Here is a 72,089-nt window from a genome sequence, read left to right on the forward strand (position 1 = left end):
TAGCAATGATGATCACACACTAGTCTGATGAGAAAACAAGACAAAACACTCACAAGCTGCTGTCCTTCTATGTTGCTCGACTGTTTCTTCTGACAAGTGCTTTCCAAACAGCTAATTAAGTACTTTCACTGGCTTTGGCCACGCCTCACTATTTAGCAGATCGAAACCAGGCAGTCCCGCGATAGGCAAACGCAAAACCAAGCGCCACTTTCAGCACGTATTAACCACGGTAAGACACACACAATTTAAACCAAAACAAAAACTTTCCTAGCAATGATGATCACACACTAGTCTGATGAGAAAACAAGACAAAACACTCACAAGCTGCTGTCCTTCTATGTTGCTCGACTGTTTCTTCTGACAAGTGCTTTCCAAACAGCTAATTAAGTACTTTCACTGGCTTTGGCCACGCCTCACTATTTAGCAGATCGAAACCAGGCAGTCCCGCGATAGGCAAACGCAAAACCAAGCGCCACTTTCAGCACGTATTAACCACGGTAAGACACACACAATTTAAACCAAAACAAAAACTTTCCTAGCAATGATGATCACACACTAGTCTGATGAGAAAACAAGACAAAACACTCACAAGCTGCTGTCCTTCTATGTTGCTCGACTGTTTCTTCTGACAAGTGCTTTCCAAACAGCTAATTAAGTACTTTCACTGGCTTTGGCCACGCCTCACTATTTAGCAGATCGAAACCAGGCAGTCCCGCGATAGGCAAACGCAAAACCAAGCGCCACTTTCAGCACGTATTAACCACGGTAAGACACACAATTTAAACCAAAACAAAAACTTTCCTAGCAATGATGATCACACACTAGTCTGATGAGAAAACAAGACAAAACACTCACAAGCTGCTGTCCTTCTATGTTGCTCGACTGTTTCTTCCGACAAGTGCTTTCCAAACAGCTAATTAAGTACTTTCACTGGCTTTGGCCACGCCTCACTATTTAGCAGATCGAAACCAGGCAGTCCCGCGATAGGCAAACGCAAAACCAAGCGCCACTTTCAGCACGTATTAACCACGGTAAGACACACAATTTAAACCAAAACAAAAACTTTCCTAGCAATGATGATCACACACTAGTCTGATGAGAAAACAAGACAAAACACTCACAAGCTGCTGTCCTTCTATGTTGCTCGACATAGAAGGACAAACACTGGAGTTAATACAACCTCTGTCCATTCGGGCCTCACAATGGCAAGCCATTCCCGGGTATCAGACTGGGTCATGGGAATAATAAAACACGGCTATTCCCTTCAGTTCGCAAGACGACCACCACGCTTTCGCAGGGTGGTCACCACTTCAGTGCACAACGAGAACGTTCACGTTCTTTGTGCCGAAGTGGAAAATCTGCTGGTGAAGGGAGCTATAGAAATCATTCCCCCAGCACACCACGACTCAGGGTTTTACAGCCGTTACTTCCTAGTTCCCAAGAAGGATGGCGGGCTGCGCCCCATCCTCGATTTAAGACATCTGAACCGTGCCCTCATGAGATGGTGCTTCAGAATGATCACGTTGAAACAAATCCTCTCACAAATACGCTCAGGGGATTGGTTCTTTTCGCTGGATCTGAAAGACGCTTACTTTCACATCCAGATAGCCCCCCGTCACAGGCCGTTCTGGAGATTTGCCTTCGAGGGCGTGGCTTACCAATACAAGGTCCTCCCATTTGGGCTGTCTCTGGTGCCTCGCATGTTTACAAAGTGCATGGATGCGGCTAGTTCTAGCTCAGTCAGAGGGGGAGGCATTGGGTTACAGAACTGTTCTCCTCAGCCATCTGGAATGCCTGGGGCTCAGGGTGAATTTTGCCAAGAGCTCGCTGTCCCCCAGCCAACAGATATCATTTCTGGGAACAGTGTTAGACTCAGTGACGATGAGGGCAACAATGGTGAAGGAGCGCGCTGCGGCTCTACAGTGACTTGCGGCCTCTTTCAAAATAGGTGCTTCTCGACCCCTAAAGACATTACAGAAGTTGCTGGGTCTTATGGCAGCAGCATCGCCGATGCTGGAGCTCGGGCTGCTGTGTATGCGTCCCCTCCAATATTGGTTGAAACCGTGTGTTCCACCTCATGCGTGGTGTCATGGACGCCTGAATATCAAGGTGAGTCAGGACTGTATTTCGGCCCGGACCCCTTGGAGGAACATGCAATGGATGGAACGGGGGGGCTCCACTTGGTATGGTTTGCAGAAGGAAAGTGATCTCCACAGACGCGTCCAACAAGGCTGTGTGAAGGGAAACCCACTTTTTGCCAATGGTCGAAAGAGGAGAGCAGGCTTCACATCAACTGCCTCAAGATGATTGCAGTTCAACGAGCCTGCCAGAGCTTCCTGTCAGACTTAAAGAGCCACCATGTGCTGGTCAGATCAGACAGCATGACAGTGGTCTCTTACATAAATCACCAAGGCGGGCTGTCATCGACGCGTCTCTTCAGACTAACGTCGCGACTGCTGGAATGGACCCAGAGCAACTTGGGGTCCCTGAGAGCAGTGCATCTTCCAGGCAAACTGAACAAGGGCGCGGATATGCTGTCAAGAAGCGGAGTCTCCTCAGAAGAATGGAGACTCCACCCGCAGACAGTTCAGAAGATATGGGAGGTCTTTGGCAGAGCAGAAATAGACCTCTTTGCCTCAAAAGACAACTCTCATTGCCCAACATATTTTTCCAAGATCGAGGATGCGTTGTCCCAGAACTGGCCCAACCGTCTTCTTTACGCTTGTCCTCCGGTTCCTCTGATTCCCCAAGTAATCAGGCGGGTCAGGGACCAGGGATGCAGGGTTCTGCTTGTAGCCCCACTCTGGGAAAATCAGAACTGGATACTTTATGCCCAATTGGAGTTTCAAATCTACAATTAAACTCGTTTAGGTCTTCAGCAAGTTGTAAATTTGTTTATTTTGACACTAATGGCGTCTTGTAGTTTGTGATGTCTTTGGTCCATCTCTTAACATTTCTTAAGACAAGCTTAGCAGATTTAAGTTTTTGACTGTATGTTGGAAGAAGATGAACCAGGCATTGGTCAGAGAGTCCTAACGCTTCCCATCCAGATCAGTGACAGCAGCTTCAAAAACACTCCAATTAGTACAGTCGAAACAGGCTTGTAAATCTCACTCTGTTTAATTGGTCCATCTCTTCACAGTTCTTAATACAGGCTTAGCAGATTTAAGTGTTTGCCTGTACGTTGGAAGAAGATGAACCAGACATTGAGTCCTAAAACTGCTCTGGAGATGTAGAGATATGCATCCTTTATTGTGGTGTATCAGTGTCCAAAATATGTTTGTCTCTGGTTGGGTGTGAAATGTGTTGTTTAAATTTGGTCAGTTCACATGTGAGGTTTGATTTATTAAAGTCCCTGAGAATGATTATAACAGAGTCCGGGAGTTGTTGCTCTGTGTTTGTAATCTGATCCGTCGGCTGACTTCAGTGGATCAGTGGATCACCAGCTTTCTGACAGATAGACAACAGACAACATTGGCAAGTATAAAGGCTTACAATTGATGAAGAGTGCTTCTAGATCAGGATAGCACATCTTCTTCAATGCTTTACACCATCATCCATTGATGTAGAAGCATGTCCCACCTCCACGCTATTTCCCCATTGATTCTGCATCACAATCCGCTCTAAACACCTGGAATCCCGGCAAATGTATCACTCTGCCCGAAATGGCTTCATTTAGCCAGGTTTCAGTGAAACACAAAGCAGCAGATTTTGAAAAATCCTTATTAATTCGGTAGAGCAGGAAAGTTTGGCCATTTTGTTAGCTAGAGTGTGGAGATTCGCCAGATGGATGCTAGGCAGCGCCGTTCTGAAGCCACGCTGTCGGAGCTTGACAAGCGTGCTGGCTCGCCTCCCATGCTGGTACTTCTTAAAGCATTTGAATTGTGCTGCTGCTCCACAAACTACAATGTCCCGCAAAACATCAGAATAGTTGAAAACCGGTAGAAGATTGCATGGTGTGTTCTGCTGAAAAAAAAAAAAAAACACAGGAAAAACTAACAAAAACAGTTAGGCAACCGGAAAGCTAAGCACCGTGGCAGCCATCTGCGGCACCATCTTGATGATTTGAAAGAGTTAATTTTCTCTCTCTTGCTCCTTTTTTCAAACCAAACAACTGTGGTCTATCAGAATAATTCAATAAACATGGTGAGTCATGGCTTCTCATGTTATTGTCACTTGCACTGCTTGCCACATGTTTAATGTAGTCTTCTCTGTCAGCGGTGAGGAATTCACATGTGGTAAATGCAGGGAAATAGTTAGGCTGACAAAGAAGATTTCAGAACTAGAAACATGCATCCAAAATGTAACTGAGGATAAGAAGAATTTCAGGGCCTTAGATATGGCTTTGAATGCGACTAGTTTAGCGAGTCCCGTACATTGTTCGATTTCTGGTTACAGAGCCCCCGTAGCAGAGGGATTGTCTCTTGGTCAACTTTCCCCCAGTGAGGAGTAAATTGAGTCTAGGGAGAGGTTAAGTTGAGCCACATGTAGTTTAACTGTGCCACTGATTATGTTGAAATAAAACTGAACATAGTCACCTCGTGATAAATCAAAGGAAGAGCAATTTAATTAAAATTACTTCTTAAAATCTATGTGTGAGCCTTGTGATGGACTGGCCATTCATCCAGGGAGTTTCTAAAACCTGTGGCTCATGATGCTGTGTTAGGACCCAGCTCCCCACAATGGATGGATGACTTCGTAAAAGTTGAATTTAAAGATACACTTCACAACAATGAAGTTATTTATTTATTAAATTGAATATTAAAAAAAAGACTGCAGTTTATATATACATACATACATACATATATATTATCTCAGAGAACCGAGGTTACGTTTGTGACTGAGTACATTCCCTATCGATACTTCACTCATACTGTGTCTTTGCTAGATGCTATGGGAAACATACAATCACTCCATGCTGTGGTAGAGGAACAACAATGGTAATCCTTGTCCTAGGCACCTCAGAGCCCAAGAGAACAAGAACAATAAATCCCTCCAGGTTAATGGGTTAGGCCTCACCCAACCGAGTGATCGTTTCAGTAGACTTGTGTAGCCTCATAACATATGGGGGCCATGGGCACACAAGTAAGCTCTCTGATAGGTCTGGGCATTTTACATCCAAACTACACTCAGAGTGAACTGCGCACCAGTTTAGCAGAAGGACTCTTGCCTGCAAGGCAGGCGACATTCAGGTTCTGGAACCTAGCAAAAGTGGATGGCAAAGCCCAAATTACTACAATGGTCACACTGTCAGACCACACTCACGAAGAAGCAATGCCTCTAGTTGAGTGAGCTTGTACTCTAATGGGGAATTATATTTTAAGGAACTGTAGGCTAGCAGAATAGCATCAAATATCCACTTAGAAAGTCTTTGCTTCATGCCTGCAAGTCCCCCACTTGCTTCACCAATGCTAACGCTAATAGCAGAGCAGTTTTTTGAATGACAGGGACCAAAGGTCGATTGGAATGCAGTGGCTCGAAGGGAAGAACCTTCAGGGCCCTCAGAATAGTGGGCAGTGAGAGGTCCTAGAGACAGATCTCATCTGAAGGCCTTGTCAGACATCAGTTCAATTCTTCAGCATAGGATACAAGAACCAGACAAGTCCTTTGCTCATTCTGACTTGAGCTGCAGTATGGAATTAAACCACACCATGCTGGTTTCATCTGGCCAGAGGAAAACTGGTTCCCTGACTGAGGATGGTTTCTTTCATGGTTTATATCACCTTATGATTGCTTAGTTGGGGAGATTTAATTTCTGGTAATATTGCTAACTTGATTAAACAGACAGTATTTGAAAAGAACTAAACTGAGCTGGACGATGACATCACTGAATCAATGATGAACTGACTTAAACTAAAAAAATTGACTGTTTACTAATGTCTTGCATTATTGACACTATTTTCCAGTTTAACATTGTTTGACACCATCTGCATTGTATAAAGCACTATTTAAATAAAGGTGACCTGTTTTGACATGTAGATTGTGAATAAAATTCAAGTAGAAGTGGTCTAAGGAGACACATTCAAAATGCATGCAAGCAGGTAGAAACAGTAAATGAATCTCAACTGATAACTTGTGATTGAATAACTGAAGATGCGCTTTAATACACTGGAAACTGGACTCTTCGCTCACTCAGTTTCTGTAATATGTTATAACATTTGTGGCAGTTAAGGAGCTGCAATTAATAAATGGGAGACTCTTGGACCTTCCTGGAAGGTACCATTCACAGAAGCAAAATTTTGATCAAATATGTTTATTTACAATTGATGTACCAATCTTTTGACATTCTGAACATGAAGCAGATTTTGCAAATGATCTGCAGTCTAATCAACCCTAGGCTGGAATATCATGATCAGTCTGAACATAATGAATTTCTGTCACATTGAACTCTTGATGCACTGTTCATTTATTTGGCATATAATTCAAAATTAACCTTTTTAACAAATATCTTTGAATATCCAAAACAGACATTAATCAAATGTCAGGAATATCCAAACGATTCAGAACTTTTGATGATCCATTTTACTATGTTGTTGGATTTGACTCCAAGAAGTGCTCTGTAACACCAGCCTGTTAAGTGAAGAGTAAGATACCAAGTTTACACAGATACACAAGAACAGGGACAGTTTTCTGGTCCATAGTTCATAAATTAACCTGTTAGGTGGATATGGTGAAGTTCACAGCTTGAAACCCCGCAAGATCGATTGGTGATGGAATTGCCTTTTTGTAGATAGTTCGCTAGAGTGGAAAAAATAATATTTGATCAATCTAAAAAAGCAGGAAGGCAATGAGACATATTTGAAATAGAAAAGACATATGATGTGCTCCTAAGAAAACAACCTCTGGAATTTTCATCCTCATGTCAAAGGTCTCTGGCGAGGACGTAACAAAAGTGAAAGCTGCCTGCCGTTCTGGGTTTTTCTCATATTTCTGGTAGAAACCCATCATATAAGAAATGCCAGGCACGTACTCTTGAATTCTGAGGGAATGTTATGTGTGAAATATATTTAAAATTTTAAATAAAAAGTAGCAATTCCATGCTGTATATTTCAGAAAAATCAAGAGCATAATGAATTTACCTTTGACCAATCATTGTGAACACTGAGGGCAGAGCTCCCCAGTTGATCTTGGTATATATGGAAGGTTTAGACTCTGGCTGGCATGCTGTGGACACCCTCATAGAGACATCATATGTCTGACACTCTGCACCCCATCTGAGATGGGCCTAAAAACACAAGAAGAAAACCAGTGATATAATAAGATAACTGATGAGAATGAGTTGCACAAGAAGGTTCAAAAGACCTTTACCTTTGCTGATGAGTGACTCTTATCGGTGTTTGCATTGACACACATTTTCCAGTTTGCCTCTTCACCAACATCAGAGACAATCATTTCAATATTGTCTCTTTGGCCTGTTGGCAGATAAAAGGCTACACCTTCATATCCAAGGGGTTTTGCTGGCGGACTTAGAGCAAGTGCTTTTACTGTGACAACACTTTCTGGAGTGGCATCTAAATCCTACAGCATAGAGAAAATGACGGAGCTTAAATAAAATGATTGAGTAACTCCTGGATAATTACTGTTGTAGATCATGTCAAGTTACTTTTGCATGGCAAATTCATAGATGCTTTTTCTCTCTCTCTCTCTCTACAAATAAGGAGACAGCTGTATTCTATAGAATCATTTGGATTTGAATTCATGTACCAGCAGTTTTAAAACAAAACTCAGGGTAAACTGAATAAAAACGTTATAGTGCATTACAGTTACGTGTAGTAGTAATTAAGCTACAGTCTGCCTGTCCTGTTATACATAAAACAAAACATAAGATGAAATGTTGATTGATTAAACCCTCCTTCTTTAATAACCTCATTTGAATTAATGACTTCAGATGTTATTCAGATGTAATGCACCTGAGATGCTGGGTATGATTTGGATAAATTGTTTTCCCCACAGGTGGTGATCTCATCTCTTGTGTCCTACACAGGAGCATGTATAACAAAATATCACATTAATTATGAGTTCACCACTGGAAACAATTCAACTCCTATAACTGATAAATTCAGTCACGGTACCTTGAATACTCTGTGGCTGAGATTAATCATTCGACTGACTCCTGGAGGGTTTTTTCTGCCAGCAGTGACCTGAATCTGAATTTTTTCAATGGGTTTGGCACCCTCAGCTTTGAAACAATTAACAAGTTATTGGCAGGAATATTTAAATATATTTTTTGAATTAAGTCAAGTTTCTGATACCTGGTTCTAGTTGATATGAAAAGCGGGTGTGTCCCAGGAAGTAGTACAGAGGATATTCATGAAGGTAGTGTGCTCGTTTGGCTTCTGCCTCGATGCAGATCGAAGTTCCATAAATCTTGGCATCAGCGCATTGCCTAAATTTCACCTCAGAGTTCTTGGTCTGTGGCAGAACACGCAGCTATTTAGTTTGCAGGATTTTCCAAACATCTCCATTTTGTTCTAGTATTGTGAAGGCTTTATACCTTATCACCCCTTGAAGTGGGTAAAATCCTGGCCAGTGGCAGACTCCGTTCGGAGTCCTCTGTCTCAGGCATCATGGGAGTTATTTTGAAAACGGATGGATCCTCAATGTTTCTCAGAACAGAGAACACATTAGAACTGTTGGATGTAGAGTGAGAAATCATCAGTATATTTGGTGACAGCTTATTACATATCACAATGGTGCTGTGGAAATAGTGGAAAACATACTTGACTGAAAATAACTCAGTGACCGTTTTGATTGGAGTTAAGTTCATTTCATACTTTTGCTCTTTCCTGTTTATTTTCAAGTCAAATGCCCATGGCAGGGCAGTTACTATCTTAGTGTTCATCTCAGTGCCACACTGGAAAAGATCTGTGTTGATTCCATGAAAGACAAAATGATCCTTTGTCACTCTGTAAACAGGAGGAAAGTCAACCTTCAGCACAGAGAAGCCAGGAAGAACCCCAAAATGTAAACTCTTGTCATTATTTAGTAAACCTCCTGTGAATTTGACAACTTAAATGTTCACACAAAGCTATCTATTATATGACTTTAGTAGGGGTGACCCCAAATAGTGAACGATTCGATGCTTCGATTTGAGGAGCCTGATTCGACTACCAATCTAACAGTTGAATATGCGGGTTGTTATGTCTGATTTCACATAGAATTTGCGGTTTTCTCTCAATAAGTTAATATGCAGAATATAAATAACTACGACTGTCACACCCATACCATTCGTGAAGAACGCGTCCACAAAAGGATTTCACGTTCAGAGCCGCGTAGATAAGTTCAAGTGCATTCGGGCTATTTTTGCAGATAGTAAATAGAATAGTGACTTGTTAGGTTTTCGCTGACGTTTAGTGCTAACTTTTAATCAAAACGTAAAAAAAACATTATTTACAGCGTTTATATCTGCGAGGCATTTGTTACACATTTTCCTTGTGTGTTAACATCAGTAATTATGACTGTCGAATGTCTGACTTGACTCAATGTATTTTGCCCCGTCCCCTTACATATGATTCGACTATCAGTCAGATATCAGCAATATTTGAAAATTCCGATTCGACTATGAAAATTCCAATTCGACTATGAAAATTCCGATTCGACTATGAATAAATTCACCAGGAATAAAATCATGGCTGACTGCAAGTAACAAAATTATGCAGTGGCAGGGGTACCATTGGTTTTGCATGTTGCTACATCCACACCACTATTTATCAATGTCTAGTAATGAATGATAACTGATAACTTTTGATCATTACCCAACAAAGCCATCTGTGTGTAGGGAAATATCTGAGCTTAGCAGCTCACCCAGATGTTCCTTTGGAGGAGGATTAATTTCAGCTTTAGCTGTAAACATAGAATATATCATAATTTTACATTTAGCTCCTATTTTTTAAAGTATTTAAATACATCTTGTTTGAAATTGACAATAAATCATATAAGAAAGCTTCACCTTTCATTGTAAAAGCATTTATTATTGAATAATATTTGCTGATTTCAACTGGGAGACCAAGACAAGTTGGCTGTATGAATCGAGCTTCATACACAAGATGTGGTTTGGTCCAGTGCCAGGAAGTCCCTTTTTGAACATCCTGAATCTTTTCCCAAACCTTACTCTCCTTCCCAGCAGAAGGACTAAATGACTGAGCAGAAAATAAATGAATGTTTTTCAGTTGATTCTATTTAAATAAAGAATCAACAAGATCAAAAAAGCCTCTATCACCTTATGATTAAAAAATGAGATGGTGGAATACCTTTATGATGCTCTGAATAGAGTCTCCTCTTACATCCATTAAAAATGCTTCCTGTCCAAACACGCGAGCATATGCTGTCAATAGAGGTCTGTCTTTTGGTAGGTTCTGCCAGTCAGAAAGCTTTAAAGATCAAAGCATAGCCGGTAATCAATTGACTGACAAAAGTCATACATTTGGTAGATCATTTGATTAGATACATTTTCAATTCTGAGGCTGAAGATGCTCACAATTTTCATTACAGTGGCAAAATCTGAGATTCCTAAATCTTTCTTGAGTTGAGGGATTTTTTCTGCTAACAGCTCTTTGAGTCCATCTGCGCGGAAACCAAACTGGAAATATATGAAGGATTATATATACAAATATGGAATACAGTACATATATTTACACTGCATGTCATTGCTTTGGTTTGATTACCTCAAGAAATTGCAATATTCTCCCAATGAAATGAATTTTTCCCTTAAACATAAGTTTTGTGGGTATAAGACTTTCATTTTGCAGCATATAAATGTCGGCAGATGTCCCAAATAATAAGTCATCTGATGAGACAAGAAACAGTATCAGACCATTCCCAGCACCACTAAAAGGTTGCACAACAAAGCTAGCTATTAGAAAGGTAACGTAAACTCACCATGGAACCAGTCCAAGTGCACATTCTTGCTGTAGCGATAACTCAGACGGCCAAGTTTGTGGGTAAGAATCTTTATGGCAATATTACAGGCAGTGGATCTTTTTTTAGAAGAAAATAAAAAGGAATGAGGACAATTCAGATGTTCTGAAAGGAGTGGAGTAAAACACAGTACACATTCGAGCATGCTTACAGATGTTGATTATCAGGGGTGCGGGACTTGGAAATGCCTTTGAGTAGAGAATAGGAGAAGCTGGCAACCTGCAGGTCAATTTCCTCCAAGAGGACTTCACTTATTACTGAGATTAGAGATATGGATGGCTTGGTCTCTAGAAGCACCATACAGGCCAGCATGCGGATTTCAGCAGGAAGAGTCCTTTGTAGAAAGAGGTTCAAGACAATGTCTTGCACCTGCACGCATACAAGAAGTAGAAAGATGGTCTGCATCTTCTGAAAGTGGACACTGCTGATGGAGACATTTGTACTCATTTTATCAAGTAGCATCTGCTTTTGGATCATTATCTTTTCTTGGTCCTGTAACAACGTTCTTGACAAACCTAACCAGTATGGCAAATTAACACTCACTAGCAAATGTTAAAGTGGTTTTGTAGTGGAAGGTAATTTTATCATATTATAACCAGCTGAAACATGTAAGAAGATATATTTTCAGTGGACTTTTCAGCCACGTTTTGTCAAGTTAGTTCTGCATCACACACAATTCGTGGACAGTTTACCTTGTATACGAAAGCTTACCTTGTGCATGAAATCACTTGCATGCCAACAAACCAATGATAAAAGCAACAATCATAATGATTGTCATAGCTGAGGCACCAAAGTCGCTGTGGAACTGATTGCCCGGAGACTTACCCTTAAACAAGCTTCTTCCCGGGTTTGTGACATCACTAACCCCAATATTTACATAAACCCCGCCCCCGGGGAACACTTTTAATGGTAATGGGGTGTGTTGTTTCTGTTGCACTATGTGGTTAACAAATCAAAACACTCTGGGCCAGCTAACCAATTTGAGCCCATTGCATATTTCTGAGGGAGGGGCTTCCAGTACCAGGAACTCAACAGACCGTTTTGACAAGAACAGAAACAGCAGGGTAGAATAAAGGTATAATATATGAAAATAATAATAATAATAAAAAACCTGAACATGTTACACTGCACCAGGACTTGAAAACGAACAAAAAAATTCATTAGGTTCACTCTGAACAGAATTTATATTTTAAAGTTTCTGTTCCTGCGTTCCTCTGATATTATTAGCCCTATTACTTTCCAAAATAATGAAGGCTAAAATGCCTTTAAGCTAAAGCAAAATGGTAACAAACATTCTAAAAACAGTTATTGGTTTCTCTCCAAAACAAATCATCTAAAGTTTAGGCTAAAAAAACGTCAATCCAAAAACAAAATTAATTTACAACGAAGCTGATGCCTACCTTTCTCATTCGGCACGAATCCTAATGTTTCCATATTCCCGACGTATCTGGATGCTAAAATATGATTTATTATATAGTGTTTGTACTTTCATCGAGATAAAACATCATCCTTCACATCGGATTTATCAGCACAGTGAGGCGCGGTCACACTGAACACAACAAATTTTGTACAACGGAGCAGTGTATCTTTTTTATTTGTTTCTTTAACTCTTTATGTTCTAATTAACTCTAATTATGTTGTGTGTGCGTGTAAGGTCATACCAAAGCTGGTTGAGTATACAGAAGCAAGACATTATTCAAAGCTGTCAAGCTTTTACAAAATAATTCAATTTGTAAAGCTTTTGAAAAATAAAGAAAACTAGGGGCCCACTCTCTGCTGTTTTCTTTTCTTTTCCGAAAACCTTGGAACATGTAACAATGAACTGTAATTTAGCAAATTTTTTCTTTAGTTTCGTTGGTCTGTCAATATCATTTAATATATTTAGTGTATATTCCTATATTCCTTTTTATGTAATCCTATTGTTTTTCTGTTTTTCTCCATTCACAGAAGCGCTGCAGGTGCGTGTGATCTGTTGAATTCATCTTACACTATACTCAGATAAACTCTAAGGGCGGTGCACTGCCATTGCGACTTACCTATGATGAGTTCACAACTGAGCGGACATTTCACTCGTTGGCTTCAGCATCACATTTTCATAGGACATATTACTGGAATTCATGATTGGTTGACAGCAAATTTCAAAGAACCAAAAGAACCAAAATGAACCAAAAATGACCAAAAATGCAGTCACATGACAACATCTACATCACTCATTGGCCATGACGTATTTCCTAAACTGCTTTTCGATTGGTCAGAATTTACACGCGGGAAAATCCCAACATAAGAGGGAAAGCCAGCAAACAACACAGAGACAACACAACTATGGAGAGACGACTCGCGGGCTGGTTTTGTCCCTGGCCATAGTCTATTACATTGTTTGTATACACCACAACATGCAAAAAATAAATTTCTATAATGAAGCGCGGATGCGGCTTGAAATCAACGTTCTAATGCATTGAAACAGCGAGCGGGAATCGCTCATAACTTCAAGCAGAGGCGTGCATTAATTCTTCTTAACTCTGACATGCTCATAGTCATCTGACCAAATTTATATGAGGCTCTGCACCTCCTCACTACTCCAAGTTTGTCCACGAGCTGCCATGCTGAAGTGCAAACTGTCAGCAAACACTTCCTCATCCCATAATGCACAACGCAGTTGACTACGGCAGCTGGTTTAATCCAAAAATGATCAGTACTTTTTGCAGTTGGGTCTGTTCGAGGTCGTATCACATTCTCACCACAAACGAACCGCTCCAGAGTTTGTTTGAAAGCGTACCGAGACCACCTCTTCAAGCAGGTCTCGGTACGCTTGTTTGGTCCGCTTTTGGTGCGCACCCGAGTGCGATTGCTGTCTTCTCACCTGCCCAAACGAACCGCACCAAACAGGGAAACGAACTCTGGTACGATTCAACCTAACTAAATGAGGCAGGTGTGAAAGCACCCTCAGTATGGGTCTTCGGCACTATGCCCTGATGGTGAAGTTTTGGAGCAGGGCCACCTTGTGGTCAAAAGTTATAATGAAATTTACAAAAATACTAATAACTTTTGCATATTCTAGTCTTATTGCAATGTTTGTCTCCACAAAACTTTGACATATTGACACCAAACTTTGTATGTGCCATTATCACCTCACACTAACCACACCACATCAATTTGGTAACAGCGCCACCAATTTGTCAGAATGATTAAGTCATTAAAATAATATTACTAGTACTGTAGATGTACTGTATTCATGATTTTTCAACATTTTGACTACAATCATCTTAAAATGGCTTCAGTTACTCATTGCTACAGTTTGTCTGATGCTTGCTGCATTGCTTGCTTCTGTAGTACTTGGCCCCTTAATTGCTGCTTGCAGCTATATTTATTATTATTATTATTATTATTATTATTAATACATTTCAAATGTCTGAACACTTATATACAGTGTTGAGGGTAACGCATTACAAGCAACACATGTTGTGTAATCAGATCACTTTTTTCAAGTAACTTGTAAAGTAACAAATTACTTTTTATTTTCAGAGAATATCTGAGTTACTTTTTCAAATAAGTAACGCAAGGTACTTTTTTTTCCTATTTATTGATTGGCACCTCTCCTGTCCCCAAGTTAAGAGAAATCTGTTACTGTATTTCATCTCACTCACACAAAAAACACTGATTCACTTACACTGTGGGGGTCCCTGCTTGCAAGTAGTCTGAATGACTGGACCGCAGCACTCTGTACCCTGGTTGGAAGCTTTTCAGCTCCTGCTGTGTAGCCTGGAAGGAACTTTAGGAGAGTCTTGATGCTGTAGGGATGTGCTGCATTTCCCAAGGCCTTCAGTGCAAGGACCATATCCTCCTCATAGTTTTTACTCAGGCCACTTGTAGCCATATCCAACAAAGGCTGAATAACATTATTCACAAACGACATGGTAGATGTAAAAATCAGAGTAATAAGTTCCACATAAAGCTTAAATAAAATCTGATATTTGTATTAATCATCTGGCATACAAAAGTAGGAGACCACAGATACCTGCACCACAGTGATGGGACAGGGATCAGTATACACACAGTATCTGTATACTAAAGAGCCATATGCCAAAACTACAGTGTTCCACAGGAGAGGATGTGATTTACTGAAAGGAATTGTCAGGAACTCCTGGAAAGCAGAACAAAGCATTAGGCAAATAAACATGACATTAATGATTGCATAACAATTATTTAACTAGATCACTGACTCACCTGAGCTAATGCCACTGACACAGGCTCAGCAGACAAGTGGTTAAATGCGACTACCAGTGCCTGTCCAGCCTCATTTGCTGTAATGTCGCCTGCTTTGAATTTGGTTTCAAGGAATTTGAGGATCCTCTCATCTGTTACCTCCACAACCAAGTCCAGGAACCACCTCCTGAAGACCAAAAAAAGAAGTCAGTAGGAGAAGGTATAGGATTGCATAGTACTTAAACAGGTGTAAAGAAAATACCTGTGCTCAACATTTCCTGAGACCTGCTTCCATAACTGCTCTAGGTTCTCAAGTGATGCTACACGTAGCAACTGAATTAGATTCAGAATATCTGAGCTGCTTGTGCTGTCTACGTGATATATGTTAGCCTCTGCCAAGCGCTTGATTAAATCTAAAATCTGTTGGGGTACAGGACAATCAAAATATGTTTATGAGTTAATCTACATGCCTGAATATGCTTGAATGTTTACGAGTGCATGATCTTGGAGGTTTGCCTTTGGCACTGGTTCGTTCAGGTTGATCATCACAACAGGAATTGGCCTGAGATCCTTTTCGGTCTTGTACATCAGGTTGCCTCTGCTCTGCATCTGTCCGGTCACTATTTTGTCAGTTGTGTCTGAAACTTTGAGAAGCTCTATGTCCCGTCTGGAAAAAGTAACATATCGTCATGCATATATCATATATCAGTCTTGCAACAATTTGTTAGCTGCTTTTAAGTACTTACAATGCCAAAAGTCTGGAGTTTCCTCCCTTTATGTTGAATGGTGTGAAATATTGGCGCTCTTGAGCAAATGCTTTAGTGATCAAACCGCCATCTGCTGTGGACTTCACTGTGTAAGTGTGTTTCACTGTTGAGACCACACTCTCGCCTCTCTGTAGATTTAAACAACATTCAGATCAGTTCAAGGTTGAACTTTCATACTTTTCAAATTCAACCGAAATATAATGAAACACACCTGTTTGCTGAGTTTGTCTTCAGGGGCAAGAGCCATACCTCGGTATAAAGCAGCTGGCTGTTGACAGTTGGCAATATCAACCATTTGGTTCACTATCAGCTCTTTGGCATTGGAGTCTTCCTCAACAGTGTAACTGCTTTGACATACACCATGAATTCCCAACTAAAGAAATGCAAAAATTCTATATAATATTGTTTTGTTTTCCCCATAGAGTTATACTGGGGAATACTGGACTGGTTTGTTCAATTAATATGTAGATTTCATACCTCCACCAGTTCATAAAAACTTTGTGTGGTTTTGACCGTGACTTGTAGAAATCCAAGGATCCCCCTCACAATATTTACAACTGTGTTTGAGACTCCAGGTGCCGTGCGAATGTCAGTAATTTGTCCTTTGGAGAATTCAAATACGATTGGCTGGCTGAATTCGGCAGATAGTCGCTTAGTGAGCTTTTGGGAAGGGCTGAAGACACTTTTCCCAGGTAAGCCATTAAAGTCTTCAACATCTACATTTGAGATCTTAAATGGAAAAGCACATTTTATAATGTCTAGACGTGATCTAGTTATTCTTACTATCTGCTGAGTTAAGAATAAATATATCAGATCGCTTAGCTAGAATAGACTGAAAAAGAAAATGATGGAATTGGAGCAACAGTGTTGGTACCTGGAGCACAAAGGTTTGAGGTGATTCGCCAATGATTTTAAAAGTGCACCTCATCTTCATCGCTGACTCAACCAAGTCTGGCAGTTCTCGTCCCACTCGCACCAGTCCCTCATATTTATACTCATATGTTTTTTTAGAGTTCAGGAAAGGCTCTAAAATGTTAGCCATTGAGAAATTTCAGAAATTTGAAATGAAAAATTATGAACCAGGATGTTAATATGTATCTGAATGAATCCTAATGAATTTAACAGATATATAAAACATCAAAAATAATATTATAGTAAATCTTAGAATAATGGGTGATGTACATAATAGTGTTTCCATACCGTAATTGATGGCCTCACTGGCTAATGGGGAAAAAAAGAGATGCATTACTGTCCTTCTTTCATATGAATCAGAATTAAAGTACAAACGTATATGGAAAAATTAATTGTGCTCAGTTCTAAACAATCTTCAGCCAGGATTTCTACTGACCACACTCTAAAACATGCAGTTTAATCTTTCTTAAATATGTTCTGGCCTTTATGTACTCACCAGCAAGGGCTACCAGGAGACAGAGATGAAATCGCCACATAGTAGAGTCCAGAGGTTGTATAAGCAGCTTGGACAGCACCTTTTATAACAGGGAGCTTTATTTCCCTCCTACTCCCTTATCTCATGCAGTTAGTCAGGTAAAGTGACCCTATGAAAAAAACAATTATATTTTATATATATATATATTCGTAGAACTTGAAGCAACAAGTTTATTTAATTATTCTGATTTTGTTTAGTGTTCGTGGTTAGCTGCAGCCTAACATGTATGAAAAGTAAAGAATTTACAGTAGAAAGTATATGTTTGATGCCTGATCAAAAGAAGTGTGCGCATTTGCTTGTGTAAATTCAAACTATTACAAAACATAAAGGTAGATATTGTCACATTAGTGGTACATACATATAGATCTTATAAACAATGAAAAATTTTACCTAAAATGAAATTATTCTGTAAATGCTATAATATGAGCATAAAGGCCACTGGTTTATATTGTATAAATAGTTTAAGTAAACAGAACTAGGGGACAAAGGTGTGAGACAGGTCAATGTGATCACAGACAGTGTCATCACAACCTATTAGGAGAGCATGTCACCGACTAAACAAATAACAAAATCAAACATTTGCGAACAGCTGATGTGCAAGCATTCATTTAAATATGAACACACATACATACATTAATCTAAGTTACCATTGTGAACCCTTAAATATGAATTTTTATTTTTGTAAAACTTTGTTTTACTTCATTGCCTGTGACAGAATACAAAAAAGAGGAAAAAAAAAGAAAGAAAGAAAGAAAGAAAGAAAGAAGCAACAATCAATCATTAATTTACTCCTCATCCTCATGCCATCCCAAATTCACATGACGTTTGTTTATCTTTGAACAACAATTATGAACATATTTTAATTTAGGCAAATCACATAAACATTCCAATGCACATATACAGAGAACAACAAATCAGGTAAAGGGAAACCCAGACTTTGTGCTTGATGTGTATGAATATAATAGATCCAAACATGTATAACTTAATTTATTTCGTGGAACTCAAACTGATATTTTGAAGAACCACTGTTTTACAAGCAATTTTCAGTGAATAGTGACTAAAGTAGGAAATTAATATAGGCTTTGTCTTTTGCCTATAGTGCTTGCCTGACTCAAGGCCTCCATGTCCCAGGTGATGGCCCCCACCACATGGCCTGAAGCCTAGAACCACCCTTTTTCTTATGCTGAGAAGTGTCAGGAAGGAAGTCGATGGCTCAACTGTACAGGCAATGCGGAGGAAGAATGGTAGCTTGCCTGCAGATACTGGTATATGGCTGGGACGTGGGAAAATATGCCCCCTCATGTTGCAACACAGAAGAAGAAACAGCAGTACAATTCACAAGATAGTACAGTACACAAGATAGTTTGCATGGCAGAATGAACAACTAGACAAGCTAGTGTTATCTACCCAGTTAATATGGGAATCATATAGGGAAAGTCAAGGATTCCCTGAGGTAACCAGACTAACAGGGCCAGTCATTTAAAAGAAGGACAACATCTGTTGGCCACTGAGGGAGTGATCCCTGAAAAAAGGAATTTAATTTGTTTTGAACCCTTTTGGTTAGTCGATAAGTGTAGTTGAATTTCCCCTCGACTCTGACAGGAGTCAGAATCGAGGTACACAACCTCAATTTCCAGCAAATGTCCAGGTGAATTGCAGGGTAAATTATGTCATCCAAGAATTCTGGCATTTCATGGGTATAAATGTAATTTATATGTCACTGATTTTGTCAAACAGTCCATCCAAGAAACATGCCGCCAGTGCCCTGGGTTCCACTCACTCATGGCTGCAAGGGTTTTGAACTTGTAAGGACCACCAAATTGTCCCATAAAGGAAAGCAGTGACGCAGGTGAAGGTATAATGGGTTTAGGTCTTTTACTTAAGTTTACTTAATTTATCGAGACATCGTTTCAGTTTTCCCTAGCTCTGTGTTTAAGCTGACTCCAATTTCAAGTTACTATTAAATTTAGACTGTATTTCCGATTAAAAACATGTATGCAATATTTGATTATTCTGGACATCCCATACTTTCAATTATTCGAGTCATTTGAGTTTCATGTTGGCCGCACGCAGATCTCATGATCATGAACCTGGCAGTCCGAACTTAGTAAGGGGGTGGTGTTGGCACAGTGGGTAAGACACATGCCTTTGGTCTGAGAGACCCAGGTTTGAATCCACTGTGAGACACCAATGTGTCCCTGAGCAAGACACTTAACCCCTAGTTGCTCCAGAGGCATGCGACCTCTGGCATATATAGCAATTGTAAGTCGCTTTGGATGAAAGCGTCAGATAAATGTAAATATTTCACAATATTATTAGGGTGGTGTTAGCGCAGTGGATAAGACACACGTCTGTGGTGTGAGAGACCCGGGTTCGAATCCACTGTGAGACACCAATGTGTCCCTGAGCAAGACACTTAACCTCTAGTTGCTCCAGAGGCGTGCGACCTCTGACATATATAGCAATTGTAAGTCGCTTTGGATAAAAGCGTCAGCTAAATGAATAAATGTAAATGTAAATGTAAGTCAGAGAGTAAAAGGTTAATCTACACTTTGCTCAGAAAAAAAGAAGACAAAAAAAGTATTTTATTAGCTCACTTCAATACAACTTGCTAAGTCGGTGATAGAAAGCAATCAAAGATCTCAGATGGCATGCTTACTGCTCCATTACAGTAGCATTCAGTTTGTTCTATCCTGGACACAGATTTGAGGTAACATTAGCCTCCACATGATCTACTAGTCATAATGATTTCAGGATAATTCAGAAAACATCAAATATAACATTTTATTTTTCAGGTAAGAATGATAAATTCCTATTACATAATTAAGAAGCCAATTCAGAGATAATGCAATTGTGAATCACATTGTAGCCACATAGCAATTTTATGCTTCTGTACATGGATTACTGTTATATATGGGAAATAGCAGAGTCTTTCATGTAGGAGACAAACAAATTCAGCACAGTCACACATGTAATTTGAAATTGCTGGACAATTCCAGTATAAAAGTTTTTTAGAATGGTCTGGAATGTATATCATCTTTAGGCTTTTCACTAATTAAACGTTTCCAATGCAGGTTCTGGAAGAGCCTAATCATCTAGTCCTGTCAATCTTTGTTACGACCATATAAGCAGCAGTCATTGCTTCTTTCAGCATCCCTGCACCTCCTCTTCTCCTCCTCTAAATTATTCTCTTTTTCCTCCACACTGTACTATTATGAGGAGGGGTTCTTACTCAGAGCTTGAGCCGAGCCTTGGGGTCAAGCATCTTTTGCAGACAGCAAACCAAGCTCATTTTCCATTATCTGGAAGGGCTGAATGTGCAGACGAACTGGTGAACTATTTCTTAAAACACTTACAGTAAAGCAACTATGTGTTTTAAAGAATAAACTCAACTAGACTTTGTGTACATGTAATAGCACAAACAACAATGTGTGTTCTATTAGTACAATGTGTTTAACACAATTACACTTTTCAAAATAAAAAGAAATGCATACCTGTCTGTAGCAAACATTTAACCAAATGGTAGATGTCCATGAGGGGCCCCTTTAAACCAGCCCCTCATGGACATCTACCATATACAAACAGAACCACTTCACACTGTATAAAAAATGGCAACAGTTAGTTGGTTCACAAGCATAGACTGGATAATTGTTAATAAAGTCTTATGTGCATTGGGCAGACAGTCGGTGACCATGGGCACTGATAGTGTGATGTCCTAATCAGCGAGCTGCAACTGGCAAAGTTGGTCTGAACACTCAGTGACCCACACAACCAGAACATCCACTGTGAGCCAGAGTAGTTATTTCGTGACAGTTTAGCACAGATCCCTGGAGCTCAAAGGCTGTGCAAAGTGTTTGTCAGTGCGTTTCTGCTGGGTCCAGTGCCGGCCAGTGTGAGATGTCACAAACTCTGGAAGGAAGGACCCCCCCCCCCCCCCCCCCAAAAAAAAAAAAAATCTCAATACAGTCTTAATCAATATGTCAAACTCATAATAATAATACTGGTGGAAGTTCGTCAGACTCTTGGCTGGGTTCAACCAAAGATGACAATAAAATTAAGAAATGTCAGGCAGGTTCAAGGTTCAGGCAGATACTTTTTCTAAGGTTGATTTTATTTTTAGTAAGAAATGTATACAGTAGTAAATAAATATTCACCTAGTTATTGCCAAAACCCTTTCCATTTTCTAGTTGATCATTAGACCATTTTGCTGTCTGAGAAAGCTGTCTGAATTCATTTTCAGGAAGGACCCCTGTGTGCAAACGCTGCCTAAAGTATTTAGTCATTGTCTGAGAGGGCAGTGAGACAGCAAGACAGTCAAAGCCCTTGTCTTGTTCTTTAAAATGTCTTCATCTGTTTCTCATGTTCTTCCCTCTCTATTAATCGGAGATCACAAAAAAAAATTGTCATAACTCAATGCCTGGATGTCTAAGTGGTGCCCGCAGAATGACATAGGTTTCATAGACACTTGGAAGAGCATTTGGGGCATACCTGACCTGTTGAAAAGAGATGGTTTTCATCCCTCTTGGGTTGGTGCCGCTCTTCTCTCTAGAAATATGGCACATAGTCTTAGAGTTTATACTTGACTAACTGGTTAAACCGACCATCTGCTAGCTGCTTCACGTCACAGAGGTTAGTTAATTCTCAGCACATAGAGACTCTTTCACCTATATATCACACTATAGAGACTGTGTCTGTTCCCCAAACTAGAAAAAAAAAAAAAAAAAAAAAAAAATTAAGAGTAATAATTCAATTGAGGTTCAACAAATAAAAAAAAAACAGATGAAATATGGATAAACAAATGATGAAGCTTGGCTTATTGAATATCTGATCCCTTTATATGAAAACACTTTTTGTAAATAATATGATCACTGATCATAATCTAGATGTGCTCTGTTTGACAGAAACCTGGATAAAACCTGATGATTACATTATTTTAAATGAGTCCACCCCCCAAGATAACTGTTATAAACATGAGCCGCGTCCAAAAGGCAAAGGGGGTGGTGTTGTTTCGATTTATTACAATGTTTTTAGGATTTCTCAGAGGGCAGGCTTCAAGTATAAATTGTTTGAAGTAATGGTGCTTCATATAAAATTATCCAGAGAAACAAATGTTAATGATAAATTCCCTGTTATGTTTGTACTGGCTACTGTTTACAGGCCACCAGGGCACCATACAGACTTTATTAAAGAGTTTGGTGGTTTTACATCCGAGTTAGTTTTGGCTGCAGATAAAGTTTTAATAATTGGTGATTTTAATAATCATGTTGATAATGAAAAAGATGCATTGGGATCAGCATTTATAGACATTCTGAACTCTATTGGGGTTAGAAGACATGTCTCAGGACCTACTCATTGTCAAACCATACTCTAGATATAATTCTGTCACATGGAATTGATGTTGATGGTGTTGAAATTATGCAGTCAACTGATAATATCTCAGATCATTATTTAGTTTTGTGCAAACTTCATATAGTCAAATTGTAAATTCTACTTCTTGTTACAAGTATGGTAGAACCATCACTTTTACCACAAAATACTGCTTTGTAAGTTATCTTCCTGATGTATCTGAATTTCTAAGCATATCCAAAACCTCAGAACAACTTGATGATGTAACAAAAACTATGGACTCTCTCTTTACTAGCATTTTAAATACAGTTGCTCCTTAACGCTTAAGGACGGTTAAGGAAAACAGTCTGACACCATGGTATAATGAGCATACTCGCACCCTAAAGAGAGCAGCCCAAAAAATGGGAGCGCAGCTGGAGGAAAACAAAACTAGAGATAGAAAATCCACAGATAAACTAGAGAAGAAACAGTCGAGCGACAGAGAAGGACAGCAGCTTGTGAGTGTTTAGTGTCGTTTTCTCATTAGACTACTGTGTGATCCTCATTGCTAGCAAAGTTTTTGTTTCAAATTGTGTGTGTCTTACCCTGGTAAATACGTGCTGAAAGTGGTGCTTGGTTTTGCATTTGCCTATCGCGGGACTGCCCAGTTTCGATCTGCTAAATAGTGAGGCGTGGCCAAAGCCAGTGAAAGTACTTAATTAGCTGTTTTGCAAGCACTTGTCATAAGAAACAGTCGAGCGACAGAGAAGCAGCAGCTTGTGAGTGTTTAGTGTCGTTTTCTCATTAGACTACTGTGTGATCGTCATTGCTAGGAAAGTTTTTGTTTTAAATTGTGTGTGTCTTACCCTGGTAAATACGTGCTGATCGCGGGACTGCCCAGTTTCGATTTGCTAAATAGTGAGGCGTGGCCAGCTGACTTCAATCACAGGTAATCAGGCAAATACAAAAGCTGCACGTTTCACCGCGGCAGCGGTCGCGGCAGCCCTCGTGTGACTCCTCCTCGTGTGAAGACAGACGAGTGTAAAGACAATCGACTCTACCTGCGCGACTCCATCGAACAAGGACACCGACAGGGCAATTGAGTATTGCTTGTCACTTTCTTTACTTTTTGTATAGCTTCTCAAATATGTCTTACACTTGTAGTCACTATGTGCTTTCAGATCTCTACTATCAGTACTAACACTCGGAGAGCACGCTATGTACGTCGCAGGAAGGCCTGTCTGACAAAACTACGCCATGTCCCTCTGACCTTTACTACCATGCTCTCTATTCCAGTTGGTCTCTGGAACTGCCAGTCTGCAGTTAACAAAGCAGACTTCATTTCTTCTATTGCTACTCATTCAGGTCTCAACCTCATGGCACTGACAGAGACTTGGATCAAACCTGAAGATACTGCCACCCCTGCAGCCCTCTCCACTAATTTCACTTGTTCCCACACTCCTCGTACCACTGGGAGGGGTGGAGTTACGGGTCTCCTTATTTCCAAAGAATGGAAATTTGATCTTCAGCTATCACCTACAGGTACTGGTTCATTTGAATCACATGCCATTACTGTAACCCACCCTGCTAAAATCCACTTTGTGGTCATTTATCGTCCCCCAAGTCAACTGGGAAACTTCTTGGAGGAGTTGGATGTGCTGCTATCAAACTTTCCTGAAGATGGTACTCCTCTAGTACTGCTTGGTGACTTCAACATCCACCTAGATAAACCCCAGGCTGCTGAATTCAAAACTCTGCTCACCTCATTTGATCTCAAGCTAGTGTCTACTACAGTGACTCACAAATCAGGCAACCAACTGGACCTCATCTACAAGCGCAGTTGCTCTGTGGACACCTCTTCAGTTGCTCCACTGCACACCTCTGACCACTTCCTCATTAGTGCTAACCTAGCACTTACTCCTGAAGTGGCACACACTCCAACGCAGGTAACCTTTCGACGGAACCTACGCTCACTCTCTCCCTCTCGCCTATCTGCTGTGGTTTCATCCTCACTTCCTCCACTCTCTGTTTTCTGCTCTGGACACGAACAGTGCTATGGACACTCTTTGCTCCACTTTAACGTCTAGCTTGGACAACTTGTGCCCACTGTTGTCTAGACCAGCACGCACTGCCCCACTGTAGAGAGGAAATGGCAGAAATCAAAAAACTCTACTGACCTCAGTGTGTATCAATCTCCTCTCTCTTCCTTCTCTGCAAATGTCTTCACGGCTAAAACATCCTACCACCACAACAAAATTAACAGCTGCTCCTCGGACACTCTTCAAGACTTTCTCTTCTCTTCTCTAATCCGCCACCTCCACCTCCTTCATCGACTGACTTTGCAGTTTTCTTCACAAATGAGACAAGATCCATCAGTGACCAATTCTCCACACCGCAGACTGAGGACAAATTCACAATGACCGATGCACACTCTTTATCCTCCTTCTCCCCACTCTCAGAGATGGACGTCTCCAAAATTCTCCTGTCCAATCATTCTACTACTTGTCCACTTGATCCGATCCCCACTCACCTCCTTCAAGCTATCTCTTCTTCAGTCATACCTTCGCTGACTCACATTATCTACTCCTCTCTTCACTCTGGAACATTTCCCTTAGCATTCAAGCAGGCTCGGGTAATCCCACTGCTCAAGAAACCATCTCTAAATCCAGCGCTTCTTGAAAACTACAGACCGGTATCCCTTCTTCCATTCATTGCAAAGACACTTGAGCGAGCTGTGTTCAACCAGCTTTCTATGTTCCTTGGACAGAACAACCTCCTGGACAGTAACCAATCTGGCTTCAAAAGTGGCCACTCAACTGAGACTGCTCTGCTCTCGGTTACTGAAGCCCTGTGACTAGCAAGAGCAGCTTCAAAATCCTCGGTACTCATCTTACTGGACCTGTCTGCTGCTTTTGACACTGTTAATCACCAGATTCTCCTGTCCACCCTCAGAAAGATGGGCATCTCTGGAACTGCTCTCCTGTGAGTTAAGTCCTACCTCTCTGAAAGATCCTTCAGTGTGTGTGTTTCAAAGTCACACCACCTTGCTACTGGGATTCCTCAAGGCTCAGTACTTGGACCACTTCTCTTCTCCATCTACATGACATCTTTAGGATCTGTCATTCAGAAGCATGGCTTTTCTTATCACTGCTACGCTGATGACACCCAACTCTACTTCTCATTCCAGCCAGATGACCCGATGGGAGATGCTCGCATTTCAACCTGTCTGAGTGACTTTTCTAGCTGGATGAATGACCATCACCTTCAGCTTAACCTTACGAAGACAGAACTCCTGGTGATTCCAGCTAACCCATTGCTTCATCAGAACTTCTATATACAGCTGGGCTCGTCAACCATAACTCCTTCGAGGACAGCCAGAAAACTAGGAGTTGTGATGGATCAACAGTTAAGCTTCACAGACCACATTGCTACAATGACCCGGTCCTGCAGGTTTGCCTTATACACCATTAGGAAGATTAGACCCTTCCTGTCAGAGCAAGCAACCCAACTTCTTGTCCAAGCTCTTGTTCTTTCCAGACTGGACTATTGTAATGCTCTCATGGCGGGCCTTCCTGCATGTACTGTCAAGCCTCTGCAAATGATCCAGAATGCAGCAGCGAGGGTTGTCTTCAATGAGCCTGAAAAAGCTCACGTTACTCCTCGCCTCATCAGGTTACACTGGCTACCAGTAGCCGCTCGCATCAAATTCAAGGTACTGATGCTTGCCTACAAGACGACCACTGGCACGGCACCAACTTACCTAAACTCACTGGTTAAATTAGATTAGATTAGATTAGATTCAACTTTATTGTCACTGCACATGTAGGTACAAGGCAACGAAATGCAGTTAGCATCTAACCAGAAGTGCAATAAGCAGTAAGTACAGAATAAAGGTCTATAATATGTACAATAACTATACAGGTAAGTATTATGGACATAATTTACAGATATTAAATACTATAAGCACAATATACAGATAGGTGTACTATGAACATACTATACAGATGGGCTATGTAAAAGTGTATGTACACTAGAGGCAGAACTATGAACATAATTTACAGTATTGCAATGGACAGTAAAGTGCATAGAAAAAAAAAATATTTCAATGTGCAAATGGATTATACAGTGTTCCTGGATGAACAGACAGTAGTGCAAGTAATAACAAGTTACTTTTTGCTTGTTGTGAGTAAATAAATAAATCAGAGTGTTGAAGAGGGGGAGGAGTCTATGTGTGTGGTGTGGGGGGTGTTGAGGGGTGTCAGAGGACAGAGTTCAGCAAGGAGACAGCTTTAGGGAAAAAGCTGTTCCTGAATCTTGTGGTCCTTGTCCGGAGGCTCCTGAAACGCCTTCCGGAGGGGAGGAGGTTAAACAGTTCGTGGTCAGGGTGAGAGGAGTCCTTGAGAATGCTGCGAGCTCGACGTAGACAGCGTTTCCTCTGGATGTCCTCAAGAGCAGGAAGTGGTATCCCTGTGATTCGTTGGGCAGTTTTCACCACCCTCTGCAGTGCCTTGCGGTCAGCCACTGAGCAGTTCCCATACCAGACTGTGATGCAACTGGTCAGGATGCAACTGGTCTCAATCGCACACCGGTAGAAGTTCACTAGGATGGCTGAAGAAAGCTGGTTCTTCTTCAGTGTCCTGAGGAAGAAAAGGCGCTGGTGAGCCTTTTTGACGAGGCTGGAGGTGTTTGTAGTCCAGGACAGGTCCTCCGAGATGGTGGTTCCCAGGAACTTGAAGCTGGAGACACGTTCAACAACCATCCCGTTAATGTGGATGGGGTCATGCGTGCTTCCTTTCTTCTTCCTGAAGTCCACAATGAGCTCCTTGGTCTTATTGGTGTTAAGGAGCAGGTTATTGTCAGCACACCATGTGGCCAGGTGCTGTACCTCTTCCCTGTAGGCAGTCTCATCATTGTCACTGATGAGGCCAATCACCGTGGTGTCATCTGCAAACTTAATGATGGAGTTGGATCCATGCACAGGCTTGCAGTCGTGGGTGTAAAGGGAGTAGAGGAATGGGCTCAGCACACAGCCCTGTGGTACGCCAGTGTTAAGTGTGATGGTGGTGAAGTGGTTGTGGCCTGACCGAACATGCTGAGGCCTGTTGGTCAGAAAGTCCATAATCCAGTTGCAGAGGGAGGTGTTAATGTCCAGGTCTCCAAGTTTTGTGGTCAGCTTGGAGGGAATGACGGTGTTAAATGCTGAACTGAAGTCAACAAACAACATCCTAACATACGTGTTGTTATGGTCCAGGTGTGTGAGTGCAGAGTGCAGCACTGTGCATACTGCATCCTCTGTGCTCCTATTTCTGCGATAGGCAAATTGGTGTGGGTCCAGTGTGGGTGGGAGGCAGTCTTTGAGATGTGCTAGGACCAGTCGCTCGAAGCACTTCATAATGATGGGTGTGAGTGCTACGGGGCGATAGTCATTGAGGCACGTTGGGGAGGAGTGTTTTGGTACTGGCACAATGGATGTGGACTTAAAACATGTAGGCACAGTTGCTTGGATGAGGGACATGTTGAAAATGTCTGTGAAGACCCCTGCAAGCTGTTCTGCACATGCCCTAAGCACACGTCCAGGAATGCCATCAGGGCCAGCAGCCTTGCGTGCATTGATCCGGCTCAGTGCAGTGTGGACATCTGTGGAAGTGAGTTTGAGAGGTTGGTGGTCTGAAGAGGCTGAGATTTTGGTGGCCGTCTCCTTGCTGTCGCTGTTGAAGCGAGCATAAAAGTCATTTAGCTCGTTAAGGAAGGAGACGTCCGTGACTGTTGGTGTGGAGTTGCTTGACTTGTAGTCACTGATGATCTGGATGCCCTGCCACATGCGTCGGGGGTCAGAGTTGGAAAAGTGTTCCTCTACCTTCAGCTTGTAGCAGTACTTCGCCTTTTTGATGCCCCTTTTCAGGTTAGCCCTGGATTTACTGTAGGCCTGAGCGTCGTCTGACCTGAAAGCGGTGTTGCGGGCTTTCAGCAGAAGTCGCACCTCCTTGTTCATCCATGGCTTCTGATTAGGGTATGTTGTTATCTGTTTTTCTGTTGTTACACTGTCAATGGTGCTGTTGATGTTATCCAGTACAGAGGAGGTGTAGATATCAATGTCCGTGTGAGAGCCACAGGCAGCCTGTGAAGCAAACATACTCCAGTCAGTGTGTTGAAACCTGTCTTGAAGTAAAGAGTCAGCTCCAGTTGGCCACACTTTGATGGTCCTCACTGATGGCTTCACACGGTTGATGAGGGGTGAATACTTAGGGGTGAGAAACAAAGAAAGGTGATCAGACTGTCCGAGGTGGGGGAGGGGGCTCACGATGTAAGCTCCATTAATGTTTGTATAAACATGATCCAAAGTTTTGTCTCCTCTGGTGTGGCAGGAAACATGCTGGTGAAATTTGGGGAGTACTGTTTTTAATTTGCAGTGATTAAAATCACCCGCGACAATAAAAGCAGCCTCCGGGTGAGCAGTCTGTTGTTTACTAATGGCTGCATGAAGTTCGTTCAAAGCAAGCTTGGCATTAGCATCCGGTGGAATATAGACTGCGGTTATTATGGTGGAAGTGAACTCCCGTGGCAGATAAAAAGGTCTACATTTAACCATGAGAAACTCTAGGTTAGCTGAGCAGTGTCTCCCAACAATGACAGTGTTCGTACACCAAGCTTTGTTGACATAAATGCACAATCCACCACCTCTTGTCTTGCCGGAGTCATCTGCCGTTCTATCTGCCCGGAGCGTGTAGCGTCCTGCTAGCTCAATAGCATTGTTGGGTACGTCGCTGTGTAGCCATGTTTCTGTGAAAACCATGACATTGCAGTCCAGAAGTCTCTTACTGTGGGTGATGCGGAGTCGTAACTCATCCATTTTGTTCACCAGTGACCGCACATTAGCGAGAAAAATGCTGGGTAAAGAGAGCCGGAGCGGTGTTAGCTTTAGCTTCGCTCTTAGACCTCCGCGCTTCCCCCGCCTTTGTTTACGATCTCGACGCCGCCTGCGAGCACTTCCGCCCGGCCGGGTAGAGTGCGAAGCCTCGGGTGTTCTAGCGATCTCAGGGATGAGTCGAAGATTGGTGATAAAACTGCTGGTAAAGTCCTCACCGATATCCAAAAGCTCCTGTCGGGTGTATGATGTTAAAGCAAAGCTGTTCAGTACGAACAGACCCGAGATGAGCAGGAATAAAACTGCAAAATTGCAAAAACTGGAGAGACGCTGAGCCTCGCGATGTGTTCGCGCCGCCATCTTGGTCTAGTAAATCTTATGTGCCCTTCAGAAGTTTGCGCTCTGCAAGTGAACGTGGTGCCATCCCAAAGAAGTTCAAAATCACTCTCACAGACCTTTTCCTGGACTGTGTCCAGCTGGTGGAATGACCTCCCAATCTCAATTCGTACAGCTGAGTCTTTACTTATTTTCAAGAAACATCTAAAGACTCATCTTGTTCGCCTGCACTTAACCAACTAACACCAGCACTTTTCCTTTTCTTGTCTTTTCATTTAAAAATAAAAATAAAATACCTATGCGTTCTATACTAGACTAACTGAGACTTGTCATGGCACTTGTATACTGTTGTTGTTCTCTTGTTGACCTGACTGCTTCTATTGTTCTCATTTGTAAGTCGCTTTGGATAAAAGCGTCTGCTAAATGATTAAATGTAAATGTAACCTATCCTACAGAAAAGCATTAAAAACTTCTAGGTCCCATTACTTTTCTTCTCTTTTAGAAGATTTTTTTTTTTAATTTTATAAATTTAATTTAAATTTAAGAAAACAAAAATAACCACAGGTATTTATTCAATACAGTGGCTAAATTGACGAAAAATAAATCCTCAACAAGTGTTGACATTTCCCAACATCACAGCAGTAATGAATGAGTAATTTATGAACTACTTTACTTCTAAAATCAATACTATTAGAGATACAATTTTAACCATTCAGCCATCAGCTACAGAATTGCATCGGACAATTGCAAGAGACTATACATATATATGCAACACACTATAGGAGAGGAAGAATTTTATAAACTTGTTAAATCATCTAAACCAACAACATGTGATTTAGAGGTGCTTTCAGAAGTCATAAAAGTCATAGATCCTCTTCTGACTATTATTAATTCATCATTGTCATTAGGATATGTCCCCAAATCCTTCAAACTGGCTGTTATTTAGCCTCTCATCAAAAAACCACAACTTGACCCCAAAGAACTAGTTAATTATAGACCGATCTTGCATCTCAATTTTCTGTCCAAGATACTAGAAAATGTAGTATTCTCACAATTATATTCCTTCTTAGAGAAAAATGGTATCTGTGAGGATTTCCAGTCAGGATTTAGACCATATCATAGTACTGAGACTGCTCTCCTTATTGTTACAAATAACCTGCTCTTATCAGCTGATCATGGTTGTATCTCTCTATTAGTGTTATTGGATCTTAGTGCTGCGTTTGATACTATTGACCACAACATTCTTTGGCATAGACTAGAAAACTTTGTGGCATTAATGGAAGTGCATTAGCATGGTTTAAATCATGCTTATTTGATCACCTCAATTCATAGCAGTGAATGAAGAGGTATCATATCAATCACAAGTGCCGTATGGAGTACCTCAAGGCTCAGTACTAGGGCCGCTACTCTTCACGCTTTACATGTTACCTTTGGGAGATATCATCAGAGAACATGGTGTTAGCTTCCAATGCTGAAGATACTCAGATCTATATTTCTTTGCGGCCCGGCAAAACATACCAATTTGAAAAACTAATGGAATGCATAGTTGATATAAAAAACTGAATGATGGGTAATTTTTTTACTGCTAAATTACGAAAAAACAGAGATGCTAATTATAGGATCTAAAAACTCTGCATGTAATAAAACAAAGAAAAGTGACAGTGACATGATATTCAGCCAAGTATGGTGACCCATACTCAGAATTTGTGCTCTGCATTTAACCCATCCGAAGTGCACACACACAGAGCAGTGAACACACAGACACACACACTGTGAACACACACCCAGAGCAGTGGGCAGCCATTTATGCTGCGGCGCCCGGGGAGCAGTTGGGGGTTCGATGCCTTGCTCAAGGGCACCTAAGTCGTGGTATTGAAGGTGGAGGGAGAGCTGTACATGCACTCCCCCCACCCACAATTCCTGCTGGCCCAGGACTCAAACTCACAACCTTTCGATTGGGAGTCCGACTCTCTAACCATTAGGCCACGACTTCCCAATTAGGCCACGACTTCCCTTAATAACCTAGAACGCTGTCTAAGACTTGATGGCTGCTCTGTCAATTCTTTTTTATCAGTTAGGAACCTACTGTAGGTGTGCTATTTGATTGCAATCTTTTCTTAGAAAGTCATGTTTCTAGTATTTGTAAAACTGCATTTTTCCAACTCAAAAATGTATTTAAATTATGGCCTATGCTCTCAATGTCAAATGCAGAAATATTAATCCACGCATTCATGACCTCAATGTTAAATTATTGTAATGCTTTATTGGGTGGTTGTTCTGCACACTTAATAAACAAATTCCAGCTTGTCCAAAATGTAGCAGCCACAGTTCTTATTAGAACCAGGAAGTATGAACATAATAGCCCGATTCTATCAACACTGCACTGGCTCCCTATCAAACATCACATAGATTTTTAAATATTGCTTATTACTTATAAAGCCCTGAATGGTTTAGCACCTCATTATATGAACGAACTCTTGTTAAATTATAGTTTTCCATGTCCACTGCGTTCTCAAAACTCAGGCAATTTGATAATACCTAGAATATCAAAATCAACTGCGGGCGGCAGATCCTTTTCCTATTTGGCGCCTAAACTCTGGAATAACCTACCTAACATTGTTTGGGAGGCAGACACACTCTGTCAGTTTAAATCTAGATTAAAGACTTATCTCTTTAAACTGGCTTACACATAATGCACTAATATGCTTCTAAAACCCAAATCTGTAAAAGTATTTTTATGCTGCATTAATTGGGTAAACCGGAACCGGGAACACTTCCCATAACACCTGATGTACTTGCTAAATTGTTAGAAAAAAATACTCTAATGTTAGTTTGTCTCTCTCTTATTCCAAGGTCACCATAGCCACCAGATCCAGTCTGTATCCAGATCAGAGGGACACTGCAGTCACCCAGATCCAATACATATCCAGCCCAGATGGTGGAACAGCACCTAGAAATGACTTCTACAGCCTTGAATGTCAGTGGAGACCAGGACAACTAGATGAGCCCCAGATACAGATCCCCTGTAAAGACCTTGTCTCAGATGACAGTGGAACAAGACCAAAGGAGTCCCGGCCTGGGATCTAGTCATGGTTTTAGAGGTGCCGTCCCTGACAGATTTCTTAGAAATTCCTCACCTTAAAGAGCGTGTTTTTGCTGGCTATCACTTCTTTAAAAAGAGTAGAAGATTTTCAGGCCTAGTCAGTTGCCTCCTACTGCCTAGAGGTTGCCCCAGATCAAAGCACCAAAGCAATCCAATACCCTAGACAGGGCAAATCTGCTGATGGACACCATTCTGTGTTGTCACAGTAACATGCAAGCTGAAGATAATGATGAAAATACCTTGCTCCTTTTGTCAAGTGCATTCGAAAGACTACATAATTTCACGCAAGGGAAGAGGGAATATCACTTCCATTTGTAGTTTTCTCCGTGATATTTGAACAGCACACCCCTTGGCATTTATGTTCAGAGAAACTCTAGATGGTAGAATTCTGGCCAGTTATTTGTATAATTTGAACCTGCTTTAGATTTAGAAAATATTTTTGTTAGTCCAGAATACAGAACATACAAACCCGATTCCAAAGAGTTGGGAAACTTGTAAAAATTGTGAGTAAAAAAACATATATAAACATATATTTTATTCACAATAGAATATAGATAACATATCAAATGTTGAAAGTGAGACATTTTGAAATGTCATGCCAAATATTGGTTCATTTTGGATTTCATGAGAGCTACACATTCCAAAAAAGTTGGGACAGATAGCAATAAGTGGCTCAAAAGTTAAATGTACATATAAGGAACAGCTGGAGGACCACTTTGCAATTTATTAGGTCAATTGGCAACATGATTGGGATTAAAAATAGCCTCTCAGAGTCAGGGGCGATTCTAGGATTTTATAAATGGGGGGGCACAGGGGGGACCAAGAACCAGTCAGGGGGGGCCAATCAGAAAATTCAACTGAAAATAAATACTGGTTTAGAAAATATTAAGCATGATTTCCAATATCTTGTGTAATGCCACATGCTCTAATATAGATGGTAGATGATTTGTTATGATATGATTTGGTATATGATATAGATTTTGTATGGATTAGACAACACAGTTCTGTTCCAATCAATAAAAAATAAAAATCACACAGACATTATTTAGTAATTAAACATTATTTTATTTACTTTACACATTTTCTTAACTTTACACGTGTGTGTGTGTGTGTGTGTGTGAGAGAGAGAGAGAGTGTGAGTGAGTGTGTGCGTGAGAGAGAGTCATGCTTCAGATCATCCAAATTTGACTCATAGATCTCTGCGAATGAAAAAAGGGGTGACTCTTGTAGAAAGCTGTTGCTGTTAGGATGGAGTGCTTGAACACCGCTCATTATGTTGCAGTTGGGCTTGGAGAAACGTTTCTGCAATTCCCCAATAACAGAGTCAAGGATTGAATAGAAGATGTTCTTTCTAAAACCATCTTTGTCATCTTGGTCACTTGTATGCGTGCCAACAGTGGAAATCACTACAGATCCTTCTAGTTCTATTCTATCCATGGATATTCTTTATACCATGTAGAATTAAATGCCCTACTTTTTTTTCCTTGCTGTGTTCTAGGAAACATCGCTAAGTTAGGCTACATAGGACCAACCGCTCTGGATTGTGAAATATCTAAATAAATAGACATATTGATAAAGCAAAGATCAGTCCTTGCCATTTCAACATTAACAATGTCCATACTACTAAAATGGCCTAAAACACTTGAAGATGACATTTGTCAATATACCTTGAGGTCTAAGTGAAACAGCAAATTCTGATGCAGATAGGACTGATTGGTGCTCTCTGTCACTATCACCTCTGGAATCTGAACCACTTCTGCTGCGAAGCCTTATAAGGGACTGGTCTTCTTCTCCCTCAGAATTTTGGGAGCTTTCATCACCTTGTAGATCTAAAACATAAATCAAATAATACCATTTTAAATATTTATCTATGAAGTGGTATCATGTGAAGTGGCTGTAAAGGTATCAAATAAGAAAATGCATAAAGGTTTATGTGCTGACTTTCATCTGTTGCTGCAGATAGGTGGCTGCTGATGTAGCCCTCACTATTCATCTCAGGCTGGCTATACACTGTCCTGGTAGCTCCATGCTCACTCATTTGTTGACCCTGCCTGGTGGAATTTTGGCTCTGACCTGTACTGGACTGCACTGCATCTGACTGTCCCTGACATGGTTTCTTCTTAAAGAAACCTTGGATTTCCTGTTGCTGTGTCTGACTCGGTCCTCTTTTCATTCTTAACTTTTTTTTTTTTTAACTAAATAATAGGAATAGTTCACTTTAAATAAATTGTCATAATTTACTCATCCTAAAGTTATTTCAAACCTGTATGAGTTTGTCTTCTGCTGAACACAAAAGAAAATATTTTGAAAAATCTTGGTAGCCAGAAAGATAATGAACCCCATTGACTGCCATGTTATTTTTTTCCTACTATGGAAGTCAGTGTCATTCATCAACTGATTTTGGTTACCGACATTCTTAACTCTATTCTCTTTTGAGTTCAGCAGAAGAAAGAAACTCATACATGTTTGAAACAGGTTTAGGGTGAGTTAATGACCATTTAAATTAAGTGACCTAAACACAGAGTTGCATGTAGCTGGTATTAGTTAACGTTAAAACATTTCAGTGTTTATCAGGCCTTTTTGGGAAAATATTATCGTGCCTTTCTTTAGTCTTTAAAACAACAGATAAAGTAATATTTATCTACTTTAAATGTATGTGGTGGTGTGTGCATTGCTGCTGAATAACACTGACAAAGTCAATTCCATTCAGTAGTCTGCCGAAGTTACGTTAGCTAATCTACTAACGTTAGCAGTCACACACATGAAAGTATCAGACTACTAACATAAGATGCGATATTTCAAAATATATAACTTAATACATAGCTTGGTCAGTCACACACTAAATTATAAGACTAAATACTAACATACGATGCGATGTTTCAAATATATATTTAGTGTGTACATACCGTAAACACTGATGCGTCATGGACGTGGTGTCTCTCTCCGCGACGCTCACTGCTTCTTCGCGTTCGCGCCGGTTCGCGCCAGTCTCAAATCAAGCAGTGATTGACAACGCTCTGGTCCAATGGTGCGGTGGGCATTTTCAGGTTGACAGTAAATCTAGCCCAATGAGATTTGAGGAGGGGTAATCATTTTTCAGGGGGGGCCGGTGCAGAGTGGCAGTGTCTTTCAGAAGTCAAGATGGGCAGAGGATCACCAATTCCCCAAATGCTGCAGCAAAATAATTGTAGACCAATATCAGAAAGGAGTTTCTCAGAGAAAAATTGCAAAGAGTTTGAAATTATCATCATCTACAGTGTATAATATCATCCAAAGATTCAGAAAATCTGCAACAATCTCTGTGTGTAAGGGTAAAGGCTGGAAAACCATACTGGATGCCCATGATCTTCTGGCCCTTAGACGGAACTGCATCACATACATGAATACTACTGTAATGGATATCACAACATGGCTCAGGAATACTTCAAGAAAAATTTTTCGGTGAACACAATACACCGTGCCATTCACCGTTGCTGGCAAAAACTCTATAGGTAAAAAATAAGCCATATCTAAACATGATCCAGAAGCACAGGTGTTTTCTCTGGGCCAAGGTTCATTTAAAATGGACTGTGGCGAAGTGGAACACTTCTGTGAAAATTTGAAGTTATATTTGGAAAACTTGGACGCCACAAGGACAACACAAGTTTTTATCGGCGCTCAGTTCAGAAGCCTGCATCTCTTTTAGCGTATCAGACCTAAACCAGACAAATTAAAGAGTCGATCAGGACCGTGGTTGAAACATGAGCCAAATTCCTCTGAAAGGCAAAACGATGTTGTAAATCAAGTCCTAGTGTCACAAGTCAGAAGCAAGATAACCAACCCTTTCACATAACAGCTTCAACATTAACGCCACTAGAACAATTATTGGTTGGGTTCCTATTGGAAGCTGATTTCTTACAAAACACACTCACAAAACAATTTCCTACATAGGCAAAACCTCTATAAAATGTATTGCATTTATTAATATTGCATTTTCATACTACTACTATTATTGCTTATAACATTTATATGAAAAGGTCACAATTCAATGTAATTGTGTAAAACTGTTCATTAGTAGTTACTTCATAGTTATTTTTCTTGAACCTTAACTAGTAGATAATTAATAGTAGTTATTCAGGAGGTATCACAGAATATATTAGTTACTGATTAGCTAACTGTTACTTAATATAACCATAAAATTATATTACATACTGATTAGTTAACACATCTTTCTTAGTAGTTAACAGTAGTGAGTTAAGTGTTAATGAATAATCACCTGTTAGTTCTTCAATAATTCCTTATTAGTTATGTAGTGAGTAAGAAACAGTATTCTAAAGTGTTACCTCTAATTGGTCAAGACAACATAGGAGGTGTGGCCAAAAGGCCAGTTTAAATACTCAGGCCACCTTCAAATTTCGCTTTTAGCTTTGTTTGATTTTGCTATTAGCCTTGCTTTTAGTCATCACTGCCTGCACTCCTGCTGCTACTTAGCCACGATGAGAAGAAACACCACCTAGTAATATCAATTGTTACTTCTGTTTTTTTTTTTTTTTTTACTTTAGTTTCTTTTCTTTTCCATTTGAGAGTTTCGTGTTCTGAGTTAAGTTTTGTAACGCCATGTCTCCGAGTCTGACCTCGAGTGCCCCTTCAACCTCAACCAGCCCACAGCTCTGTGTCTTCAGCCAATGCCCAACCATGAGCTTCCCAAGATTTCGCTTCAATGACTGCTGAACTTCCAGCCAATCAGCAACCTCGGGAAACCCCCTTTTAAACGACAACAAAGGGAACCCCCTTTACACAGGCTACACTATACTTTGGATATTAATATCCAGTGCACATTTGATGTTAAACGGCTTGTTCAGTGAATCACAGGGCGTCTCAGTGATCCACCGTAAATTCCATTTAAAATCTTAAATGATTCCCTTTGACCTAAATTTACCTGTTTCCTTTACACTCTAATGGTATAGAGTTGCATGAATGCGTTGAGCATGGGCAGCTTACACATCTGGAAAGGCACTATCAGTGCTGAAGGTATATCCAAGTTCTAGAACAACATATGCTCCAATCCAGATGTGGAGAAAACATTTGGTGTATCATAAAGAGGAAGATGCTACAAAGAAGACCTAAGACAGTTGAGCAACTAGAAGCATGTTTTAGACAAGAATAGGAAACATTCCTATTCCCAAACTTGTCTCCCCAGTGCCCAGACGTTTGCAGACTGTTATAAAAAGAAGAGGGGACACACAATGGTACAAAAAGCCACACAGTGGTAAACATGGCCTTGTGCCAACTTTTTTGAGATGTGTTGATGCCATGAAATTTAAAATCAACTTATTTTACCTATCTTTTTTTCAGTTTAAACATTTGATATCTCATCTATGTTGTATTCTAAATAAAATATTGAAATTCGAAACTTCCACATCATTGTATTATGTTTTTATTCACAATTTGTACAATATCCCAACTTTTTTGGAATCAGGTTTAATAATATAATCTAAGAAAATAATAATAATAATAATAATGCTGTTGACTGTAAAACCTGTAGCTACTGGCTGCAACTGGTTATGCAACTTATAGATCATAGCATGCAGTAACATTTTAGTTAATACATTTCTCTCAAAATAAATATACTGGAACTGTGTCACACACTTTCCTAAGTACATCTATATAATGCTTAGATTTAAAAGCATTTGCAGGCTGGAGCTTTGGTCAATTTCTCTTTTGATAAAGTTCATTGCAGAAACTCAAAACAACATGGAACATTCTTGAATAATCTGTAGTACTCCTCTTGAATCTGATGATAAAAAGAAAAAACATTTGCAATTACAGATGGAAAATGGTACACAGTAATGTTGAATAATAATTAATGAAATATATCATACAAATTTACAGAAGACCTTACCCTCCTAGATAGAACACAAAGGAATATGAAAATAAACATCCCTTGGAACACGTTGGCAAAGGTAAAGAGATATGCTGTGAGGGTGGTCTCATATAAGATGTGCATGAGACCAAATGTCCAGGTAACTCCCAGAACAAACAGGAGAGCAATAGCTCCTCTTGTACAAGACCTGAGGAAAAAAAAGTAGTTTGAAGCTCTGAGTTCAGGCTGTAGTTTAATTTGTAATGTTAATTTACATACACTGACATGCCCTAAGAAAATGAAATTTTACTCAGAACCTGAATATTTGCAGATACCTTATGGAGTTCAAGCTAAGTCACATGTAACAAATACACCATGCTAACACAATAAATCAGAACATTACAGAGGATGAGATGCATTCTTTTAATTTAAATTATATTTTAAAGTATTTTTTATTTATTTTTATTTGTTTATTTATTTATTTTATTATCACTATATGAAAATGATGAAATTATTTCTTTACCTGATATTTTCATAGTGACTGATTTCTGGTTTCTTTACTGCAGTGTGACGATAAACCTTACAGATGATCACAGCAAATGCCAGCAGATTAACCTGGGAAGGGGATCATTGGCTTTGATGTAAAGTGTATCAATCAATAAAGTACATTATGAACTATATGCATCATTTTGCTCAATTAAACAGCATATTGTGTTATTAATTCTTTCTTTTTTATTGATAAAAAGTTTGTATGTCAATTTATCTTGATAAATTTATGAGATTTCTATATCTTCAAAATGTTAATGATTGCTGTATTGATATTTAGTGTACAGAATGAGAGTTGTTACTGTATTTTACAATAACACAAGAGCTGATACTCACCAGAATGATTAGACAGGCTGGTCCTATGAAACTCCAGATGAAGTTATTTTCAGTGCTCAGCCAACACCTTAACAAGATATTAATAACATGAGATAGAAATGTAAAAGTAGATTTACATTGTTTGAAGAAAATGTGAGTTATGCAAGGCTTAAAGGAATAGTTTACCCACAATTTTTAAAGTTTGTCATTTACTCTTCATGTTGTTCCAAAGCTGTATGAGTTTATTTATTTTGCTGAACATAAAATAATACATATTGAATAATGCTGGTAAACCAAATGTTTTCTTGCAGCCAATGACTCTCATAATATGAGGGGAATAATAAAATTGTTACGGCTGCTGTGTAATGAAGGCGCACGAGGAAGACGATATATAAAAGGGTATATAATATTTTATATATAATATAATATACTCAGTAACTAATATAATATTTTAATGATCGCGGGAGAATAAGGGCACATCCAACAAAATACATTACAATACATTAATCACGGACAAGGAGGAACTAAAAAGACAGGGTATTTAAACACGAGGGAAGTAATCAGGGGAATGGAGTCAGGGGGGATTAATCAAATCAACCAAACAGGAAAAGGAAGATGACCAAATAAGGAAACAGAAAGTCCATGAATGTAACAAAAATAATACTATGAAAGTCAATGGCTACCAGCGACTTCTTGGTTTAACAGATTTTTCATTTTTGGGTTAAATATGATCCACTTTATTTTACAGAAAAAAGCTTTATTTACATTTTGCATTTATATTTATTTATTCATTTATTTTAATAAACAGCAGTCAGTTGTAAACTGTTTGCACTACAAAGTGTTTATGATTAGAATAATAAAAAATAATTTAACAACAATTATAATAACAAATACTTTCCCTAACAAATACCACTAAATTAAAATATTAAAAACTTACACGGTATTGGTGCCATAATATTTATAGCCAAGAGTTGCCGAAATTGCAACAACCACGGCAGGACTCCCGTAACCAAATAAGTAGAAGTTCCGGTGGAGAAACCCTTTGTTATAGATGACACCAACAACGATGAGATATAAATGGATTCCCTCGATACACATCCAGGCAAATGCAGACAAGAAGAAAAAGTGCAGCAGGCCAGCGATAAGAGAGCAGAACCACTGAAATACACAGTGAACAATGATGTATTTATATTACATTGCCCTACATAATATACTTTTGTATAGGGTTTATGTGTCCATCTGACACAATAATAAAGTGTGAGGAGTGAACCTTGTGTGCGATCTTGTTAATCCCGACGAGGAAGATGAACTGGGCCATGAAGAGACTGCAGCACAGGTTCTTGTGGATCGTGGTTCTGGTGTTCTGGATGTCTCGGAAGAACCAGAAGGTGAAGATACACAGGGACAGGCAGATGATGGAGATCACCATTCCCAGCTGCGTTATTCTCGTCAGAACATTATAGTGTGCAAGCAACTACAGAAAACAGAGCAGGAACCGGCATTCAGGATTGATTCAAATCAAATAGTCAGTTCTGCTCTAATTATGTATGTTTACAAATTCATAGAAACCACTAATACAACCTAGTGGACCTAACATTTAAATTATTTACCAAATTTAAATAAAAATTATAAATAATTATCTAATGCATCCAAGTACTTTCTTGGGGGTCACTGCATTTTCTGAGGGTACCAGTAGGGGGCAGCAGTAGGTTAGACTTACATTGGCTTGAGCAGAGGACATGAGAATAGCGAAGTGTGTGAGGTGATTACAGGAACATGAAGTGTGTGTGGCATTCACACGAGTGCGGGCACAGCCGGCCAAACTCCAGTGTCCCATCATGCTCTGGGAATACTCCCAAAATGCACACTTAGTCTCATCGTGGGCAGGGTCTATCTCCTTTATGAAAAAGTAAAACTCATTCAGTGCATTAAATTAAAATTACAGTCACACCCACAACTATTTCAAATTTATTAATAAATCATCCAAACTGCACCTGTGTGTGTTTGAGAGTGAAGGTCACATTGTTCAGTGCAAATGTCTTTGGGTTACTGATGGAAGCTGCTATTACTGGCGAATTGACTGTAATTTCACCCGCTGCTGCATAGCGAGAGTAATCGGCCACACCAGGGTCATCAGCAGGCTTTAAAAGATCCCCAATATTGTTATAAACGAGAAATACAATGGAGGTGCTGCCTAGACAGAACAAGACGTAGAAACATTTTAATCATTTGGCGCATTTGTATTCAGTTTGCCGTGAAGGTTTAAGAAAAGTCTTTCACAAACCATTATTGTTTTCCTCTTTTGAATTCTTAGAGGTCAGCGAAATGGAGTTTCCTTGGATGTTTGTTGAAACGGGACGCTTATGTAATTGGTGGGGTTCAAATGTGTATAGCTTCATTTCTAGAAAAGAAACAGATTAGCAACTTAAAAAAATATATATGTATTAAAAGAAATATATATATATATAAACAGTTCAACTAAAAGAGTGTTAAATTGCAATGAGGTATGTTGCCAAAAATCCACGCTAACAATATGATGGAAACATTTCTGGTATTATGGAGCACGATAAACATAACAATTTAAATAAAACATAATTAATTGTGTTTAATCATGCAGGGACTTTCTAAAATTACAATAACAATAAAATACAATTAATTAGTTAAATGTCATTTTTGTTGTTGTTGTTGAATACAGGTTTTCTAAAGATTTTATTTATTATATATTTTTATTTCCAAATCCTTGTTGTATCTGAGCACAAATAACATTTACCCTTCAGTGAACCAAGTAAAGTGTTTTTTTTTTATTTATTTTTTTATTACTTTTGAAATGTATGCTACAGTTGTTCTATCCAAGATATTTACAGTTAGAAATTTGCAAGATTTTATAAAATGATCAAAAAATCTATGCACAATTATTTTTTTTTAAAAAGCTATCACTGCGGCGTTATCCATTTAAAGTGTACAAAAATGTACACTTTAGATACTAATATCTACCTTTAATATGCACCTTTTAGGAGGACATTTTATTTATTTATTTACTTATTTTTTCTGAGAGTGTAAAAAGCTAAAAAACTGAAGATGTACTAATTTTCTGCCTGGACATCATCTTGAACCCTATACACTTACAATAAGATTTTTGGCATCTATGGTTCCACGAAGAGCCTTTAACCTCCATGGAATCTTTAAAAAATATATTCTTTATAGTGGAAAAATATTATGATTATCTTCAGATTAGGAAAATATTCTTATTCTTTAGAAGCTCTGTTAAGAACTATTCACAGAAAGGTATTTATTATTATTATTTTTTTTTAATGAAATGTTGTGCTTTATAGTATTGGCCTCAGAAGTCTCACCTACTTCACCGGCATCCACCTGCATCTGTGTCGTGTGTGTGTATCCAGCAGACAGCGCCAGTGTTTCCTTCTCTGCTGTATGAAGGAGTGTGGTGATGTAAAACTTCCTCAAATCCTCACTTATCCTATTCCATTCTACCTTTTCATCCTTCTCGACTAAGTTATTCACACTGAAAACCAGATTCTATCAGAAAACAAAAACAAATCAAAGATGCATAATCTACGAACATATACTGTTACAACTGCAATCATGTATTATCTGTTAGTCTACAATGGTTTAAGTGCATCTACTGTAGGGTGTAATGTAATTGTGTAATTCTATACTTAAATATTCTTTGTTTAATTCGATAAATTGTGTTTATGACTTAATTTAGTGTTTCTTTGGGGGTTATGCTTTTTAATTGAAACTTTTTGGTGTAAAACATTCAGTCTTACTAAAGTGAACAGGTCTTTTTCTCTCTTCTTGCTTGTATGTGGAAGGGCACATAAATTACCGTGATGGTTTCATTGATGTGTTCCTTAGGATGTTTAGACTCATCTGCAGGACTTCGTTTATGGCTGGCCATGGCCTTGATGTAGGACATGAGGAGAACAGGAGAGAGGTCAGCTGATGTTTGATGTCTTATCTCTTTCAGACGCTCTGGAGTTGACATATTAATCATCTACAGCCCGGAGAGAGGAAGAGAGTTTTAGAATTCACTTGAAGGATGGTATGAGATACATCACAAATGACCGTATTTGAAAGATTATACATCACAGGGAAAATGCAGACAATAAGATGTTTATATCATTGCTTTAAATAATCAGCAAACATGTTGAAACTCTGCATAGGTGTAAACTTGCTCAGACTTCTATAGCATGATTTGTCTATTAGTATAAGAGGTCACACTTATAACAAGGCAACTAACCAGCCATTATGCAATAGAGAATCAGACAATTGTCTAGTATTTGCTATGAGAATAACTGCAGGTCTACAAGTTCACCAGTAGAGGAAGCCATTCTCTCACACTTAAAGGTTTAGTTCACCCAAAAATCTAAATTATAATTATAATGAATAATTATTTTTATAATTACAAAATTAGTCATTAATAACTTAATAATTTGTGCTCGACGTAATGGCGTCATTGGCGATGATAGCTCTTGATTGAAGCCTTCGGTTTACCCGCGCTCATAACACTAGCACAGAATCAGTTCAGAATCAATCACCAAAAGAATCAGTTCGGTTCAGACGCTCTGTGTGTCAGTCTGCTTCATGCTGAATCACACATGCGCAGTATCATCAGCTCCTCGGTTCACGAATCGGATGCATCTGACAGAAACGGTTCTTGACTCGTGAATGAGTAAATTTTTTGTTCATTATCTGCTTCGGCTCGGTGTTCATCTTCAGTTCTCTCTTCACAGCAGTTCAGTCAGTGTACTGTTTGAGTAAATGCGGGATATTGGTTTGTTTGAACTCAGGGAGGTGTCAGCCACGTAAAAAAAAAAAAATAACAGCTTAAGTCATTTGTGAGTTAATGCCAATTGGAGATGTGAACCGTTTTAAACGATTCATTTCGATTTGGTGAACTGGTTCAAGAAAAATGTATTAAATTGAATGATTCATTCGCGAACCGGATATCATACACTGCAGTGAATGCACTCACAACGGACACGGAAGAGAAGACAATGATGAATAAAATCGTTGTTTTGCTTTTTTTTTTTTTTGGACCAAAATGTATTTTTGATGCTTAAAAAAATTCTAACGGACCCTCTGATGTCACATTGGACTACTTTGATGATGTTTTTCTTACCTTTACATGGACAGTAGACCATACACACATCAATGGAGGGACTGAGAGCTCTCAGACTAAATCTAAAATATCTTAAACTGTGTTCCGAAGATAAAAGGAGGTCTCACGGGTTTGGAACAACATGAGGGTGAGATATTAATTTTGATTTTTGAGTGAACTAACCCTTTAAGTCAGAACTGTGAAACTACAGGATTAAAGACTGAATTCAGTAAGGACCTAAAAGCAGCTGTAAACATATTTAATTTGTCTAAAATACTGATAATGATAATAAGTATTATTATATTTTGTCATTGTTTTTATATAATATATAAATACATCAGCTTAAAATGATGTCTTAATAATAAAGTTGATAGTTTTATTTTTGTGACGTGCAATGTAAAAAAAGAAATAAAAAAAAGAAATGAAAAGAAAATACTGTATATATGAGTGCTCCTCTACAGCCTCTATATATAATATTGATGCCAGTTTATAAAACACTCATCCTGATTGTTATATGGCAAAAATCTCATGACAAAATTTCCAGAGGAAGAGTGTATCTAGGTGAGAGGAAAAGCCTGTGACACGTGACAAAATTTGTACACGGTATCCAGTTCTCATTGATTGTGCGAGTCACTGACCTTTTACCCAAATTAGACTTTCAAAATAAAGACATGGATAATGTTATGTCTTGCACTGATGGACATAAAGCAGCACTGTCACAATTTGTATTTCATTTTATAATGGTTGATACAAACATTATGTGAAATCATAATGGAAAGTAAATACTACACATAAGTAATGCAACTCACTCTTTCCAGTGTGTTGTTAACAGCCTCATTAATACATCTCTGGTCCTGATGGCAGTGCTTCTTTGGGTTCTCTGACACAAACACAAATGCACAGAAATGTGTGCCAACTGATATTACTGAAATGCTTACTCTTTATTCATTTAAATATTTTTTAAAATATGCCAGAATGTAAAACAGGCACATGGAGGAAAATTAAATGTAAAATGCAGAGCAAAGAGAGGGGAGTGCAACTTTACAGGTCTCACCTCTGCAGTCCGTCCCCCTTTTAGGCTTAAACCAGGGCCCTGCTGGGGACGTATAACCTCTCATACATGAGCAGGTGAATGAGCCGTTTGTGTTGTTGCATTTTGAAAAGGGTCCACATCTACCAGCATCCATACACTCATCAATATCTGCAATTCAAAGATCAGCCGAGCTCATGTTGACTATTATAGAGTCAGTTGTATACTTGTATACTTCTTGGTATTCATACATATTCATACATAGTCTATATAGTGTCTAGATGCCTTCTGGAGCCCTTCTATTGTATATGATTGATTCATACCTGTACAGTAGCTCCCATCATTAGTTTTAAATCGCTGCTTTCCATTCGCAGTGAATCCAGACACACAGGTACAGTAGTAATCTCCAATGGTGTTGGTGCAGTTGGCATTTGGGCCACACATTATTGTTTCATTCTCACACTCATTGTCATCTGTGAAGAGTCATATAAGCAGCGCTTTGATATTGACCCTAAAAACTATTACACTCATTTTCACAAGATTTGTGAACTACTCAGCTACTTATTGTACTGGATGACAGTCTTTTCTGTTTGAATCTGTTACTCTTAAACTAATAACAATACACCTAAGTGCATTTAACATTTTGCTTTAATGTAATAAAATAAAAGGCAAACCCTGGCAAATGCTGATCCCATCACCAGTGAACCCTTGTCTGCAGCGACATTTATTTTTGGAGTCGATGCAGCTGGCATTCTGGTGACACGACTGACAAATGTCAGCAAAGCTGCATGGGTCCAGAACACTTGAAAACCAAGCTTTAAAAAGTAACATAAAATAGGAACACAATTATTTTCCAAGACACACATACTTAATGAGGATATTCAAGGATAGTTGTCTATACAGTTTAGTATAAAACTATAAACACTATCTATTAAACATAAACATAATTTTATACACATTCTTCTTTTCTCTGTCAATGGTTATTTGTTTTTAAGTTATGTTCAAAACTTTGCTAAATTCTGCCCTCCAGACAGTACAGTATAATCATATTTTTGCGATAGTTGTTGTGATGAACACAATACATAAACACAATAAATTCACAATGGCATACTTTAAGATAGAGAATAACTGTATAATAAATGTTGATTTTTTTTTTTGTATTGTGTACAAGCCGACTCAGTACAAGCCGATAGATAGATAGATAGATAGATAGATAGATAGATAGATAGATAGATAGATAGATAGATAGATAGATAGATAGATAGATAGATAGATAGATAGATAGATAGATGTGAAAATGTACAAAGCTGACAGTGAACATTTTCAAAATAAAGATAAAAATAAATATATCTTGAAAAATAGTGTTGTCTGGAGTAAACATTTTAATAACTTGTCATGATCTTCCACAAATTAGACTAAAATTTTAGTTTAATTTGCTTTATTTATGGTGATGTCTTATGCTCTGAGTCTTTACAATCGAAAAATATGATGTATAAGATGTATACAAAAAGTTCATTTGATGTATACAAAAAGTTAAATGATTAACTTTAACTGTATCGAGATCACAGAAGGTAATCAAAGCGACTTACCAGCAAAAAGCAGGAGTTTCATTGGAGAACTGCGGAAAAACTCCATTTCGGAGTTGAGTCTGGAATGTCTTTAAGCAGTAAGTGAATATCTGTGTGACGCACGACACTTCCTTATGTCAGCTTCCTGTTTCTCTAATCCTGACCCTTCCTGTCCATTTCAATCAACTCACAAAAACACAGAGGGACACGACAACTCATCCTCAAACACACCACTATTGCAACTTAACAAATATAATAATACAAACTAATTGTTAAGACAATGTTGAGTCAAAATTTTTCGGGCTGCTAGGACAAATGCTTTTTCAAAGAAACACAACTGTGTGTAAAACCTAAAGACTAATGTGATCAATTATGATTTGAGAAGGTTTCAATCTGTGGGCCTAATGAAAGCAAGTACAAAATGTGTCAGTGTCAGACATTTCTAATGATCCCCAAAAAGTGCAGAGTCTAAAATCTTAGAATCTTTTTCATTTAATATCCAAATGTTTCTTTGTTTTACACTTTAAACTTTATTTATGATCACGCTTCAGTTATTAACAATGTCATTTAAGTGTTATTGTTTATATTATAGCTCACACTTCTTGCAGCCGACAACATTATTCCAGGACATGTCTATAAGCTGAGTCTGTAACAGAGTTGAGTGGAGGTGTATTTTTAACCACAGACCTCTTTGTTCTAGACGTCTGCAAGAAATGTGTTTTCGAAGATAAAAATGACTTCACACTAGCCAGAACTAAAAAGAACTGAACTTTGACCTTTTTTTCAAGAGTGCTTAATACCGTCTCTTTATTTTTTGGATACCAGATGCCAGCAGACCCGAAAAGTATTCTGGCACTTTAACAGTCTGAATGTCATTGCATTTGATAACAGAATGTCAAACCAAGCAGCATCTGCAAAAAAAAAAAAAAAAAAAACGTCTGTAGAGACTATGCTTCACGTCAGAGCCATTATTTTGCAATAACTTTTTGCTACCTTTTCTATTGATTATTATTATTTATTTATTTATTTTTTAAAAAAAAGTTGTTTTGTGTTTGTGTGTGTGTGTGTGTGTAGGTGTGCATGTTTTTGTGACATCTCAGGACACAACTCTGTATAATGACATGGGTATGACACAGGTATTACAAGGAGAGGATGACTTATGAGGACATTACCCATGTCCCCATTTTTCAAAACGCTTATAAACCATACAGAATGAGTTTGTTTTTATAAGAAAGTAAAAATGCACAAAGTTTCCTGTGAGGGTTAGGTGTAGGGTCGGTGTAGGGCCATAGAATATATAGTTTTTACAGTATAAAAACCATTATGCCTATGGGTTGTCCCCACTTTTCACAAAAACAAACGTGTGTGTGTGTGTGTGCGTGTGTGTGAATTGTTTACTTAAAGTGATTTTGACATACACAGAATAATCACACAATCACAGAATTCAGTCAGCTGATTTATTTGAAAATGTATTGGCCTATTAATAGATAGATTCATTAAATGTTACATGAAAATAATCTCTCACAGTGTTCTGGGTCTGGTTTTATCCCAGTGTGACCCATGACAGCCTGATGAAGGGTGCGGCTTTTCCTTCTGCCTTCAAACAATAAGAAGGGACCTTCTGCCCAGCCACATTTCCGCTCTATACTGGGGTGGTGTTTACTGTAAGCACTCAATAAATAATTACACAGTTGACATCAACTGCCCCCTTGTGGGTACTATTATATGAATACGCTGGCATACTTTGTTAAAAGAGTTAAAACCTGCAGTTTAAGAGTTTGCTCTTTCTTATTGTAAACTGCAAATGACATAACCTATTTTTATTGCTGAGGAGTGTTAAACTCTCTTCTCCTGCGTCCTATTCTTCATGCAATCCAGAATGGGAGAACATCTAAAAGGTTTGTTTGAGCTTTTGTCTTTGGCTGAGGCTTATTCATTTAAAAATTTTGTGTGAAAGGGCTTTACATTTGACGAAACTAGAACTTTTTGTATTAAAAACAGACAAGTAAGACCAGCCGAGATTTGAAAAAGTTACACAAAAGTTACGCAAAAGTATGGTGACTGGGAGGGGACTGTCACGGTGCAGGGTGCTGTCTCAGCTTCCCCTGCGGTCCGTGTTGTCTTGTCTGTTCGGTAGCTAGTGGCCTGGGCAATCAGCGCTGATCGTGGCGGGGTTGTGCAGATCACGAGCTGATTCTTCCCCACCTGTCGCTCGTTCCCCCACTCCCTTATATGTCTCTGCTTTTCTGTCTGTCATCGTGAGTAGATTGTTTTGTCTTTGCCCATGTTTTGTATGGTTCCAAGTCTCTGTCTCACCTTCTGTTTTCCCATCTAAGGATCCGTAATTCGGAGATCCGGCAGCAAGAGTTGTCTGCAGTGTGCCGGCCAGCTCGGAGATCTCTGTGTGCGCCATAGCATTTTATTATTGTTTATGTTATTTTGTGTTTTAAAGCGAGAATAAAGATTCTCATTTTCTCTACTCTGCTTCTGAGTCCTCTGTCTAGTACGCACCCTGACAGAATCTACTCACCATAAATGGATTCAGCAGAGGAAACGGAGCTGCGCCGAGCTCTTCTGCAGCAGGGCTCTCTTCTGGATCGACAGCAGGAGGAAGTCACAGCTTCTCGACGCGCCTACTTGGAGATCTCTCTCCAACTCAACCAGCTAGCCGAAAGGCTTGACCAGCTGCAGGCCAGCCCTTCGGCTGCCCCGTCTGTCCCACCTGCTCCATTCAGTTCTGCACGCTCGCCGCTTCCTGCTGCTGGAATGAGAAGGCTCTCTGGGATCACTGACTGAGCAGGTGAAGGACGAGATCTATTCACTAGAGCTGCCCCCTGGCTTGGATGGGCTTATCGACCTCTTCATTCGGGTCGACGACTGGATTACACTCCGTTCTCGGCACCGGCGAGAGGGGATTCCCCATGAACACGTCACCGGAGTCCCGCATGGAGCAGCATGTGACACGATGTCTTAACGCCGCATCTTCTGGGAGGAAAAGCCTATGCAGATTGGGAGAGCATGGCTGACAATAGGAGAGCGATACCGTTGCTTGGATAATCGGCTCTGTCTGTACTGTGGTGAGGTGGGTCACGTGGTAGACTACAACTAGACTGCCACCCGGTGGCCGTTCAGAGTTCCAAGCTTCAGTACAGTTTGGGGGAGCTGTTTTCCAGGTTTTGGCATTGATTGACTCTGGAGCGGAGGGCGACTTCATGGATTCCAGATTGGCAACTCGCCTGGGGATTTCGGACTTTGCACTGGCCGAACCTATTTCTGCCAGGAACCTTTGCAGCACCCATCTCACTAATATCACTCACATCACCTAGTTTGTCACATTAACTTTGTCTGGTAGTCATACTGAGAAGATTAGATTTCACCTCTTTCACTCGCCCACCGCTCCAGTGGTGTTGGGTCACACCTGGTTGGTTAAACATAACCCTCATATTGATTGGGCCCGTGGTTCTATTTTGGCTTGGAGAAAATTCTGTTTAGCTCAGTGTTTGGGTGATGCTTTTCCCCCTGTCTTGTCTCATTCTGTGTTGCAGCAGGAGCTGATTAACTTGGTGGATGTACCGGAGGCTTACCATGATTTGAGAGCGGTTTTCAGTAGGTCCCGAGCTTCATCTCTGCCTCCACACCACCCATACGACTGTGCGATTGACCTGCTTCCTGGCACTTCTTCACCTAAGGGGCGCTTTTACTCTTTGTCGGGTCTGGAGCGGGAGGCCATGGAGAGGTATATACATGATTCTCTGGTAGCAGGCATTATCCATCCCTCATCCTCTCCAGCTGGGGCAGGGTTCTTCTTCGTGGAGAAGAAGGATGGTTCGTTGCACCCTGTATTGACTATTGGGGGTTGAATGACATCACGGTAAAGAATCATTATCCTTTTCCATTGATGTCATCAGCCTTCGAGCTCCTTCAGGGGGCAACCATCTTTACGAAGTTGGACCTTCGCAGTGTTTATCACTTGGTTCGGATTAGGGAGGGGGAAAAATGGAAGACCACCTTTAACAACCATACAGGGAACTTTGAGTATTTAGTTATGCCGTTTGGGCTTTTTTTTATTCTCTCGCCTGAAGGTATCCGAATGGATCTTGCCAAGGTAAAGGCAGTTGCTGATTGGCCCACTGCAGATAGTTGTAAAGCGGTCCAGCACTTTCTGGGGTTTGCCAATTTTTACAGGCGGTTCATTCGGAACTTTAGCCAGATCGCTCTTCCTCTGAATAATCTCACCTCCACAAGGAAACGATTCTGTTGGTCGTTGCAGGCCCAAGCTGCGTTTGAGAACCTTAAGAGTCTATTGGTTTCGGCCCCCATTTTAACGACGCCTGACCCATCTTGTCAGTTCATTGTTGAGGTGGATGCGTCAGAGGTGGGGGTTGGGGCAGTTTTGTCTCAAAGATCAACTTCTTTGAGAAAATACACCCCTGCACCTTCTTTTCTTGTCGTTTAACATTCACGGAACAGAACTATGACATTGAGAATAGGGAGTTACTAGCTGTCAAGCTGGCCCTGGAGGAGTGGTGTCACTGGTTAGAGGGAGCGCGATTTCCGTTTATCTTTTGGACTGATCATAAGAATCTTGAGTACATTCGCACTGCCAGGAGAATAAATTCCAGGCAGGCTCGCTGGGCATTATTTTTGGGGCGTTTCAGGTTTACCATTTCTTATTGGTTCCAAGTCTCTATCTCACCTTCTGTTTTCCCATCTAAGGATCCATAGTTCGGATATCCGGCAGTGCAAGTGGTCCGCAGTGTGCCGGCCAGCTCAGAGATCTCTGTGCATTTTATTATTGTTTATGTTATTTTGTGTTTTGTGGTGAGAAAAAAGATTCTCCTTTTCTCTACTCTGCTTCTGAGTCCTCTGTGTAGTACGCACCCTGACAGGGACATGTTCGGTGCACTTATTTTTGTCCTGGCCACAAAATATTAACTAGTGGGAATGTGATAAAGATTCTCCTTTTCTCTACTCTGCTTCTGAGTCCTCTGTGTAGTACGCACCCTGACAGGGACATGTTCGGTGCACTTATTTTTGTCCTGGCCACAACATATTAACTAGTGGGAATGTGATCAAATGTCATGGCAACAGTATCATTTTGTTGAGGTAATGGTATCCGTATGTTGAGGGAACAACATATTTTTCTCATGTTCACGAGTTTAATGCATAAAAAGAGTGACCATAGCAACCTAGGATCATCAAAGATTAATTTATTAATATTTTATTTAGAATACAAAATGAAAATATTAATTATAATTGAAATTATTACATTATTAAATTATTATATTAACCAAAAGGCCAAGGCTACCAGACTGTATGATTTAGAAAGCATTCAAATGAACTTTCCCCAAAACTACCATTTCCACATATACTACCATTAAAATGCTTGGGGTATGTGTGTATACTTATTTGTGTGTGTTTTGAAATATAAATGAATGCTTTTATAAAGCAAATTTGCATTAAATTGAAAAAAAATGAGAGAACAATGATAGTGTTGTCTTTTATAGCTACTTTACAGCAGAATCTGTATCCAAACCTGGACTGAAATTACATATATATATATATATATATATATATATATATATATATATATATATATATATATATATATATATATATATATATTTATATATTAGGGGTGTAACGGTACGTGTATTCATATTGGACCATTTCAGTACAGGGCTTTCGGTACGGTGCACGTGTGTATCGAATGACCGAATGCAATATTTTGTGTGCGGAACATATACATTTTTGTGTTTCCAATCAAACATATTAAGTGGCGGAAGTCTCCGCATTTAGCACAAATCCCACCCTGCAGCTGATTCTAAGGCTGGTGACACACTGGCTGCATGGCGTGAGGGTGGCGTTTCTGCTGCGTGTCAGTTGCGTGACAGCTGCTTCGCGTTTTCTGTGTCTTTACACACCAGAATCGCACCTGACGCGGCGCTGGCGCGCTGCTCCTTTTGTAGGTGACATAGACGGAGACCACAGACAGACCAGGATCTTGTCTTCACGACAACACTATCTATACTTAATGTTGAACATAAATATAAAGCCTATGATAAAGGACACCGTCAACAGTATTGACGGCAAACTAGACTATGTTTGACAGGTGCAATATGTCCAGTGTGTCACCGGCTTAAGGTGAACATCACTACAACTAGGAAAAAAAATGATTGCAATTCAAACACAGCTTCCGTCGGCATTTAAACAGTGCTTTGCTCTTAATTCCGATCGGTCCAACGCAATAACGAAATCTGAGCAGGTCTAAAAACTAAAACTGTTGATGCTGCAATTTACACTTTGCAAAAAGTTATATATTTTTTTTTCAAAATATGAGCCAGCCTACAAGCTGGGATTGGTAATGCTGCAGTGTAATCATAGTTATTTATTTATATTTTTCATTATATTTTATTATATGATATTGTTTTGAGACTGAGAGTATATTATTTAGTGGAGAACTTTGCAGCAGTATTGTATTTTCTATTCTATTATTTTATTTTATATATATTTTATTAAAGAGTATTTTAAAAAAGTGTAAACAAATTGTTTAAAAAAAAAAAAAAGTTTATAGTAACAAACAACCTGCAGTTTAATATTTGCATTTCTTTCCCTTACTGTACCGAAAATTAACCGAACCGTGACTTTAAAACCGAGGTACGTACCGAACCGTGATTTTTGCGTACAGTTACACCCCTAATATATATATATATATATAATTTTATTATATAGCATTTTTTTCATTTTATGCTGTATGGTTTGGTAAGTCAGTTTTCATGGTTGTCTTTGTTAATGTCCTCTGTCTCGTCTTCACAGATACTACTGTCCCTAGATCCTTTTAACTTCGGAGTGTGAGCCTACATTATACAGCACAGCGAAATAGTCTGCTGGCACTCTAGTGAAGTCTGGACCACTTTTGAGGATCAAACTGATGGTTGTGAAACTCTAAACAAATTAAACTGTATATTGCTATTTTCTCTGGGACTGAAGTTTCAAGATGAGTAAGCACTCAAAGACCAGTCCTTATAAAGCATTGCCCCTCCTGCTTCAAAGATTCATAAATATATTTGTCTTGCCCGTCTTTGCCTGAGATTCACCACAGTTGACTGAACTAATCCATATTCCCTGCAGTTTAAGGGTAGTATTTCCATTTTGAGCACCACTTTTCTTGCGAATTTGCACATGCCTCATGGGCAGCAAGTGTGGACAAATGCATCATTTACTCTCCTGTGACGTGTAGCTCATTTTAAACCTGAAAGCAAGAAATGAGAAAGACACTTTATGAGCCCACAAGAGGATGCGTTCCCCTTGCCAGTGCGCTCCTGTGTGGGCATACATACATATGAGACTGAAAATTCAGATGAAACGATAGCTGTATTGTTATAGTCCTCACTATTGTTTCAGTGTTGGAGCATAGGCTGTCCCCCTCCACCCTTAAGGTTTACATTGCTTCTAATTCGTCCCATCACGTCCTCGTAAAGGGGAGGTTATTGGAGAAGCATGATCTGGTTGTCAGGTTTCTTGGGGGTGGGCAGAAGGTTCAATCTTTCTAGGCCTTTCTCCCTGCCCTCTTGGGATTTGCCATTGTGGTTAAAGCCCTAGAAACTACCCCCTTCTCACCTTTGCATCTGCGGTCGACATTCTCTGTGTGGAGCCCAGTCCTATTGGAAAATTGCAAAAAAATTGCAAAAAAAATTGCATTAAATAAGGAAGGGAATATAAACTTCAAAATACTTAAAAAAAAAAAAAAAAAGAAGAAAAAAACACACCCTCGCTTTTACACACACACACACACACAGCGGTCTGTGCGAATAAGCTGCTCTATCAGCAGCATCTACAACTAAATGAAACAAAAAGTGTTGAACTTGAAAACTGAACTTGCTAAATTAAGTGGATTGTATAAAAATGTATCAAACTAAAAACTTTAGAACACAGATGCATATCAAACAAAAGCTTAAAAAAGGGGAAGCAGTTTTATTACATCACACATATATATAAACACGGGTCATCAATAAGGTGTATACTAAATCTGGTCCTCCAAATTCAGTACATGAAACAATGGTAGGCTGTTTTTCCACATTTCCAAACATTTGAGAGTGTCCCAAACACACATTCTCACAGTATTCATCACACGCTCAAACCCATCAGGAGTCAACAAACAGCTGACTTCTCCAGACTGTGTCTCTTTATAAAGCCTACTGAAGTCAATGGAAGTGGAATTTTACGACACATTTCAGGCCCTGTATATAGGCTAGTCTATATACAGATCATTTAGTAAGCAGAAATCATAGATTTAGCTTAAATATTAGATGAAGATGCTGATTACACAAATTAATTGATGCTTGAAGAATGCACTTCCAGCATCCATGATTATCACCGGTTCTCCATGACAATTTGATTTGACGAGAATCACGAGATCATTTCTGATAGAAACAACTTTATTACTGCAATGTGAGAATCTGTAATCCGTTACCCTGGCATCCTGTCCCCAAAACTTCTGATATAGTAACCTGTATGATGGGCCACTTAAATTATACTTTTATGGTGGTTTTTCAGTGCAGTTTTCATGAGAATTTTGTTTTGTTTTGAACAATTTGAGGTTAAATAATGACAGAACGGATGATCCACTCTAAGACTGGCTCATTTGTTTCTACTCATTTGACATGATGTACAGTGAAACATAATTAACAATGCAATGCAAAGCACTTCTGGATATATGATTATGTTTTGTGATTGAAAAATATGAATGATATAAAACAGACAATTTTAGGGACTTGCAGACTGTGTGTTTCTTGAGTGGTTGTGTCGAGTAGTTTATTATCCAGTAGAGGAGGCTCTAACCCTTTCAAAAAGAGAAAACCGCTCTAAATGGATTCAGGAAACTCTGGTGCACTGTAGATAGAGAAGAGAACTCTTTAGTGCTTCATCAAGTAAAACTGAATCTAAAGATGTGATCCCAGAAGATGATATTCCCTTTTTTGCTTCATACACAAACTGTAACACCATTCCCAGTGCTGTAATGTTGCTTTTTATTCCATAACATGCATAACAGTTTTATATAAACACACCCTTCAAGACGTCAAGCTTCCTTTTTCTCTTTTCCTCCCTCCTTCTCTTTTTTCCCCTTTACTTTTTAAATGATTCATATGCGTTTTCTCCCTGTATGGCTCAACTTGAAGTTAGCTCAGATGCTCAGCGTGTATTTAAACATTAAAAAGACAGGCTTCATCTTTTGAAAGCCCCAAAAAGTGCCTCTGACTGGGCGTCTTGCCTAATGCATTCAGAATTCATTTCGAAAGATGACACCTGATTGGACAAACCATTGTCTCCACTGAGTCCACACCATCCACTTGTACCTTCGCTTCAGAGATCAAAGCTGAGTTTTATCCGCTATACACCGCCATCACTCGTTCATTAATAAAATGCCTATAATGTAAAATACAGCTCTTTTGGACCTGTATACGCTGTAAGCTTGTAATACTGATGAAACTATCAGTTATTTAATATGTCACTTGCTTGCAGTGCTTTTTGTCTTTTCCCAGTATAATTTGGGGATATTGCCAATATCTTTCTGAATATATGAATTCATGTTTCACAAAATGTTGATATTAATGATGCATCAATATAGACAGACAGACACATGATAGATAGTTAGATAGATAGATGATAAATAGATAGGTAGATAGATAGATCTATAGATCTATTGATCTATCTATCTATCTATCTATCTATCTATCTATCTATCTATCTATCTATCTATCTATCTATCTATTTATCATGTGTCTGTCTGTCTATATATATGTATAGACAACAATATATTTTAGAGTCTGCAATTATTACTGTGCAATGGCTTATTAAATTCATTAAATTCCCTAACATTTTCCTAATTATTATTATTATTATTATTATTATTATTATTATTATAAATGTAAATTTAAACCAGATATATTTATAATATATATAAATAGAAATATTAGCATACATGAAATTAATAAACATACAAGTGTATAATTAAACAGTTAAAATCTTTGAATATTATGAGGCTAAAAGTCTGTTTCAGCGACAGGTCTTGACGTACTGGATCCTCATCAAGGAGATTTAGTGCAGAAGTATCCCTCAGGCCACGGGGAATACTGGTGGAATCTATTAAAGTCGCATCCATTTACTATTTAGACACAACTCACATTAACACCTGCTTTTGGGAGAGTGGGAACACCTTTCTGTTAATCACAGCTTTGTTTGTCTAAATTTAATTTGCAGATTTTCCTCACCAGTGTTTGTTGGATTCTCTCATCCCATACCAGGAATAGAAAACAATTAAGTCAAGGACAAAAACCATTAGAAAGAAGCAGGTCTGTAAAATATGCACGCAGTAATTTTTTTTTTCCTCTCTCAAAACATTTTACACCTAAAGAAATGGACAGAACATTTGAAAAATGTGTTTAACATGATCTACAAATATGTTTACGTTTGTTTTCTCTCTTTAAAGGAGATGCAGCATATTATATCACATCTGAATTTTATGCAACTCATTATATTAATCCACACTGGGAAGTTAATGAGGGGAACACTGCATATTTATTAAACAATGCATAGTAGCTACTACATATGTTGGCCTCAATATGATTTTTTATTTATTTTTTGTTATAAACATATAATCTGAGAACTTTTCTCAGAACTAACCATAAAAAATATTTAGTTTGACCTCCAGAGGTTGATGCTAAATTTCTGAAAGTTAAGCTAACTAACTAACCAACTAAAGAAAGCGAATAAGTGGTTCAGTTTTTTTCTACATGTTTAAAGTGCCCTGGAATGATCCCTAGATTTTTTTTCTTCCTTCATCTGATTGCCTGCATGAGTCTGAATGAACCAAAAAAAAAAAAAAAAAAAAAAAGTAAACCAAAAATGCTTTTGATCAGTCTGTTATTTGATGAAAGTGATAGCGATCAGTTTTCTGCACACATCTACAGAACTAAAAAGGAAGGAAAGAGTAACAAAGCCTTTTTTTCCGGCCGCCACTTTTACCTTTCTTTGTGCAAATACTCAGAGGACTCACTCAAATGACTGAAGGGCTGTGTATGCGCCACTTGCGGTCAGCTTTATTTATTTAATTATTAATTTGAAGCCTCACCACCAACACTTTGGATGGACCCTAATTGATGTGAATTGACGCTGCTTGCCATAGATAATGGCTTCTTGGGAGACTCTCTCTACCCACAGTTCATTCAGTGTCGCCACACAGCAACTTAACTGCCCTTAAAATGTCGGCCCGCAACATGGGAGCCGTTGGGCCGACAGGATTATCAGTCTTTGTTATCGTGGAGTGTCTATTATGCACAGGCCTTCTATTCACAATGGACCTTAAAGAGTGTGTCAGTGCAAGCCACATAGCAAACTAGCCCACTGACAAACACACTAACATAACCAGCTCTTGGCCACAATTCACAGCATCCCAGTGCAGGTAAGAAAGCTGATATTCATTAGATATATATTTGTGGATTATTTTGGTACGTGATTCAGAATAGTTGCGTTGTTAGAGGTCAAAACACTGATTTGTTGCTTCAGTGTTGGGGAATAGGTAACTAATATTAATAGCACTACAAACTTCATTTTGCAGTTGCATGAACTTAGCTGAGATATTTTCCAAAACCTGGAGCTATTCCAATAACCAGTGAGTTATTTTGTATTATTATTATGTTTTTTTGTCGACAAATAGCAGTGTAGCGTGTTGAAAGGGTGCATCAATGTATTGTATGCCACACTGCATTGCACGTACAGCTTCACAGTTTCTGACACAAACAGCCTGTGCTAAAATGTCTCTTTAAGATATCACTGGGACGTTCATTTTAATGAACGTGAACTTGTTAAAAAATGATTGAGTACTGTTTCTTCGTTGTCTTTTGTTTAGCAAAACCTCCGTTTGTGCGTTTTTGACAAAGCTAAATCACAGGGTAACACTATTAATAATAACTAGTTGCTTATTAGCATGCATATTACTAGCATATTTGCTGTTAATTACTACTTTTAAAGCACATATTAAATAGATTATTCTGCATGACCCTAATTTAGACCTCTAACCAAAACTTGACAACTAACTTATTAATAAACAGCAAATTAGCATTAGGATTTTATTGACGCAAAACTTATAGTTAATAGTTAATTAATAGTGAGAATTGGTCCTTAAACTAAAGTGTGACCAATCAAACTGTTTATATTGTTTATTATTATATTTGTATTGTTTATATATTATTTATTATTTTTTGAATGTTTGGTCACACTTTATTTTTAGGTCCAACTAACTATGACGTTTAACTCAATAAACTCCTAATATGCTGCTTATTAATAGTTAATAAGGTAGTTGTGAAGCTTAGTTATGTGGGGACAAATAAAGGGATCTAAAACATGATCTTGCAGAATAAGGCATTTATATATGCTTTGTAAGTACTAATTAACTGCTTATATGCTACTAATATGCATGGTAGTTAATAGCAAATATTGGTTCTTAAAGTGTTATCAGTTTTTTCATTAGTTGCAATGTGTCTGTAATGTAAGTTTAATGTTGTCAACCTCATTACGTTTCTCATTGTTTTTGTGCCAAACTGCCCAACTGTAAAACTCAATTATATATTTACACATTTAATAATACGTTACACCATTAAAAAAAAAAGTGACAAGCTTCAATCTAGCATCGCTAACAGTGCTAAATACTAGTTTTGGTACCGAAGTTACCTCCCTTCATAAAACAGGAACTAGCAGTGAATTGTGGGTTAATGAAGCAAAGCTATTCTGAAACTCTGAAAGGTTTGACACTTTTGACACTGAACGGTGTGGTGGCTTATTTGTATAGCAACCTTTACTCACGAGGTGTAGCACTGTTAGCATGTCACACATGTAGTTTCTGATCTGCCTCAGTGCTGGTGCGAGAAAAAATGAATTGGTGTCCCTGCGGTTCCTTGAGGAGAACTGAATTTTCTGGCGAAAGGCGAGCCTGCTGCGTGTCTAATTTATTCATTATTCTTTCCCCTCTCTCTCTCTCTTTCCTCTGCATTTTCTTTCTTTTCTCTTCATTGTAGCCACCACTGAGTTAATACTTATTACAACAAATTATGTGTGAAACTTCTAAACTTCTGTTAGGAGTGCAGGGGATAATCCACTTTGAGACCGATTGAAGAGATCCAGCCTCATGGGGAGCGGACATGCTCACTTCACACGGACTCTTCTGAAATCACACGTTGCCTGAATATTGCGTATTGTTTCAAATAGTCACTGGCCCAGTCCTGCTGCTCCACATGAAACAATACAAAAATCTTTAATCAAGACTGACCGCGTGATTATTTCACAGCATGTTTGTCAATGCATGAGTCAATCGTTGTCGAGTCCACGGAAGAAGGGCACTTGTCTTCAACAACAAGAGAATATAATCCAGTTTAAAGAGATTATGGACTCTTTGTGGGGATTTGTCCACTAGTTTAATTGTTATAAGTTTGTTATAACTGTTATAATATTCAAGTTAGAAACAGCTTCTTACTGTCAGTCTTAAATATTGTCACGTCATATGATTTTGTTTTATCACTACACCACACTTCAGTGGATTGTTATCATTTCAATATTTTAGTTTGGGTTAAATTTTCACCATGTCCCTGTTCAATATAATTTCAAAATATATAAATATTTATAACAAATATTTAATTTTGTGAATATCCAATATGTCATCATTTAAAAAAAGAAAGAAAAAAAAGAAAAAAGTTTATATATATATATATATATATATATATATATATATATATATATATATATATATATATATATAATACACTTTTTTGACATCGTTCTAAGGAATTAATGAACAGCCACAAAAGGCTAGCCTGTTATTAAAATAGATATTATACACATGTATTTAATTTTTACAAGCTTTTGCAAAAACATGTAGCAGTCTGTTGAACAAAATATAATTATTTTTATTTTTGCTATTTTTATTAAGTATCTTTCAGAGTTCGTCTTCCCTATTACAGTCTAAACTCATGAAAACACATTTACACAAAGTAGACATTTGGGGTTAATTAAAGGTTAAAAACGGTTGAAACATTCCCAATATAATATGCCAAATTAAACTGTCTCCTTTTTTTTAGTTTTGGTAAATCTCGCACCCTGGATAGTCATTTACAATCACTTGGTATCAGTAAAATGTCTTGAATTATATATATATATATGTGTGTGTGTGTGTGTGTGTGTGTGTGTGTATTTTTCATGACTTCATTCTAGCTCAACATATTAGATATGTCTTAAATACTCAGATCTCACATGTCATATGAGTTTTGTTTTATCACAACATCACACTTCAGTCAACATTCAGTGGACTGTAATCATTTCACTATTTTAGTTTGAGTTAGATTTTCACCATGTCCCTGTTCAAAGTAATTTCAAAAGACATTTTGCATCTATTTCTATCAAAATATTTATAACAAATATTTAATTTTGTGAATATCCAATTTGTCATCATTTAAAAAAAAAAAAAAAAACGGTTTATTATTATTATTTCTTGACCCTCTAACAAGGTGTTTTTTTGTTTTTGTTTTTGTTGTTGTTGTTTTGTTTTTGTTTTTTTTCCAAAGCAAGATCTACTGTACAATTACATCTTCCTTAAGGAATTAGCATAACTTATTAGCCCAGCTTTTCAGTTCATGCTTTTGCTGCTTTATCGTCTTGAAGGCAGTTGAGCTATTACTCTACCTATTTCTCCTGATTGTGAACACACGGCCTTGTTAGAGGACCGAATGTGATTTATCTCTGTTTGCTCGGATTCCTTTTAAATTGCTTAATGGTTTGAAACTCCTCTCTGACAGCAGGCCATTAGAGACTGCTTGTATGGAGATAATTTGTGGTGAGGCAGGACAGTGGCCATAATGGATGTCTTGTGTCTTATGTAATTGTAACCTGAGAGGTATTGAATGCACTCTCTCATGAATACTTTGCGGTCATAAATGTGAAAACAAAGACTTGCCTGGCTGCCAGCGGTGCGCCAACCATTTTACCGTTGCGCTGATGTCTATATTTATTAAACGCACTAAATTATTATTGCACTTAATTCTTAATTATTTTATTAAATTCCCACTTATATTTCAGTTGTTGTTTTTTTTTATCTCACAAATTTTGGCAACGATTAAGTGCAATCCAGCTTGGGCTGTTTACAGCTAACGGAAAGCTGCAAATGCTTTATATTTCCTATTGAAAAAGACAATGAGATACACTGTTCTGCCAGTGGGTTTGTGGGTACTGTATGTTGTAGGGATTTTATGATTCGAGTGGGATCAGATGAACCCTCGGACCAGCTGCTGCTCTTGGTTCAAGCCTGGCATTCTCGGGATGGAGAGATTTACAGCGAGGATCTTTCCAACACATGAAACTCTGCTGACTCACATACGCAACTGTGTTGAGACAGAAGTTTAAGTTTAGCTCCGACTTCCACTCAGTTTAGTTCAGAGGATTCAAATGTTCTTTCACACAGTGGTGATTTCTGTTTCATACATTAGAACTTTGCAAGCGAGAATAAGACAGAAAAGAGAATCACGTTCCTTATTTTAGACAAATACCTGCAAATAAATGCAAACAGGCCACGGTTCCCTTATAACAAATAATGAACAGGCACAAAAGGATAGCTTGTTATAAAAATAGATATTATGAACATGTATTTCATTTTTACAAGCTTTTGCTTTTTGCTATTTTTTTTTAAAGTATTTTTCAGAGTTTGTCTTCCCTAGTGTCAACTCATGAAAACATATTTACACAATTAAAGGTTACAAACGGTTGAAACATTTCTAGTATAATATGCCGAATTAAACGGTCTCGTTTGGAGTTTTGGTGAATCTTGCACCCTGGTTAGTCATTTTCTTGCCAAGTTTCTCAGTCAATGATATAATATGATATTTGTCAATGATACAATATAAGAAATCACCAAAATGTAAAAGTTTGTAAAATCTGTGCATTTTGACTGTAAAATCAAATTAAAACCCATGGGTAAAAAAATAAAAATAAAAATAAAAATAAAAATAATCTATGTTGATCAACTAATATTCTGCTAAGGATGGCATCAGCCCTTATCCTTACAAAAAAAAAAGAAGAAAAAAAAAAAAGAATAAATAAATACATAAAAATAAATAAATAAAAAGCTGATTATTATTATTATTATTATTTTGATATACTTAAAAAAAAAAAAAAGAAATTTCGCACTGTTTGACTCTCACCAGGCAAATGAGCAAATGTGTGACACTGACCATGTTGACGTCTTTGTACGCCAGGTCCGATTTCCTAGCTTTCGTCGAAAAGCAATACATTTATTTAGTCAAAGGTACTGAGGGATGCGTCTGATCAGAATCCAAGTCGCTGATGATGATGATGAAATATGTAAATAAAGTGAAAGCGTTTTTTTGATCATTGCCATCCATCTTTAATGATTCAGAGAAACTGTGAAGATTAATCACAACCTCACTGCAGCCCAATCACTTAGAGAGGTTAATGTAGCATGCGCGGAGCGGGTCTACCTCTCTAAAGAGAGTCGTTCGCTGAAGGTACACTCCTTTCTTTCTATGCTAATGAGTAGGTTTTATTCAAATCAATCACCGCAGCGAGATTAATTAAAACACAACTGTCACTTTGAATGGTAACTTGAGGAAACCATAGTGCCACATGTAGGACATGCCTGATATGTGATCCACCAGGCCCATATGTAATATTCAGAGCTTTTTCTTGGCATGCGGCTGAGTGAGTTATGGTGCACTGTTCTCTCTGAAATGCTCTGGTGATGTGAGATGCCTGTTGAAAGCTCGTCACAGTTTTATTATAGCGTGTTTTATCTTCTAAGGGTCTCCTTTAGATTTATCCCCCGGGGTTAAAGTATCTTCATTCATTCTTCTGATGACAGATGTGATTTCAGTTTGAGCCTCTGTGCTCAGGTGAGAGAGTTGTTCATGTTTATGGAGACTCACAGGTGGGATGCATATTCATCTGGCATTCGAAGGCGATCAAAACTAGGCTAATGAGGTGACCCAGATACAGCAGATTATCCATGCATATGAATCAGACCATCATTAGCCAATTCAGTTATGTCAGGAGAATTTCATCAGCTGGATGTGCACAGTTGCTCTCACTTCTCACACTGGCCTGTTTAATTAAGGCGTAATAGTAAAATGCTTCTGAAAAGTGTGTGCGTGAGTCCATATAGACCAAAGAGGATCAATCAGTGATGCTGTTTTTAGTATTTTTTGTCCATTTCTTTTGCTTCTGCATTGCAGATTTTCGTGAAACATAAACAAGAAAGAAATTCCGAACTTCAAGAGTTGCAGTGTATGAGTTTCTGATGTCTGTGCAGGTGTTTGTAAAAGTTTCAGAGGGAAAACCAGCCAGGTGTCCAAACTACTCCAAAACTAAAGAAGAATCTGTTTATACTGCAATATACTTTCTCGTTTGTGGAAGCAGAAGCAGCTGATTTTCTTTTTATTTCAAAACGACAATAAAATACTGAGACATAGGTATATATAAGAATACAGAAAGTATAATATTTGTTTTAGGCACTTCATTACAATTGGTAACAAAAAAATCTAAAAACTACAAGTTTTGAATAATTCAAGTTATACTGTACCGTTGATTAAAATCAAGTATGATTTTATTTAAGGATGTAGCCATAATTAATTAACTGTATAAACAAGCATTATTTACACAATGGCAAGACAATAAAATAAGCTTTCACGAAGGTCTCCAAATTTGACACTGTATCCTATATATATATATATACATATATATATATATATATATATATATATATATATATATATATATATATATATATATATATATATACATACAGGAGGGGAATTATGTGCAGAAAAGAAATTATGTGCAGGATTTTACTGTGAAATTATGTCAAAGATATTGTCAATCAATCAAACGAACAAACAAACAAAATATACAAACCAAACAACTTACCAACCTCTAATTTAATATTGTAATACATTTTTTTTTATTAAAATTCTGTAATTTCAAGTCTAATCATGTGAAATTATTTTGAAAGTGTAGCCTGCAACAAAAACAAAAAGATTTACAAATGCATCCCTGAACAAAAGCAGAGGTCATATCTGAAATAGCCCTTTCCCATCTAAGCTCAACTTTTAGTAATTTAAGGACACACACAGAGGCACATAATTACAAACATACTGGAGGAGTTGGCCATAATCAGCTCATATCATTCATTTCATAAAGTCTCAGTGGATTTCGGTCATGGTGTAAATGAGCCTCAGGCAAACTGTTCTGTTCAAAGATGGGTTCAACACTGCAGGACCCTTCGGGGGAGAAGGAGGTGAACTCCTGAATATGTTTCAAAGAATCTGCAGAAAACTCGAAATCAGTCACCCCAGAGGCTGGATAGATATTAGACAGACAGACACCATGAATTTAGAGCCAACAAATCAATTAGACGAGTTCAAGAAAACACTGTTCACTTCAGAATAGTGAGTAATACAATGATATTACCTTTAGACACATATATTACATTTTAATTTTGTCACTATTTAAATAACATTTTATTCATAACATTTTATGATTTAATCATTTTACTACTGGTGAACATTTTTGTTCTTTATATAACATACATTTCTGTTCATAAGTTTGTGGTACGTTTTTTTTTTTTTTTGTAAGAAATGTGTATTTTTATTCAGCAATTATAAAAGTGACAGTAAAGACATCTGTAATGTTATATATATATATATCTGTAATGTTATATATATATATATATATATATATATATATATATATATATATATATATATATATATATATAATATAATTTATTATTATTATTATTTACTCTTTAAATTAATCAAATAGAATGTTCAAAAACGTTTCTATTAATCCTTAAAAATGTAACACTTTCCACAAAAAAGTAATAATAATAATAATAATAATAATAATCGAAGTATTAATCTGTTTATAATTGTGATAATAAAAAATGACTTCTTAGAAGCAAATCAGCATATTAAAATGATATCCTAAGGATCATGTGTCAGTAAAGACAGTTGCAACCACAGAAATAATATATAGTAATTTAAATTAAAGTAACAATTATAGTAGCATTTTAATCTATAGTAAATAGAAAACACTTATTGTAAATTGTTATAATATTTGACAATATTACTAACCCCCAAATGTTTAACAATATTTTTCATATATTTATAATTTTAGTTAAAGACAGTGAAGAACTAAGCATTTGTCAATGTTTGACCGGGATGTTTGTATTTTTTAATAGTCTACATAATTATATATAGTAGGATTGTATATAAATGTCAAATAGCTTTATCAGAGTGCTACAAAATTAAACGTAAGAGCAGAAATGTAATGGTGCAACGGTGGAACGGTGACGGTGCAATTTGTAGCTGAAGCTGCCCTCCTGATTCCCATCCTCACAACAGAAACATACACAGAGAATTTCTGCTCTGCACTATTTCAATGGAGAAAATCAGAAATATATGTTAATGTATGATAATCTCTGAAAATGGCATGCAGATGAGCATTTGAATTGACAATACAGCATAAGACTGATGCTACAGATGCATATGAAGGCAGATGCCATGGTAGAATGCCCACTTAGAAAGAACAGTGATCAGTCTTCTTTACTACCTTTAACCTCTGTTGTGTCCATGGTGTGATCTAAGTATAATTATCTGACAAAACAAGATGGCACAGAGACAGATCCTCATCTAAATGGTGAATGATACAGTAATTAAAGGCCAGAACTCTAGTGAAATGTCTGCTTTGCGCTAAGGATCATGCGCCGTGGTCTCAAGGGTAGAAATTCAACACCAAAAGCCAGCAAGATGGTCAGAACACAACCCACATGTTACCAAAAAAGATTCAGTGGGAAGTGTGTAATAAAACTACAAATCAAGAAAGTTTATTGGAAGTTTCATTGGAATTGAACAAAATAGACCCATATAAACCCAAAACCATCACGTTCCCTCTATTTGAAGATTTTATTCTTGTTTCCCTCATCAAGATTTACTTGAGAGTGCTAACAGTAGAGGGCAGTACACCATCATTTACCAGCATCATTCACACAGCATCTTCTGATCAGATATAGGTTCGCAATAGAAAGCCAAGGACTGTGTTTGGAGTGTGATACTTGTCAGCAATAAAAATGAGAGGACAAAATGTGAAATAAATTCAATTATGACCACCTTTACAAACCATCTTGAATGGTTGTAATTTAAAGGCTCAAAAAATAGTCCTCATTCTTGGATACACTGGTTTAAACAAGAACACACATCAGAGAACCAACAAAAACCAGCGCTACACGCAGAAATAATGAGATGTAGAAAATAGATGAGGCTACGCATGATCCACTTAAACCGCCATTTAACTTTGTTCACAGGACATTAATCATATGTGCATGCAATGTTACTGATTGGCTTTTTTTTTCAGTCCAATTTAAAATGTGAAAATAACTGTATAATCCAATGCCATTAGTTGCCATTCTGCTTGAGTAACACCTTCTAAATGTCAAACAAATACCTGAAGTCCTTGATAAGACACCAGACCCTTTGAGACACACACTCTCCATTATTTAAAGTCCTACAAACACGATTTGTAGTGATTATTTATAAAATGTGGACTGGGTTTAATTTCGCCCCGTTTCATCCGTGCCTCATCCAGAGCAGCAGGCTTGAGCTGCAGGAGGTTAATTTTACAGTCCAGGACACATATGTTAAAGGAAACTACCTGCCTCTGTTCATGTAATCAGACATGACTGCACAGCGAGACGCCAACAAAAAAGTCACAGGATCGCAAGCAAAGCAAATCGCTATAATGTTCCTCAGAAGTTCTTTTGTTAATGGTGGATCCTCAACCTCCCTTCAACGCTTCCTCCCCTCATGGCAGATACATACTTTCAGCAAGTATAATGTCAATTTAATCCCATACGCACATGTACACAATCAAAGTATTGACAGCTTCTACTAAATGAAAACTTTTAAGAGTTTGTTCGCCTGATGACTGGCGGCATTGTGATTTTGTTTCCAAATATATCCTCATAACAAGGCAAGTGCTAAAGTTTTTTCTTCACGGTTAAACTGTACTCTATTTATTTATTTTTATTTATTATCAACAGATAATTTTGAGGTTGTACCTGGTAAAAAATATATACGGCTCAAAGGACAATGTCAACAGGGTGAAATGCAGTAAGTTCGGGAATGTATTTGTACTACACAACTGTGATTTGGACATACAATCATGTTAAATAAAAACAGCAGTACAACATCAGTAACCTGAAGGACCACTGTTATTAGCAGTTGTGATATTTCTGCATTGCAAATAATTAACCCGTGGATGGAGAAGTATAATATAAAAACAACAGACACAACTGTTATTCGTAACTGACTAAATACATTGAAAGGGTGTGTTCCAAATAATAGCAGTGTGGTGTTTAATTAGAGAAATCATACAAAAATTAAAAAAACATTGAGGAGGAAGGGAAGCAATGTGCCATACATTGCTATAACATATATTTCGTTCTTAATTGCGATGTAAAATGGCTCGTTCCATACACTGTTCGGAAGAACAATGTAATTTGATTAAAAAGTTCATTGGAGAAGTGAAAATAATAAGTGCAGCAAATCATAGGATGCTCAGCTAAAATTATCTCAAATGCTTTAAAATGGTTAAAAAAGAAAAAGAAACGAGGAAAATGAGCACCAATTCTTGAAACGGTTTAAATAACAGTCAGAATGGCAATGATCCAGCCAATCATCATCTCCAGAATGATCTATAATTACTGTACCTGTAAGTACTGTTAGAGTCAGAAGATGTTTGATTGAAGCTAAGCTGTGAGAAAGAAACACCACTGTTAAGAAAAAGACGCGCAAAATCTGTTCAAATGGCCAAGCAACACATCAGCTGGCCCAAAGAGAAATAGTGTAATATTCTGTGGACTGATGAGAGTAAAATTGTTCTTTTTGGATCTAGTGGACATCGACAGTATGTCAGACGACCGTCAGAAACTGAAATCAAGCCTCAGTACACTGTGAAGACTATGAAGCGTGAATGTGCAAAAATCATGTTATGGGGATGCTTTTCATACGGTGTTGGGCCTATTTATCTTATACCAGTTATCATGGATCAGATTGAATCCAGAAAAATACTTGAAGAGATTATGTTGCCTGATGCAGAAGAGGAAATTCTTCTAAAATGGGTGTTTCAATAAGACAACGACCTCAAACACGAGTAAGTGAGCAACATCTCAGTTTCAGACAAAAAGGATAATGGAGTGGCCAGCTTAGTGCCCTGACCTCAACCCAACTGAAAACCAGTGGGGTGAAAAGTTTCTGAAGTGAAACCCAAAAATTCACAGGAACTGTGGGGCGCAGTTCCATTCACCCATTCACAGTTTCTAGGTGCTAAAGTTGTTTGACTTGATGCGATGCAGATGTGCGACAGTTATCAAAAACAATGGTTATCCAATTAAATATTAGTTCAGTAATTTAAACAGGTTTAAAAATATTCACTTCCATTAAGGCACTGCTATTTATTTAAAACGCAACTGTATAATTGTCATCAACAACATAAAAATATGTTCTTCATCAAATAAAGAGTGCAGTATTATTTGATTCTCAGGGTGTCTGTGTGTGTCCCGTCACAAGTCCCGCAGAACTGAATAAAATGTCAAATATGCTGCTATGCTATATAAATGTTATTACATATTTAATTAATCTCATTTAATATAAATAAAATACAAATCAACCCATTAATCCCTTGAGGTAAATATGTATCCCGAAGATTTCATAAAGATCTGGAGGTCTCTAAAGTTGTTCATAATGTACAAATTAAAGAATTTATAGTTTAGATGCTTTCAATACATTGATATTAAGCAAATCTCTGCGTACTAGAACTTTACTGTATGAAGGAGTTCCTATAGAATACAAGTTAGATCACATTGGCATTCTTGAGAATCAATCCCATGATCTTGGCATTGCTAACGCCATGCTACCAGTTGAGTTCGAGAGCCATGGCCATCCTCTAGCAGCTGTTTCCCGTCGCTTGTTTTTGACATAGTGCCATTAGCTTTTATAAAAACAGATTTACATTCATTGAGTTTAAGAATTGAAATGCTCTACATTTCTGAAAGTCACCCTTTAACAGAAGTTTTCTCTGAAGCCATCAACGAACTGTCATTGCAGTGACAGCCTCTCATTGAAATTCAGTGTTTCTTTGTCTTGTTCAATCATTTATTATTAATTCAATTATATTTCTTATTCAGTTCGTGAGTGGCTCTAATCTGGGATATTATTGAGATTCTGAATTATTGAGAGCACCATTAGAAATCGCTCACCTTGGGGAAAGAATTTGTCGTCTTTGTGAGTTTTATGTATATCCATTAAAAGTTCCTCTCATCGTTGGCGATGTGGAGGCGTTATATGAAACCCACAACAATGAAATCTTAACATGGCACCAGTTTATTTTTTTTCTGTCAACATTTGAAGTTTTTTTGGCCCCCACAGAATTAGTAACCAACACTTAAAGTCTCGATGGTGAAGGACAGAGAATTTCACCACACAAATAACACATTTTACTTCATAATACTGAATGTGACAGGAAAATAAATCTCTCCTGTAGAAGCTGCATCCCAGGTTTGACTGGCAGAGTCCTCAGACGGCCTGTTGCACCCTTGTCTAAGCGCATTTAGAGAATGATATTGGTTCTTTGAGTGCTTTCTCGCTGACAGGCGTTCACCCACATCCAAAACCACTTTTGTTCTCATTTTGGTGCCCATGGCTGCTCTAAAGCCCTGGAGAAACATATTCATTTTATAGTTTTTAACCAAAAACCACATTCACAGGAACGTACAAAATGCTACTGCTAAGTAGATATACTCTGTCTTCCTTTCTAACTTTAAAAGGGTAAAAGAAATCAAACTAGACACTATTTATGTTAAAATGTACTTTAAATTCTTGTTCTCACTGCACTATTTATCAGAGGCACATTATTTACAAATTATTTTTTAATCCTTTTATCAAAATACCTGTTCCCTTTTTAGGCTCTTTTGAACTTGTAAAATACATTACAAAATAGTCGCAAAAACTTTTTGTGCATTTCATTTTGAACTGTGGGATTTTGCACCACCACTGCCACCGAACAGAATTGTAAAAATAATATTTCCAAACATTCCAAACACACGCCATTGGTTGAGCACGCCCCAAACACACGCCATTGGTTAAGCACGCCCCAAACACACGCCATTGGTTGAGCACGCCCCAAACACACGCCATTGGTTAAGCACGCCCCAAACACACGCCATTGGTTGAGCACGCCCCAAACACACGCCATTGGTTGAGCACGCCCCAAACACACCCCATTGGTTGAACACGCCCCAAACACACGCCATTGGTTGAGCACGGCCCAAACACACGCCATTGGTTGGCACGCCCCAAACACACGCCATTGGTTGGCACCCCCCAAACACACCCCATTGGTTGAGCACGTCCCAAACACACCCCATTGGTTGAGCACGCCCCAAACACACGCCATTGGTTGAGCACGGCCCAAACACACGCCATTGGTTGGCACGCCCCAAACACAAGCCATTGGTTGAGCACGCCCCAAACACACGCCATTGGTTGAGCACGCCCCAAACATACGCCATTGGTTGAGCACGCCCCAAACACAC

At 38.4% G+C, this 72,089-nt stretch overlaps 2 protein-coding genes across 2 annotated transcripts; both read right to left on the reverse strand.

The window, feature by feature from the left end:
- Positions 1 to 6,388: 6,388 nt before the first annotated feature.
- Positions 6,389 to 17,438, reverse strand: vtg3 (vitellogenin 3, phosvitinless). The gene is made up of 28 exons (XM_052610337.1): positions 17,296 to 17,438; positions 17,088 to 17,108; positions 16,762 to 16,913; positions 16,365 to 16,616; positions 16,099 to 16,260; positions 15,867 to 16,015; positions 15,637 to 15,787; positions 15,383 to 15,540; positions 15,142 to 15,307; positions 14,933 to 15,058; positions 14,585 to 14,803; positions 11,069 to 11,286; positions 10,879 to 10,976; positions 10,665 to 10,786; positions 10,478 to 10,579; positions 10,251 to 10,370; positions 9,950 to 10,139; positions 9,756 to 9,843; positions 8,721 to 8,906; positions 8,495 to 8,630; positions 8,253 to 8,412; positions 8,073 to 8,179; positions 7,911 to 7,976; positions 7,309 to 7,518; positions 7,080 to 7,225; positions 6,841 to 6,979; positions 6,655 to 6,738; positions 6,389 to 6,570 (listed from the first exon to the last, which is right to left on the reverse strand). The coding sequence occupies exons 1-27, from the start codon at positions 17,333 to 17,335 to the stop codon at positions 6,658 to 6,660; spliced, it is 3,765 nt and encodes a 1,254-aa protein (XP_052466297.1). The 5' UTR covers positions 17,336 to 17,438; the 3' UTR covers positions 6,389 to 6,570; positions 6,655 to 6,657.
- Positions 17,439 to 38,363: 20,925 nt separating this feature from the next.
- On the reverse strand, positions 38,364 to 47,510 carry adgrl4 (adhesion G protein-coupled receptor L4). Its single transcript, XM_052610355.1, has 16 exons — positions 47,408 to 47,510; positions 46,493 to 46,633; positions 46,142 to 46,291; positions 45,843 to 45,989; positions 45,598 to 45,668; positions 43,514 to 43,681; positions 43,020 to 43,203; positions 41,951 to 42,067; positions 41,661 to 41,860; positions 41,387 to 41,563; positions 40,937 to 41,140; positions 40,604 to 40,824; positions 39,688 to 39,754; positions 39,329 to 39,420; positions 38,845 to 39,013; positions 38,364 to 38,736 (listed from the first exon to the last, which is right to left on the reverse strand). The coding sequence occupies exons 1-16, from the start codon at positions 47,451 to 47,453 to the stop codon at positions 38,674 to 38,676; spliced, it is 2,217 nt and encodes a 738-aa protein (XP_052466315.1). The 5' UTR covers positions 47,454 to 47,510; the 3' UTR covers positions 38,364 to 38,673.
- Between the last annotated feature and the right edge of the window lie 24,579 nt (positions 47,511 to 72,089).

Source organism: Carassius gibelio, chromosome A11, assembly GCF_023724105.1.
Source record: "Carassius gibelio isolate Cgi1373 ecotype wild population from Czech Republic chromosome A11, carGib1.2-hapl.c, whole genome shotgun sequence".
Classification (NCBI taxonomy): domain Eukaryota; kingdom Metazoa; phylum Chordata; class Actinopteri; order Cypriniformes; family Cyprinidae; genus Carassius; species Carassius gibelio.

Coding starts and splice junctions, on each gene's coding strand:
- vtg3 (XM_052610337.1), bottom strand. CDS start 17,335: ATGTGGCGATTTCATCTCTGTCTCCTGGTAGCCCTTGCTG. Junction 16,617..16,761: donor CTCAAACCTTTGTGCTCCAG/GTACCAACACTG, acceptor TTTCCATTTAAG/ATCTCAAATGTAGATGTTGA. Junction 10,977..11,068: donor ACCCCTGATAATCAACATCT/GTAAGCATGCTC, acceptor TTCTAAAAAAAG/ATCCACTGCCTGTAATATTG.
- adgrl4 (XM_052610355.1), bottom strand. CDS start 47,453: ATGGAGTTTTTCCGCAGTTCTCCAATGAAACTCCTGCTTTTTGCTG. Junction 41,861..41,950: donor AAAAGAGGAAAACAATAATG/GTTTGTGAAAGA, acceptor TGTTCTGTCTAG/GCAGCACCTCCATTGTATTT. Junction 40,825..40,936: donor TTAACAAGATCGCACACAAG/GTTCACTCCTCA, acceptor TGTGTATTTCAG/TGGTTCTGCTCTCTTATCGC.